The 72089-nt window shown below is 44.0% G+C and overlaps 4 non-coding genes across 4 annotated transcripts; 3 read left to right on the top strand and 1 right to left on the bottom strand.

The window, feature by feature from the left end:
• The first annotated feature begins 29358 nt into the window (after positions 1-29358).
• On the top strand, positions 29359-29441 carry trnal-cag (transfer RNA leucine (anticodon CAG)). The gene has a single exon. It is a non-coding gene; the product is annotated as a tRNA-Leu (tRNA).
• Positions 29442-31463: 2022 nt separating this feature from the next.
• Positions 31464-31545, top strand: trnal-uaa (transfer RNA leucine (anticodon UAA)). Its single transcript has one exon. It is a non-coding gene; the product is annotated as a tRNA-Leu (tRNA).
• Positions 31546-33076: 1531 nt separating this feature from the next.
• trnar-acg (transfer RNA arginine (anticodon ACG)) lies at positions 33077-33149 on the bottom strand. The gene has a single exon. It is a non-coding gene; the product is annotated as a tRNA-Arg (tRNA).
• Positions 33150-50412: 17263 nt separating this feature from the next.
• Positions 50413-50484, top strand: trnaq-uug (transfer RNA glutamine (anticodon UUG)). Its single transcript has one exon. It is a non-coding gene; the product is annotated as a tRNA-Gln (tRNA).
• Positions 50485-72089: the final 21605 nt, after the last annotated feature.

Below are 72089 nucleotides of genomic sequence, written 5' to 3'. Positions count from 1 at the left end.
ACAGTGATGTTGTAATAATTGCTAATAACCTCAAAATAATGCTACAGTGATGTCGGAAGAATTGCTAATGAACTCAAAATGATGCTCACAGTAATGTAGTGAAAGTTGCGAGTAACCTAAAAATGATGCTGAGAGTCATGTAGTAAGAGTTGCTAATAACCTCGAAATGATGCTTACAGTGATGTAGTAAGAGTTGAAACTAGAACAACAAACTGTCCTCTGATGGTTGGACAGGTTGGTTTGGTCCGTCCTCTCACTCATCATTAAAAGCCCTTATTCCTCATCATTCATCCAATCTGACACTCACGTCTGCAGTGGGGAATCCCCAGCAGCCCGCGGCACACATGGAGCAGTCTCGGCCAATCACGTGGGGCCTGCAGCGGCACCGACCACCAAATGGCTCGCAGGTGTCACTCTCAGCTCCAACCTCATGGCAGGCACAAGGCAGGGTGCTGTTGGTGAAGAGAGCCCAAGAGACACAGCTGAGCTGAGACAGAATGGAGACGAAGGACAGGAGGGACGACAGAGAAAAAGGAAACGTTAGCGAGACATTTTAGGAAAATTAGTTTTGTGGGGAAAAGTTTCTTAGCCAAACTTGCTAAATGGAAGGACAACAAAAAAACAAAGATCTTCAAAAGAAAATTAGCACAAAATGAAACCCTGCACGAGAAAGTAAATCAAGAACTAAATATTCTTGAGGCTCAGGTCTTTAGTTCCAATGCTTGTAAATGACATCTGAATGCATTCACAACCCAAATCTGAGCAGACAGAAGCGTCCCAGTCAGGCCCAGTTTAGTTCCTCTAGAACATTCAGGGATACAGAACAGGGACCAACTCAGGCTGAGAGACACCGACTTGACATGAAAGCTGTTGAGGCCACAGTTGCTGATGAAGTGGTCAGATTTCTCCAGTGGTTCTTGGTTCAGGGAGCTGGAGCTGGAGCTGCTCTCAGGCACCACCAGGACGTAATCCTGGAGAGACAGAAGGAAGAAGTCCAGGCCTGACAGAGGAGAAGGAGGCACAGAGTAGAAACAGCAGATACGTGTGGGGAAAGGGAGAGGGTATCAGTCCAGCAGAGGAGCAGGAAACCTACCACCACAGGGCTCTGCCTGCAGGAACCTGCAGGTGAGGAGGACCTGGTGGTCCGGCACATCCAGAATGATCTGGTTTTCAGACACCGCCACGTTTCGGCAGCCGTAAGCGTGGGGACAGAAGGAGGCGTTGGCGTGGCCTGAAAGACACAAACAACCATCTCCATTTGAATGTTTCTCAAACAGCCGGAGCAGGAAAGCTAAGATGAATCAAAGATCCTCCACCCTGCCAGATCCGACCCTGGTAATGTAGACCTGCACAGGGTGGGTGGGGTGGAGCGGCTGGTGGTGGTGGAGGATGAAGACGTATCTGCCCAAAGCCTGGACACGGTGGAGTCCACCGCAGCGTTCTGAGTAGAAGGATGAGAGCGATGTTCAATGGTACATGTTTTCTTTCCTGAACCGCCGATGTTTCCAATCACGAATCTCAGTCATGAGATTTGAACATCATGGAGGAGTTCAAAAGTGTCAAACTGGGCCGGTCTCCATTTTATGAGTCCGGAGACAGAGGATAAAACTACAAGTCCCTGGTTCAGATTTGACTCGTCTGAATCCAAACACAGCAGCGTTCTTCCACCAGGCCAGATGAGTTGATCATGATAACAAGATATCTTCATGCTACTACAACACACAAACTCATCACCAGAAAAGACTTCATGGTGGAACAACAAATCTCCTCCCAATGGGAAAAACATTGAGTTGAACAATCAACTTTTCCATGATGACATGGAGAGCTTGGCAGCAGCAGCAGGCTTCCATTGGGGGCTGATATGCCAGCTCCACTTAGCCTTCTTTGGAATGGTTTCATCTGGAGTGATGCTGTTATTGAGACCTTTTATCTGGAACAACACCACCTGCATGGAGACTGAGGACTTCAACAGATGCAGATGTTGACCCAGAATAAATCTAAATATTCCAGATGTGTTAAATCAATCCAGCAGCAGTGGTGGGAGCGTCGTAAACTCACTCACTCAGCAGCCGTCAGCCTCCGTACCTGCACGGAGTCCAGCCTGATGTGGTCTCTGTTGTCTGCTCCCAGAGGTGGTCTGTCACCTCTGAACCAGGGGGCTCATCTCTCTGGTGGGAGGTCAGTGGAGGAGCTGCAGCGGGGGAGGCCAGGATGGGCTCCTGTAGGAGGAGCTCTGGCCCTCCTTCAGCACCAGCCAGTGGGAGGGAGTTTGGAAACATGAGGGGACACAGGAGGAGCTACGGGGGGGGGAGGTGGATCAGAACCGTTCTAACAAGAGCGCTGAGGGGACACAGGAGGAGCTACAGGGGGAGGGAAGGTGGATCAGAACCGTTCTAACAAGAGCGCTGAGGGGACACAGGAGGAGCTACAGGGGGAGGGAAGGTGGATCAGAGCTGTTCTAACAAGAGCGCTGAGGGGACACAGGAGGAGCTACAGGGGGAGGGAAGGTGGATCAGAACCGTTCTAACAAGAGCGCTGAGGGGACACAGGAGGAGCTACAGGGGGAGGGAAGGTGGATCAGAACCCTTCTAACAAGAGCGCTGTCCCACTAATATTCCTCACCAGAATCCTCCTGTCAGGGGGGAACCGTCCATGGGTGCTGATGCAGCGGACTGAAGGTTCAATGTAGTCCATGCTGAACTGGTCTTTAGGCACCAGGTGGACTTTGTGCTAAAAACAGCAGAAAAAAAAGACAAAAAGGGGAGAATTTTAACAAAAGTATGCAAATGAGCTGAAGATCAAAATACAAAAAGTAAATCAAGGTTTTTTTCAAATGATTGCCAACTATTTAGCTAAGAGAAGGACAAATGTCAATCAAGATGTCAGAATGGAACGATCCCCCTGGCTTCTGGTCAAGGGAACCATGGAGATGCTAACTTCCTGTTGGACTATCAGGGTGTCTCATCCCTGACATGCTAACTTCCTGTTGGACTATCAGGGTGTCTCATCCCTGACATGCTAACTTCCTGTTGGACTATCAGGGTGTCTCATCCCTGACATGCTAACTTCCTGTTGGACGATAAGCGTGTCTCATCCCTGACATGCTAACTTCCTGTTGGACGATAAGCGTGTCTCATCCCTGACATGCTAACTTCCTGTTGGACGATAAGCGTGTCTCATCTCTGACATGTTAACTTCCTGTTGGACGATAAGCGTGTCTCATCGCTGACATGCTAATTTCCTGTTGGACGATAAGCGTGTCTCATCCCTGACATGCTAAGTTCCTGTTGGACGATAAGCGTGTCTCATCCCTGACATGCTAACTTCCTGTTGGACGATAAGCGTGTCTCATCCCCGACATGCTAACTTCCTGTTGGACGATAAGCGTGTCTCATCCCCGACATGCTAACTTCCTGTTGGACGATAAGCGTGTCTCATCCCCGACATGCTAACTTCCTGTTGGACGATAAGCGTGTCTCATCCCCGACATGCTAACTTCCTGTTGGACGATAAGCGTGTCTCATCCCCGACATGCTAACTTCCTGTTGGACGATAAGCGTGTCTCATCCCCGACATGCTAACTTCCTGTTGGACGATAAGCGTGTCTCATCCCTGACATGCTAACTTCCTGTTGGTCGATAAGCGTGTCTCATTCCCGACATGCTAACTTCCTGTTGGACGATAAGCGTATCTCATCCCCGACATGCTAACTTCCTGTTGGACGATAAGCGTGTCTCATCCCTGACATGCTAACTTCCTGTTGGACGATAAGCGTGTCTCATCCCCGACATGCTAACTTCCTGTTGGACGATAAGCGTGTCTCATCCCTGACATGCTAACTTCCTGTTGGACGATAAGCGTGTCTCATCCCTGACATGCTAACTTCCTGTTGGACGATAAGCGTGTCTCATCCCTGACATGCTAACTTCCTGTTGGACTATAAAGCCTGATTTAAGCCTGATTTATGCTTCTGTGTTGCGTAGTATTCGTACCTCCGCCGTCGTCGCAGACCGTACGCCGTAGCCTGAAACGCGCCTCCAAAAAATCCTGTTTACGCATCGCGTAGACGCGTGGTGACGTCAACGTCGAGGACTGTGATTGGTCCCGCTCAGAACGTTATTTCCGGTTCAGTCGCGACACAGCAACACCACCATTTTCAAAGTTTCTGTGGTGAAAGCTCCAAGAAAAAATGGACCAAGCTGAAGAAAGGATTATCGAGGAGGTGCTCAAGTACGACCACCTCCACAACGCCTCTTCGCGGCACTACAAAGACTGACAAATGGCCAACAATTGTTGTCTGTGACCGGAAGAAAACCAAGGAATCCGACAAGAGCCCCGTAAACAATACAAAGACAAAGCCACACCCCCTAGCGGCTTGGCGGTGTATTGCAGAGCAACGCGTTCCCTCGACGCAGAATAAACCAGGCTTTCCAGTCGCACCTGTTTTACGCCCCCGTGCCAGATAAGGACCCCCATCGGGCTGTGCCACTCTGGAGGGAGCGCGTCTCACAGTCAGTCAGCGGAACCATGCGGATCCGGGCCGGAGCTGTGGGAAGGAGCGCCAATTGTATCGGGTTGTTGTTTTCTGGACTGCAGCAGAACAGGAGCAGCCGGGACTGGAATGTAGAAGTAGGTTATCTTGAAGTTGACTCAGTTATGGTGAACGATATTGTGGTTCAACACTTTAATGAGCTTTAAGGCAAACACATTTCATGAGGAAACAACGCCGGAATTGGACGGATTTCAGCGGCACACAACAACGTATCCGATACACCTCATTGGAAACCTGGTGGTCTAAGACTAAGAAACACCAGTCACCATGAAGAAAGGAACTTTTAGCTGAGTACTCATGTTCTTTTCTGCAGGTTGAATGTGGCATTTGTTGGACAGAAGCGTCTCATCTCAACAAAAGCACCTCTTCAGTGCTGAGGCATGATGGGGCCAGGCATGAGAATGAAGTCCCAGATCCACCAGGATGAACTCAGGTATACAGCCACTCTCCAACTGACTCACAGTTGCTTCATTGATCATTAATTCCTATTCATTTCTTCTCTCCTTCATCTTTAACCATCCAGCTTCCAGGAAGCAGATGCTGGATGAGGCTCTGCTGAATTTCATCCTGAAGGACTGCCAGCCCCTCAGCACTGTTGAGAGGGAAGGGTTCAGGGAACTGGTTCAGGTCCTTGAGCCTCATATGTTTGCCAACCAGAAAGGTTTGTGTGGAAATGATCTAAAGCAGTAGTTGATATCTCCAGTTTATTTCATCTCTAATTTCAATGTATTGATTTACTCTGGGTGTCATTTTCAGACCATCAAACAAACGGTGGCCAAAAAGTACCAGGAGGAACGGGAAGGAGTGAAAAAGGAAGTCCAGCTGCCATGTGGACATCTGTGGACATGGAGGCTCCCTTGGCTCTGACCTGTCACTGCATTCGTGAGAATGAATGTGTTGGGAGTGCAAGACTTTCCACAAAGTCACCCTGCATCGTTTTGAGGTTCCTTGCAACTCTCACTACATCACTGTAGCATCATTTCTTAGGTTAGTAGCAACTCCCATGACATCACTTTGGCATGATTTTGAAATTACTATCAACTCTCACCACAACACTGCCAGCATCATTTCTTTGGTAGTAGCAATTCTTAAGACATCACTATAGCATCGTTTTTGAGGTTTTTAGCCACTCTCACTACATCACTTTCAACATCATTTTTAGGATAGTAGCAACTCTCACGTCATTACTGTAGCATCATTTTGAGATTCGTAGCAACTCTCACTACATCACTGTAGCATCATTTCTTTGGTTAGTAGCAACTCTCATTACATCACTGTTGAATCATTTTGAGGTTCATAGCAACTCTCACCACATCACTGTTGCATCATTTCTTAGGTTTGTAGCAAATCTGATTACATCACTCTAGCATCATTTTGAGATTAGTAGCAACTCTCATTACATCACTGTAGCATCATTTCTTAGGGAAGTAGCAACTCTCATTACACCGCTTTAGCATTATTTTGAAATTACTATCAACTCTCACCACATCACTGTAGCACCATTTCTTAGGTAATTAGCAACTCTCATTACATCACTTTAGCATCATTTTGAGATTTGTATCAACTCTCACTACATCATTGCCACCTCATTTTGAGGATCGTAGCAACTCTCACCACATCACTGTCGCATCATTTTGAGGATCGTAGCAACTCTCACTACATCACTGTCGCGTCATTTTGAGGATAGTCGCAACTCTCGCGACATTACTGCAGCATTATTTTGAGATTCGTAGGAACTCTCATTACATCACTGTAGCATCATTTTGAGGTTCGTAGCAACTCTCACCACATCACTGTCGCATCATTTCTCAGGTAAGTAGCAACTCTCATTACATCACTTTAGCATGATTTTGAAATTACTATCAACTCTCACCACATCACTGTAGCATCACTTCTTAGGTTTGTAGCAACTCTCATTACATCACTGTAGCATCATTTCTTAGGTTTGTAGCCACTCTCATTACATCACTTAAGCATCATTTGGACATTTGTAGCAACTCTCATTACATCACTGTCGCATCATTTTGAGGATAGTCGCAACTCTCACTACATCACTGTAGCATTATTTTGAGGTTTTAAGCAACTCTCACAACATTACTGTAAGCATCATTTTGAGCATCGTAGCAACTCTCACTACATCACTACCATCATTTTTAGATTAGTCACAACTCTCACTACATCACTTTCGCATCATTTCTTAGGTTAATAGCAACTCTCACTACATCACTGTCGCATCATTTCTTAGGTTAGTAGCAACTCTCACCACATCACTGTAGCATCATTTCTTAGGTACATAGCAACCCTCATTACATCACTGTAGCATCATTTTGCGGTTCGTAGCAACTCTCACTACATCACTGTAGCATCATTTCTTAGGTTAGTAGCATCTCCCATGACATCACTGTAGCATCATTTTGAGGTTTGTAGCAACTCTCACTACATTACTGGAAGCATCAGTTTGAGCATCGTACCAACTCTGCCTACATCACTGTATTATCATTTCTTCGGTTAGAAGCAACTCTCATGACATCACTTTAGCATGATTTTGAAATTACGATCAACTCTCACCACAACACTGTCAGTATAATTTCTTAGGTTAGTGGCAACTGTCATAACATCACTGTAGCATCATTTTGAGGATCGTAGCAACTCTCACCACATCACTGTAGCATCATTTTGAGGATCGTAGCAACTTTCATTACATCACTTTAGCATCATTTTGAGGTTCGTAGCAACTCTCACCACATCACTGTAACATCATTTCTTAGGTTTGTAGCAAATCTCGTTACATCACTCTAGCATCATTTTGAGATTCGTAGCAAACCTCACTACATCACTGTAGCATCATTTTGAGGATCGTAGCAACTCTCAATACATCATTGTCGCATCATTTTGAGGATAGTCGCAACTCTCACGACATTGCTGGAGCATCATTTTGAGATTCCTAGCAACTGTCATTACATCACTGTACCATCATTTTGAGGTTCGTCGCAACTCTCACCACATCATTGTCGCATCATTTTGAGGATAGTCGCAACTCTCACGACATCACTGTAGCATCATTTCTTAGGTTTGTAGCAAATCTCATTACATCACTCTAGCATCATTTTGAGATTAGTAGCAACTCTCATTACATCACTGTAGCATCATTTTGCGGTTCGTAGCAAACCTCACTACATCATTGTAGCATCATTTCTTAGGGAAGTATCAACTGTCATTACACCACTTTCGCTTTATTTTGAAATTACTATCAACTCTCACCACAACACTGTCAGTATAATTTCTTAGGTTAGTAGCAACTGTCATAACATCACTGTCGCATCATTTTGAGGATCGTAGCAACTCTCACTACATCACTGTAGCATCATTTGTTCGGTTTGTAGCCACTCTCATTACATCACTTAAGCATCATTTGGACATGTGTAGCAACTCTCATTACATCACTGTCGCATCATTTTGAGGATAGTCGCAACTCTCACGACATTACTGGAGCATCATTTTGAGATTCCTAGCAACTGTCATTACATCACTGTACCATCATTTTTAGGTTCGTCGCAACTCTCACCACATCACTGTAGCATCATTTCTTAGGTAAGTAGCAACTCTCATTACATCACTGTAGCATCATTTTGCGGTTCATAGCAACTCTCACTACACCACTTTAGCATTATTTTGAAATTAGTATCAACTCTCACCACATCACTGTAGCATCACTTCTTAGGTTTGTCGCAACTCTCATTACATCACTTAACATCATTTTGAGGATCGTAGCAACTCTCACTACATCACTGTCGCATCATTTTGAGGATAGTCGCAACTCTCACGACATTACTGTAGCATCATTTTAAGATTCGTGGCAACTTTCATTACATCACTTTAGCATCATTTTGAGGATCGTAGCAACTCTCAAGGCATCACTTTAGCGTGATTTTGAAATTACTATCAACTCTCACCACATCGCTGGAGCATCATTTTGAGGATCGTAGCAACTCTCTCGACATCACTTTAGCGTGATTTTGAAATTACTATCAACTCTCACTACATCACTGTTGCATCATTTTGACATTTGTAGCAACTCTCATTATATAACTGTAGCATCATTTCTTAGGTTAGTAGCAACTCTCATGACATCACTTCAGCGTGATTTTGAAATTACTATCAACTCTCACCACATCACTGTAGCATCATTTCTTAGGTTTGTAGCAACTCTCATTACATCACTCTAGCATCATTTGGACATTTGTAGCAACTCTCATTACATCACTGTAGCATAATTTTGAGGATAGTCGCAACTCTCACGACATGACTGGAGCATCATTTTGAGATTCCTTACAACTCTCATTACATCACTGTAGCATCATTTTTAGGTTCGTAGCAACTCTCACCACATCACTGTAGCATCATTTCTTAGGTAAGTAGCAACTCTCACGACATCACTGTAGCATCACTTCTTAGGTTTGTCGCAACTCTCATTACATCACTTTAGCATCATTTTGAGGATCGTAGCAACTCTCACAACATTACTGAAGCATCATTTTGAGGTTCGTAGCAACTCTCACCACATCACTGTAGCATCATTTATTAGGTACGTAGCAACTCTCACTACATCACTGTAGCATCATTTCTTAGGTATGTAGCAACTCTCATTACATCACTTTAGCGTGATTTTGAAATTACTGTCAACTCTCACCACATCACTGTAGCATTAAATTGAGGTTAGTAGCAACTCTTACTACATGACTGTCAGCATCACTTTGAGGTTATTCGAAACTTTCACTCCTTTGTTGTTAGCATCATTTTGAGTTCATTAGCAATTCTTACTTCATCAGTGTCGCATCATTTTGAGATCATTAGCAATTCTTCCGACATCACTTTCGCATTATTTTGATGTTCGTAGCAACTCTTACTACATTATTTTTGCATTATTTAAAGGTTCGTAGCAACTCTCACTACATTACTGTTGGCATCATTTTGAGTTCATTAGCAATTCTTACTACATCACTGTCACATCATTTTGAGATCATTAGCAATTCTTCCGACATCACTGTCGCATTATTTTGAGGTTCGTAGCAACTCTTACTACATGACTTTCAGCATCACTTTGAGGTTATTCGAAACGTTCACTCCATTACTGTTAGCATCACTGAGTTGAACAGCAACTATCAGTACATTACTGTTAGCATCATTTTGAGTTCATTAGCAATTCTTACTACATAACTGTCGCATCATTTTGAGATCATTAGCAATTCTTCTGACATCACTGTCGCATTATTTTGATGTTCGTAGCAACTCTTACTACATTACTTTTGCATTATTTTAAGATTCGTAGCAACTCTTACTACATTACTGTCAGCATCACTTTGAGTTCATTAGCAACTATCACTACATCACTGTTAGCATCATTTTGAGTTTATTAGCAATTCATAGACATCACTGTAGCATTAAATTGAGGTTCGTAGAAACTCTTACTACATTACTGTCAGCATCACTTTGAGTTCATTAGCAACTATCACTACATTACTGTTAGCATCATTTTGAGTTTATTAGCAATTCATAGACATCACTGTAGCATTAAATTGAGGTTCGTAGCAACTCTTACTACATTACTGTCAGCATCACTTTGAGTTCATTAGCAACTATCACTACATTACTGTTAGCATCATTTTGAGTTTATTAGCAATTCATAGACATCACTGTAGCATTAAATTGAGGTTCGTAGCAACTCTTACTACATTACTCTCAGCATCACTTTGAGTTTATAAGCAATTATCACTACATTACTGTTAGCATCATTTTGAGTTCATTAGCAATTCTTACGACACTCACTGTCCCATCAGTTTGAGATCATGAACAATTCTTTTGACATCAGTGTCGCATTACTTTGAGGTTAGAAGCAACTCTTTCTACTTTACTGTTGCATTATTTTAAGGTTCGTAGTAACCCTTACTACATGACTGTCATAATCACTTTGAGGTTGTTCGAAACTCTTACTACATTACTGTTAGCATCACTGAGTTTATAGCAAATATCACTACATTACTGTTAGCATCATTTTGAGTTCATTAGCAATTCTTACGACATCACTGTCCCATCAGTTTGAGATCATTAACAATTCTTTTGACATCACTGTCGCATTATTTTGAGGTTCAAAGCAACTCTTACTACTTTACTGTTGCATTATTTTAAGGTTCGTAGCAACCCTTACTACATGACTGTCATAATCACTTTGAGGTTGTTCGAAACACTTACTACATTACTGTCAGCATTATTTTGACTTTATTAGCAACTATCACTACATTACTGTTAGCATCATTTTGAGGTTAATAGAAACTCTTACTACATGACTGTCAGCATCACTTTGAGGTTGTTCGAAACACTTACTACATTACTGTAAGCATCACTGAGTTTTTTAGCAACTATCACTACGTTACTGTAAGCATCGTTTTGAGTTCAATAGCAATTCTTACGACATCACTGTCGCATTATTTTGAGGTTCGAAACAACTCTGAGTACATGACTGTCAGCATCACTTTTAATGTTATTCGAAACGTTCACTCCATTAATTTTAGCATCATTTTGAGTTCATTAGCAATTCTTACGACATCACTGTCGCATTATTTTGAGATCATTAGCAGTTCTTCTGACATCACTGTCGCATTATTTTGAGGTTCGTAGCAACTCTTACTACATTACTGTTGCATTATTTTAAGGTTCGTAGCAACCATTACTACATGACTGTCAGCATCAATTTGAGGTTGTTCGAAACACTTACTACATTACTGTAAGCATCACTGAGTTTCTTAGCAACTATCACTACATTACTGCTAGCATCATTTTGAGTTCATTAGCAATTCTTCCGACATCAATGTCGCATTATTTTGAGGTTCGTAGCAACTCTTACTACATAACTGTCAGCATCACTTTGAGGTTATTCGAAACGTTCACTCCATTACTGTTAGCATCATTTTGAGTTCATTAGCAATTCTTACTAAATCACTGTCGCATCATTTTGACATCTTTAGCAATTCTTCTGACATCACTGTAGCATTATTTTGAGGTTCGTAGCAACCCTTACTACATGACTGTCATAATCACTTTGAGGTTGTTCGAAACACTTACTACATTACTGTCAGGATCATTTTGACTTTATTAGCAACTATCACTACATGACTGTTAGCATCGTTTTGAGTTCAATAGCAATTTTTCCGACACGACTGTCGCATTATTTTGAGGTTCGTAGGAACTTTTACTACATTACTGTCGCATTATTTTGAGGTTCGTAGCAACTCTTAGTACATTACTGTGAGCATCACTTTGAATTTATTAGCAACTTTCACTCCATTACTGTTAGCATCATTTTGAGTTCATTAGCAATTCTTCCTACATCACTTTTGCATCATTTTGAGATCATAAGAAGTTCTTCTGACATCACTGTTGCATTATTTTGAGGTTCGTAGCAACTCTTACTACATGACTGTCAGCATCACTTTGAGGTTGTTCGAAACACTAACTACATTACTGTAAGCATCACTGAGTTGATTAGCAACTATCACTACATTACTGTTAGCATCGTGTTGAGTTCAATACCAATTCTTACGACATCACTGTCAGCATCATTTTGAGATCTTTAGCAATTCTTCTGACATCACTGTCGCATTATTTTTAGGTTCGTAGCAACTCTTACTACATTTTTGTATCATTATTTAAAGGTTCGTAGCAACTCTTACTACATTACTGTCTGCATCACTTTGAGTTTATTAGCAACTATCACTACATTACTGTTAGCATTATTTTAAGGTTCGTAGCAACCCTTACTACATGACTGTCATAATCACTTTGAGGTTGTTCGAAACACTTACTACATTACTGTTAGCATCACTGAGTTTATAGCAAATATCACTACATTACTGTTAGCATCACTTTGAGGTTATTCGAAACACTTACTACATTACTGTAAGCATCACTGAGTTGATTAGCAACTATCACTACGTTACTGTTAGCATCGTTTTGAGTTCAATAACAATTCTTACGACATCACTGTCAGCATAATTTTTAATTTACTCACAACTCAAACCACATAACTGTCAGCATCACTTTGAGGTTGTTCGAAACTTTCACTCCATTACTTTTAGCATCATTTTGAGTTCATTAGCAATTCTTACGACATCACTGTCGCATTATTTTGAGATCATTAGCAGTTCTTCTGACATCACTGTCGCATTATTTTGAGGTTCGTAGCAACTCTTACTACATTACTGTTGCATTATTTTAAGGTTCGTAGCAACCATTACTACATGACTGTCAGCATCAATTTGAGGTTGTTCGAAACACTTACTACATTACTGTAAGCATCACTGAGTTTCTTAGCAACTATCACTACATTACTGCTAGCATCATTTTGAGTTCATTAGCAATTCTTCCGACATCAATGTCGCATTATTTTGAGGTTCGTAGCAACTCTTACTACATAACTGTCAGCATCACTTTGAGGTTATTCGAAACGTTCACTCCATTACTGTTAGCATCATTTTGAGTTCATTAGCAATTCTTACTAAATCACTGTCGCATCATTTTGACATCTTTAGCAATTCTTCTGACATCACTGTAGCATTATTTTGAGGTTCGTAGCAACCCTTACTACATGACTGTCATAATCACTTTGAGGTTGTTCGAAACACTTACTACATTACTGTCAGGATCATTTTGACTTTATTAGCAACTATCACTACATGACTGTTAGCATCGTTTTGAGTTCAATAGCAATTTTTCCGACACGACTGTCGCATTATTTTGAGGTTCGTAGGAACTTTTACTACATTACTGTCGCATTATTTTGAGGTTCGTAGCAACTCTTAGTACATTACTGTGAGCATCACTTTGAATTTATTAGCAACTTTCACTCCATTACTGTTAGCATCATTTTGAGTTCATTAGCAATTCTTCCTACATCACTTTTGCATCATTTTGAGATCATAAGAAGTTCTTCTGACATCACTGTTGCATTATTTTGAGGTTCGTAGCAACTCTTACTACATGACTGTCAGCATCACTTTGAGGTTGTTCGAAACACCAACTACATTACTGTAAGCATCACTGAGTTGATTAGCAACTATCACTACATTACTGTTAGCATCGTGTTGAGTTCAATACCAATTCTTACGACATCACTGTCAGCATCATTTTGAGATCTTTAGCAATTCTTCTGACATCACTGTCGCATTATTTTTAGGTTCGTAGCAACTCTTACTACATTTTTGTATCATTATTTAAAGGTTCGTAGCAACTCTTACTACATTACTGTCTGCATCACTTTGAGTTTATTAGCAACTATCACTACATTACTGTTAGCATTATTTTAAGGTTCGTAGCAACCCTTACTACATGACTGTCATAATCACTTTGAGGTTGTTCGAAACACTTACTACATTACTGTTAGCATCACTGAGTTTATAGCAAATATCACTACATTACTGTTAGCATCACTTTGAGGTTATTCGAAACACTTACTACATTACTGTAAGCATCACTGAGTTGATTAGCAACTATCACTACGTTACTGTTAGCATCGTTTTGAGTTCAATAACAATTCTTACGACATCACTGTCAGCATAATTTTTAATTTACTCGCAACTCAAACCACATGACTGTCAGCATCACTTTGAGGTTTTTCGAAACTTTCACTCCATTACTGTTAGCATCATTTTGGGATCATTAGCAATTCTTGCTACATCACTGTCACATCATTTTGAGATCATTTGCAATTCTTCCGACATCAATGTCGCATTATTTTGAGGTTCGTAGCAACTCTTACTACATAACTGTCAGCATCAGTTTGAGGTTATTCGAAACGTTCACTCCATTACTGTTAGCATCATTTTGAGTTCATTAGCAATTCTTACTAAATCACAGTCGCATCATTTTGACATCTTTAGCAATTCTTCTGACATCACTGTAGCATTATTTTGAGGTTCGTAGCAACTCTTACTCCATGACCGTCAGCATCACTTTGAGTTTATTCGAAACTTTCACTCCATTACTGTTAGCACCATTTTGAGTTCATTAGCAATTCTTACTACATCACTGTCGCATCATTTTGAGATCATTAGCAATTCTTCTGACATCACTGTCGCATTATTTTGATGTTCGTAGCAACTCTTACTACATTACTGTTGCATTATTTAAAGGTTCGGAGCAACTCTTACTACATTACTGTTAGCATCACTGTGTTTATGGCAAATATCACTACATTCCTGTTTGCATCATTCTGAGTTCATTAGCAATTCTTACGACATCACTTTCCCATCAGTTTGAGATCATTAACAATTCTTTTGACATCACTGTCGCATTATTTTGAGGTTCGAAGCAACTCTTACTACTTTACTGTTGCATTATTTTAAGGTTCGTAGCAACCCTTACTACATGACTGTCATAATCACTTTGAGGTTGTTCGAAACACTTACTACATTACTTTCAGCATCATTTTGACTTTTTTAGCAACTATCACTACATGACTGTTAGCATCGTTTTGATTTCAATAGCAATTTTTCCGACATGACTGTCGCATTATTTTGAGGTTCGTAACAACTCTTAGTACATTACTGTGAGCATCACTTTGAATTTATTAGCAACTTTCACTCCATTACTGTTAGCATCATTTTGAGTTCATTTGCAATTCTTACTAAATCACTGTCGCATCATTTTGAGATCTTTAGCAATTCTTCTGACATCACTGTCGCATTATTTTGAGGTTCGTAGCAACTCTTACTTCATGACTGTCAGCATCACTTTGAGTTCATTAGCAACTATCACTACATTACGGTTAGCATCATTTTGAGGTTAGTAGCAACTCTTACTACAGGACTGTCAGCATCCCTTTGAGGTTGTTCCAAACTCTGACTACATTACTGTAAGCATCACTGAGTTTATTAGCAACTATCATTACGTTACTGTTTGCATCGTTTTGAGTTCAATAGCAATTCTTAGGACATAACTGTCAGCATCATTTTGAATTTACTCGCAAATCAAACCACATGACTGTCAGCATCATTTTGAGGTTATTCGAAACTTTCACTCCATTACTGTTAGCATCATTTTGAGTTCATTAGCAATTCTTCCTACATCACTTTTGCATCATTTTGAGATCATTAGCAGTTCTTCTGACATCACTGTTGCATTATTTTGAGGTTCGTAGCAACTCTTACTACATGACTGTCAGCATCACTTTGAGGTTGTTCGAAACACTAACTACATTACTGTAAGCATCACTGAGTTGATTAGCAACTATCACTACATTACTGTTAGCATCGTGTTGAGTTCATTAGCAATTCTTACGACATCACTGTCAGCATCATTTTGAGATCTTTAGCAATTCTTCTGACATCACTGTCGCATTATTTTGAGGTTCGTAGCAACTCTTACTACATTTTTGTATTATTTAAAGGTTCGTAGCAACTCTTACTACATGACTGTCTGCATCACTTTGAGTTAATTAGCAACTACCACTACATTACTGTTCGCATTATTTTGAGGTTCGTAGCAACTCTTACTACCTTACTCTCAGCATCACTTTTAGTTTATAAGCAACTATCACTACATTACTGTTTGCATCATTTTGAGTTTATTAGCAATTCATAGACATCACTGTAGCATTAAATTGAGGTTAGTAGCAACTCTTACTACATGACTGTCAGCATCACTTTGAGGTTGTTCGAAACACTTACTACATTACTCTCAGCATCACTTTGAGTTTATAAGCAACTATCACTACATTACTGTTAGCATCATTTTGATTTCATTAGCAATTCTTACGACACTCACTGTCCCATCAGTTTGAGATCATGAACAATTCTTTTGACATCAGTGTCGCATTACTTTGAGGTTCGAAGCAACTCTTACTACTTTACTGTTGCATTATTTTAAGGTTGGTAGCAACCCTTACTACATGACTGTCATAATCACTTTGAGGTTGTTCGAAACTCTTACTACATCAATGTCAGCATCACTTTGAGTTTATTAGCAACTATCATTACATTACTGTTAGCATCATTTTGAGGTTAGTAGCAACTCTTACTTCATGACTGTCAGCATCACTTTGAGGTAGTTCGAAACACTTACTACATTACTGTAAGCATCACTGAGTTGATTAGCAACTATCACTACGTTACTGTTAGCATCGTTTTGAGTTCAATAACAATTCTTACGACATCACTGTCAGCATAATTTTTAATTTACTCACAACTCAAACCACATATCTGTCAGCATCACTTTGAGGTTATTCGAAACTTTCACTCCATTACTGTTAGCATCATTTTGAGTTCATTAGCAATTCTTACGACATCACTGTCGCATCATTTTGAGATCATTAGCAATACTTCCGACATCACTGTCGCATTATTTTGAGGTTCGTAGCAACTCTGACTACATGACTGTCAGCATCACTTTGAGGTTGTTCGAAACACTGACTACATAACTGTAATCATCACTGAGTTTATTAGCAATTATCACTCCATTTCTGTTAGCATCATTTTGAGTTCATTAGCAATTCTTCCGACATCACTGTCGCATTAGTTTGAGGTTCGTTGCAATTCTTACTACATTACCAGTGCATTATTTAAAAGTTCGTAGCAACTCTTACTACATTACTGTTAGCATCATTTTGAGTTAATTAGCAATTCTTAAGACATTACTGTAGCATTAAATTGAGGTTAGAAGCAACTCTTACTACATGACTGTCAGGATCACTTTGAAGTTGTTCAAAACACTTACTACATTACTGTTAGCATCATTTTGAGTTCATTAGCAATTCTTATGACATCACTGCCGCATCAGTTTTAGATCATTACCAATTCTTCTGACATCACTGTCGCATTATTTTGAGGTTCGAAGCAACTCTTACTACTTTATTGTTGCATTATTTTCAGGTTCGTAGCAACTCTTACTACATGACTGTCAGCATCACTTTGAGGTTGTTCCAAACTTTCACTCCATTACTGTGAGCATCACTTTGAGTTCATTAGCAACTATCACTACGTTACTTTTCTCATCGTTTTGAGTTCAATAGCAACTCTTACTACATGACTGTCAGCATCACTTTGAGGTTGTTCGAAACACTTACTACATTAATGTAAGCATCACTGAGTTGATTAGCAACTATCACTACATTATTGTTAGCATCATTTTGAGTTCATTAGCAATTCTTCCGACATCACTGTCGCATTATTTTGAGGTTCGAAGCAACTCTTACTACTTTATTGTTGCATTATTTTCAGGTTCGTAGCAACTCTTACTACATGACTGTCAGCATCACTTTGAGGTTGTTCCAAACTTTCACTCCATTACTGTGAGCATCACTTTGAGTTCATTAGCAACTATCACTACGTTACTTTTCTCATCGTTTTGAGTTCAATAGCAACTCTTACTACATGACTGTCAGCATCACTTTGAGGTTGTTCGAAACACTTACTACATTAATGTAAGCATCACTGAGTTAATTAGCAACTACCACTACATTACTGTTCGCATTATTTTGAGGTTCGTAGCAACTCTTACTACCTTACTCTCAGCATCACTTTTAGTTTATAAGCAACTATCACTACATTACTGTTTGCATCATTTTGAGTTTATTAGCAATTCATAGACATCACTGTAGCATTAAATTGAGGTTAGTAGCAACTCTTACTACATGACTGTCAGCATCACTTTGAGGTTGTTCGAAACACTTACTACATTACTCTCAGCATCACTTTGAGTTTATAAGCAACTATCACTACATTACTGTTAGCATCATTTTGATTTCATTAGCAATTCTTACGACACTCACTGTCCCATCAGTTTGAGATCATGAACAATTCTTTTGACATCAGTGTCGCATTACTTTGAGGTTCGAAGCAACTCTTACTACTTTACTGTTGCATTATTTTAAGGTTGGTAGCAACCCTTACTACATGACTGTCATAATCACTTTGAGGTTGTTCGAAACTCTTACTACATCAATGTCAGCATCACTTTGAGTTTATTAGCAACTATCATTACATTACTGTTAGCATCATTTTGAGGTTAGTAGCAACTCTTACTTCATGACTGTCAGCATCACTTTGAGGTAGTTCGAAACACTTACTACATTACTGTAAGCATCACTGAGTTGATTAGCAACTATCACTACGTTACTGTTAGCATCGTTTTGAGTTCAATAACAATTCTTACGACATCACTGTCAGCATAATTTTTAATTTACTCACAACTCAAACCACATATCTGTCAGCATCACTTTGAGGTTATTCGAAACTTTCACTCCATTACTGTTAGCATCATTTTGAGTTCATTAGCAATTCTTACGACATCACTGTCGCATCATTTTGAGATCATTAGCAATACTTCCGACATCACTGTCGCATTATTTTGAGGTTCGTAGCAACTCTGACTACATGACTGTCAGCATCACTTTGAGGTTGTTCGAAACACTGACTACATAACTGTAATCATCACTGAGTTTATTAGCAATTATCACTCCATTTCTGTTAGCATCATTTTGAGTTCATTAGCAATTCTTCCGACATCACTGTCGCATTAGTTTGAGGTTCGTTGCAATTCTTACTACATTACCAGTGCATTATTTAAAAGTTCGTAGCAACTCTTACTACATTACTGTTAGCATCATTTTGAGTTAATTAGCAATTCTTAAGACATTACTGTAGCATTAAATTGAGGTTAGAAGCAACTCTTACTACATGACTGTCAGGATCACTTTGAAGTTGTTCAAAACACTTACTACATTACTGTTAGCATCATTTTGAGTTCATTAGCAATTCTTATGACATCACTGCCGCATCAGTTTTAGATCATTACCAATTCTTCTGACATCACTGTCGCATTATTTTGAGGTTCGAAGCAACTCTTACTACTTTATTGTTGCATTATTTTCAGGTTCGTAGCAACTCTTACTACATGACTGTCAGCATCACTTTGAGGTTGTTCCAAACTTTCACTCCATTACTGTGAGCATCACTTTGAGTTCATTAGCAACTATCACTACGTTACTTTTCTCATCGTTTTGAGTTCAATAGCAACTCTTACTACATGACTGTCAGCATCACTTTGAGGTTGTTCGAAACACTTACTACATTAATGTAAGCATCACTGAGTTAATTAGCAACTATCACTACATTATTGTTAGCATCATTTTGAGTTCATTCGCAATTCTTCCGACATCAGTGTCGCAATATTTTGCGGTTCGTAGCAACTTTTACGACATTACTGTCGCATTATTTTGAGGTTCGAAGCAACTCTTACTGCATGACTGTCAGCATCACTTTGAGGTTGTTCGAAACTCTTACTACATTACTGTAAGCATCACTGAGTTTATCAGCAACTATCACTACATTACTGTTAGCATCATTTTGAGGTTAGAAGCAACTGTTACTACATGACTGTCGGCATCACTTTGAGGTTGTTCGAAACACTTACTACATTACTGTTAGCATCCTTTTGAGTTCATTAGCAATTCTTCCGACATCACTGTCGCAATATTTTGAGGTTCATAGCAACTCTTACTACATCACTGTCGCATCATTTTGAGATCATTAGCAATTCTTCTGACATCACTGTCGCATTATTTTGAGGTTCGTCGCAACTCTTACTACATTATTGTTGCATTTTTTAAGGTTGGTAGCAACCATTACTACATGACTGTCAGCATCACTTTGAGGTTGTTTGAAACACTTACTACATTACTGTAAGCATCACTGAGTTTATTAGCAACTATCACTACATTACTGGTAGCATCATTTTGAGTTCATTAGCAATTCTTCCGACATCACTGTCGCAATATTTTGAGGTTCATAGCAACTCTTACTACCTGACTGTCAGCATCACTTTGAGGTTGTTCGAAACTCTTACTACATGACTGAAAGCATCACTGAATTTATTAGCAACTTTCACTACATTACTGTTAGCATCATTTTGAGTTCATTAGCAATTCTTACGACATCACTGTCCCATCAGTTTGAGATCATTACCAATTCTTCTGACATCACTGTCGCATTATTTTGAGGTTCGAAGCAACTCTCACTTTTTTACTTTTGCATTATTTTAAGGTTCGTAGCAACTCTCACTACATGACTGTCAGAATCACTTTGAGGTTGTTCGAAACACTTACTACATTACTGTAAGCATCACTGAGTTGATTAACACCTATCACTACATTACTTTTAGCATCATTTTGAGTTCATTAGCAACTATCACTACATCACTGTCGATTTATTTTGAGGTTCGTAGCAACTCTTACTACATGACTGTCAGCATCACTTTGAGGTTGTTCGAAACACTTACTACATTACTGTAAGCATCACTGAGTTGATTAGCAACTATCACTACATTACTGTTAGCATCATTTTGAGATCATTAGCAATTCTTCTGACATCACTGTCGCATTATTTTGAGGTTCGTAGCAACTCTTACTACATGACTGTAAGATTCACTTTGAGGTTGTTCGAAACACTTACTACATTACTGTAAGCATCACTGAGTTGATTAGCAACTATCACTACATTACTGTTAGCATCATTTTGAGATCATTAGCAATTCTTCTGACATCACTGTCGCATTATTTTGAGGTTCGTAGCAACTCTTACTACATGACTGTAAGATTCACTTTGAGGTTGTTCGAAACACTTACTACATTCCTGTAAGCATCACTGAGTTGATTAAAAATTATCACTTCATTACTGTTAGCATCATTTTGAGTTCATTAGCAATTCTTCTGACATCACTGTCGCAATATTTTGAGGTTCGTAGCAACTCTTACTACATGATTGTCAGCATCACTTTGAGGTTATTCGAAACTTTAGCTCCATCACTGTCGCATCATTTTGAGATCATTAGCAATTCTTCTGACATCACTGTCGCAATATTTTGAGGTTCGTAGCAACTTTTACGACATTACTGTCACATTATTTTAAGGTTCGTAGCAACTCTTACTACATGACTGTCAGCATCACTTTGAGGTTATTCGAAACTTTAGCTCCATTACTGTTAGCATCATTTTGAGTTCATTAGCAATTCTTTCTACATCACTGTCGCATCATTTTGAGATCATTAGCAATTCTTCGACATCACTGTCGCATTATTTTGAGGTTTCGTAGCAATTATTACTACATTACTGTTGCATTATTTAAAGGTTCGTAGCAACTCTTACTAAATTACTGTCAGCATCACTGTGAGTTTATTAGCAACTTTCACTCCATTGCTGTTAGCATCATTTTGAGTTCATTAGTAATTCTTACTAAATCACTGTCGCATCATTTTGAGATCATTAGCAATTCTTCCAACAACACTGTCGCATTATTTTGATGTTCGTAGCAACTATCACTACATTACTGTTAGCATCATTTTGAGTTGTTGAGCAATTCTCACGACATCACTGCAGCATTAAATTGAGTTCATTAGCAACTCTTACTAAATGACTGTCAGCATCACTTTGAGGTTGTTCGAAACTCTTACTACATTACTGTAAGCATCACTGAGTTTCTTAGCAACTATCACTACATTACTTTTAGCATCATCTTGAGTTCATTAGCAATTCTTCCGACATCACTGTCGCAATATTTTGAGTTTCGTAGCAACTTTTACTACATTACTGTCGCATTATTTTGAGGTTCGTAGCAACACTTAATACATGACTGTCAGCATCACTTTGAGGTTATTCGAAACTTTCTCTCCATTACTGTTAGCATCATTTTGAGATCATTAGCAATTCTTCCCACATCACTTTCGCAATATTTTGAGGTTCGTAGCAACTCTTACTACATTACTGTTGCATTATTTAAAGGTTCGTTGCAACTCTTACTACATTACTGTCAGCATCACTTTGAGTTTATTAGAAACTGTCACTACATTACTGTTAGCATCATTTTGAGTTTATTAGCAAGTCTTACGACATCACTGTAGCATTAAATTGAGTTTAGTAGCAACCCTTACTCCTCCTGGAACCGTCACCTTACCGTGGTGGAGGAGTTTGAGTGCCCTAGTGACCCTAGGAGCAATGCTGTCGGGGGCATTTTTCCCCTGGTAGGGTCACCCAAGGCAGACTGGTCCTAGGCGAAGGGCCAGACAAAGAACGGTTCAACAGACCCTTCATGGAAAATCCAGCAAGTGCTACATGTACCCTGCCCGGAGGGGCACTGGGGCCCCGCCCTGGAGCCAGGTCCAGGGTGGCGGCTCGAAGGCGAGCACCTGGTGTCCGGGCCTTGGTCCGTGGGGCCCGGCCAGGCCCAGCCCGAAGAGGAGACACAGGCACGTCCTCCCTTGGACTCACCACTCATCGGGGGAACCGGAGGGGTCAGGTGCAATGTGGTTTGGGTGGCAGTTTCAGGCGGGTGCCTCGGCTGTCTGAACCACAGACATGGAAGCTGGCTTTTGGGACATGGAACGTTACCTCTCTGGTGGGGAAGGAGCTGGAGCTGGTGGAAGAGGTTGAGTGTTACCGGCTAGATATAGTCGGCCTCACCTCGACACATAGCTCTGGGTCCGGAACCCGAGTCCTTGAGAGGGGTTGGACTTTCTCTTTTGCTGGAGTTGCTCCGGGTGAGAGGCAGAGGGCGGGGTGGGCTTTTTGGTTGCCCCTCGACTCTCTGCCTGTACGTTGGGGTTTACCCCCGTGGACGAAAGGGTTGCTTCCCTGCGACTTCGGGTCGGGGAACGGGTCATGACTGTGGTCTGCGCATATGCGCCGAACACTAGTTCAGAGTACCCACCCTTTTTGGAGTCCTTGGGAAGCGTACTGGATGGTGCCCCGGCTGGGGACTCCATTGTCCTACTGGGAGACTTCAATGCTCACGTGGGCAACGACAGCATGACCTGGAGAGGTGTGATTGGGAGGAACGGTAGGCTCGACCTGAACCCGAGTGGTGTTCAGTTATTGAACTTCTGTGCAAGTCGCAGTTTGGCCATAACGAACACCATGTTCGAGCATAAGGATGCCCACATTGCACATGGCACCAGGACACCCTAGGTCGCAGGTCTATGATCGATTTTATAGTCGTATCATTTGACCTGCGACCGCATGTTCTGGACACTCGGGTGAAGAGAGGAGCTGAGCTGTCAACTGATCACCACCTGGTGGTGAGTTGGATCAGATGGCAGGGGAAGATGCCGCGCAGACCTGGCAGGCCCAAACGAGTAGTGAGGGTTTGTTGGGAACGCCTGGCAGAAGAACCAGTCAGAACGATCTTTAACTCCCACCTCCGGCAGAGCTTTGATCACATCATGGGGGTAGTGGGGGACATTGAGTCCGAATGGGCCATGTTCCGCTCTGCCATTGTCGAGGTGGCTGCTGTGAGCTGTGGCCGCAAGGCTGCTGGGGCTGGCCGCGGGGGTAATCCTCGAACACGCTGGTGGACACCAGAGGTGAGGGGAGCCGTCAGGCTGAAGAAGGAGGCTTACAGGGCATGGCTGGCCTGTGGGTCTCCAGAGGCAGCTGACCGCTACCGGCAGGCCAAAATGTGTGCAGCTGTGGCGGTCGCCAAAGAAAAAACGCGGGCGTGGGAAGAGTTCGGTGAGGCCATGGAGAACGACTATCGGTCGGCTCCAAAAAGGGTCTGGCAAACCGTCCGTCGCCTCAGGGGGGGAAGGCGGCAACTTGCCCACACTGTTTACAGTGGGGGTGGGAGGCTGCTGAACGTCAACTGGGGAGATAATTGGGCGGTGGAAGGAATACTTTGAGGAACCAGCACGTACTCCGTGGAGGAGACAGAGTCTGGGGAGTGCTTGGGGGGGGGTCGTCCAATCTCCGGGGCAGAAGTCGCCAAGGCAGTTAAACAACTCCGCGGTGGCAGAGCCCCGGGGGTGGATGAGATTGTTCGAAACTCTTACTTCATGACTGTCAGCATCACTTTGAGGTTATTCGAAACTTTCACTCCATTACTGTTAGCATCATTTTGAGTTCATTAGCAATTCTTCCGACGTCACTGTCGCATTATTTTGAGGTTCGTAGCAACTCTTACTACATTACTGTTGCATTTTTTAAGGTTCGTAGCAACTCTTACTACATGACTGTCAGCATCACTTTGAGGTTGTTCGAAACACTTACTACATTACTGTAAGCATCACTGAGTTTATTAGCAACTATCACTACATTACTGTTAGCATCATTTTGAGTTCATTAGCAATTCTTACTCCATCACTGTCGCATCCGTTTGAGATCATTAGCAATTCTTCTGAAATCACTGTCGCATTATTTTGAGGTTCGAAGCAACTCTTACTACATGACTGTCGGCATCACTTTGAGGTCATTAGCAACTATCACTACATGACTGTCAGCATCACTTTGAGGTTATTCGAAACTTTCACTGCATTACTGTCAGCATCATTTTGAGATCATTAGCAACTATCACTACATTACTCTTAGCATCATTTTGAGTTCATTAGCAATTCTTACTCCATCACTGTTGCATCATTTTGAGATCATTAGCAATGCTTCCAACATCACTGTCTCATTATTTTGAGGTTAGTAGCAACTCTTACTACATGACTGTCAGCATCACTTTGAGGTTATTCGAAACTTTCACTACATTAATGTTAGCATCATTTTGAGTTCATTAGCAATTCTTCCGACATCACTGTAGTATTATTTTGTCGTAAGTAGCAACTCTTACTACACGACTGTCAGCATCACCTTGAGGTTGTTCGAAACTCTTACTACATTACTGTAAACATCACTGAGTTTATAGCAACTATCACTACATTACTGTTAGCATCATTTTGAGTTCATTAGCAACTCTTACTACATGACTGTTGCATTATTTAAAGGTTCGTAGCAACTCTTACTACATTACTGTCAGCATCACTTTGAGTTTATTAGCAACTATCACTACATTAATGTGAACATCATTTTGAGTTTATTAGCAATTCTTACGACATCACTGTAGCATTAAATTGAGGTTCGTAGCAACTCTTACTACATGACTGTCAGCATCACTTTGAGGTTGTTCGAACCACGTACTGCATTACTGTAAGCATCACCGAGTTGATTAGCAACTTTAAGTACATCACTGTTAGCCTCATTTTGAGTTCATTAGCAATTCTTACTCCATCACTGTCGCATCATTTTGAGATCATTAGCAATGCTTCCAACATCACTGTAGCAATATTTTGAGGTTAGTAGCAACACTTACTACATGACTGTCAGCATCACTTTGAGGTTATTCGAAACTTTCACTACATTACTGTTTGCATCATTTTGAGTTCATTAGCAATTCTTCCGACATCACTGTCGCATCATTTTGAGATCATTAGCAATGCTTCCAACATCACTGTTGCATTATTTTAAGGTTCGTAGCAACTCTTACTACATTACTCTAAGCATCACTGAGTTTCTTAGCAACTATCACTACATTACTGTTTGCATCATCTTGAGTTCATTAGCAATTCTTCCGACATCACTGTCGCAATATTTTGAGGTTCGTAGCAACTCTTACTACACTACTGTCAGCATTACTTTGAGGTTGTTCGAAACACTTACTACATTACTGTAAGCATCACTGAGTTTATTAGCAACTATCACTACATTACTGTTAGCATCATTTTGAGTTCATTAGCAATTCTTATGACATCACTGTAGCATCATTTTGAGATCATTAGCAATTCTTCCGACATTACTTTTGCATTATTTTGCGTTCATTAGCAATTCCTACGACATCACTGTAGCATTATTTTGAGGGTAGTAGCAACTCTTACTACATGACTTTCAGCATCATTTGAAATTGTTTGAAACACTTACTACATTACTGTAAGCCTCACTGAGTTTATTAGCAACTATCACTACATTACTGTTAGCATCATTTTGAGTTCATTAGCAATTCTTCCGACATCACTGTAGCATTATTTTGAGGTTTTGAGGTACCTTTGTTTTTAACCGATCTGCTGACCAGCGAGACGCCACCACGCACGGCTGTCGGCTCCGTAAAGGAGGGATAGGAAGCGGAAAGGATGGAGAAGGGTCGGACCTGGTCTCTTTCTAGGTGACCACTCACTATCGTCTGCCACACTGCCCCTCATGGTGGGGAGTGTAGCGCTATCCTGCCACAGTACATTTGTTTCATTCTTTTGCTCTTGCACTTTAATTAAAATGGACTTGACTTGAGAACGTTTTGTTTCAAAATATAGATGAATTCCCAGATTTATAGGTAGCATGAGTATGAAGTTGCACTTGCACCCGGTGGGAAAATGTCCTCTGCATTTGACTCTTAACTATGTAGGAGCAGTGGTAGCAGTGTCAGCCTGGGGGCTTGGTCAAGATCAATGACAGGAGTAGCAGACAGGTAATATCCATAGCATGCATGTTGTTTTAGAGGAGTAAGGGTACACTGTTGGTCTCTCACCTGATGCGCTGTCATCAGCACAAATGATCTGTTCCTAAACATCAAAATCTACCATCCCCCCTGATTGTTTTTTACAACTGGAGTACTGGTTAACACTTTAGAAAGCCTTCATTCAGAGCTGTGAAGAACCTTGAACCTGATATCCCAGACATCAAAGTGGGCCACTAACTGGCCAGATGAAGCTATGCTAGGCTGCTGTATTCTGAAGAGCTAAAGTAGCAGCTTCTGAGAGGGATGCTAACCTGGATGTGTTTATCTCCTACTTTAATATCAGCGGCCCAACTTGGAGCTCTGACAGCCTCCAGCTTGTTGTTCCTGTTTCTGCTTCAGTCAACAGGGAACTCCAACCTGCAGTCGAATCTTCAACAACAATGGAATAGAAAAGTGAGGAAGAAAAACTAGAATAAACTTACAAAGCTGAGAAATGTTCATGAAGAAGAAAGGCACACGTTATGATTGAGGCCAGAAACTAAAACTCCACACCAAATGTACTTTGACTTGTAGGATAATGAACTTGAATGTGTTGAAACAGCAGATCAATGAATCCACTACCACACAACAAGATGATGACCCCCTACCACAAGATGGCGTCACAGATCCTGACGCTCTGAACAGGAAACACAGAGCAAAACATTACAACAAAGCTCCTGTTGTTCCCTACAGGAAAAACTGTGGCTCTGATGAGAAGAAGGATCCCAGCCTCCTCTGAGGATCCATGGCCGCACCATTGGGTAGAAGGACGATGGGGTCGGCACCAGGAGGAACCCTGGTGTCTCCGATGCAGGGAAGATGGAGCACTGAAGAGGCCACATTGTGGCGTCCTAAAGAGGACATTTGGTGGAGCCTGAGACAGCAAACATCCCGCCCCCTTCATCAGAAGAACCACAGCACCAGAAGAAAGAATCCTGGCAGTGACAACAGGGAGGATCAGGGTGACCTCCTCACCTCCACCTTTGAACCTTCAAATGAACTTTAAAAAGCTTTAGAGTGGAGAAGGTTTTTAAAACATTTTATTGTTTTTTCCTTTCATTCTCATTTGTGCGATTGTCTGATTTATTAGAAATAAACACTGTCTGCTGGGTTTCCATCGACTGTGATTCTCTTTTTGCATGCAAGTTGAAAGTTCTGCCAATAAAAACCACAAGTATTTGAAGACCAAAGGAAGAACCCCCAAAGTCAGGACCCTGAGATCAAAGTGAGCGCTCTGATCTCAGAGGTCTGGGATATTTCCCATCCCATGGCCCTTCAAATAAGAGCCCTGTGTCTCTGTCTCAAAGTTTTCAACCGTATTTGTTTGTTAAATTAAAACCAGACGACCACTGTGGTCCTTTTTACACGGTAAGTAAAGCACAGATGCCCTGGTGGACCTGTTGGCACCCTGGACTTTGAATCCAGTGACCTGAGTCCAAGTCTCAGTTCCAGCAGGTTTCCTGCAGCCTTCAGCAGAGCTGCCATGTTTCTCTGTAGAGAACTAAGTGATGCTCTCAGCAGGTTGAGGGCACCACCAACAAGTGAGGGATGAACCTCTGACTTCCTTCTTGTCAAACAGGAAACTCCTAATACCTCATTTGAGTAAAGTACCTCATTTTCCTGACATCCAAGTAGTAGTGAAGTGGAGGAAGAAGGGAGGAGATCTCCAACAGGATCCTTCTTTCCTCTGTCCTCCTTGATCTCATGGATCACCACAGTCAAGGGGAGACCCAAGTTCCTGGATGGATCTGGCACTCAGGAACTGCTGAGTTTTCCAGTGGACTTTGTTCCATCCATGGTTCAGGAGCAGGACTCCTCCTGGTTAACCTGGTATCTTTCCACCCAACTGTGGGTTCTTGGAGAATTTTTCATGTCATGTCAAGAAATCAGGCTGGTGGGTTTTTCAATGAGAGAAATTCTGGTAACTTAATTAAGTGGCATGTTTGTTGAAGCAGTAATTAACTGATAAATTAAGGAAGGCCTGGCCAGTCTTTGCTCCCAGGTCATACGATGGAGTTAGAAAGTCCTGAATAAATCTGGAGTTCCATGATTTCCTTGTGGTTCTTGTTCCTTTTGCCAATGTAGTCTGGAACAAGAGCAAGATGAACCTCCAAATATCAACAGGTTGATTGCAGGTGATGTCAAGTGGTATTTAGAGGAACGTCCTCCTTGTGTTTGGTTCTATGGTGGAAGGGTGAGAACTCTGGACTCTGGATCCAGTGATCAGAGTTCAAGTCTCAGAAGGACCTTCCTGTCTGGAATGTGTCCCATGTAACAAACTGATCAAGAGATGTTACGTGGTTCAAATGTTCTGGTTCATTTCTTACTGCCATGAACTCAGACTGTGTGTTTAATGTTAACAATAAATGTAACAACTAAGGAGCCAGTAGCTCCTGTGGAAAAAATTCTACTTTGTCAGTGAATGAATTCATTTGATATTGAAGTCTGCAACTTTCAGTGTCTGTCAGGATGGCCGAGCGGTCTAAGGTGCTGCGTTCAGGTCGCAGTCTCTCCTGGAGGCGTGGGTTCGAATCCCACTTCTGACAAAGGACATTTTCTCCACATTCCTATGCATCCACAGTGGTACATTCCAAACCCAGTTGAAGCTGCTCTCCACTGATGGGAGTGAGTGGTTGAACTGGCAGCAGAGGAGGCAAAGGAGCTTCCCTGTGATGTCCCAACATCGCCTGGTTTCCTCCAACATGGAGCAGCCACCAAAATCTAACTTCAATGTTGGATCAAAGTCTGCTGAAGGAATGTGTTTTCTTTCAATTCACATTTTGTCCATTAACTTCATAATCAGAGTCGCCATCTCATCACATGACTAAAGCCTGGGTTCTGTATTGGTGGTAAAATATCCTTCCATGCCCCTCACTAGTTTGCACACAGAAAAGCATATTTTACTGGTTTCAGATCTCTTAGCTTGTTCTCTCTCTTAAACCAGCTGAGGCAGCTTTCATTGTGTGATTGATTTTAAAATATAAATGTGGAACAAAACCATTGGAATCAGATGTCAGGACATTTGAAGGAATGTCAATCTCCTTTTGAAATGTTGCAGTGTGCAGCTGAGGCTCTCTGGCAGTGGCACCAGGAGCCCCAATGGCAGAACCTGGACCCTCCTGGAGGAGAACCACAGGTGAGGGCCTTCTTGGCTCCAGATTGATGGAAATCAAGTGTCTGAGGCTGTTAGCAGCCATGAAGTTGATCTGGTTGGCACTGGTATTTGTTCTTGCTGCAGCTCAGGAGTGATTCAGGAGAAGAGTTTCAGAACAGCCCAGGTTGGGGACTGGAATTTTAAAATGTCCCCTGGAACCAAACAACCTTGGAGGGTAAAACCTCCAATCCTAGCCACTCAGATGCAGCAGCAGAAGAAGCTGTCATCCACCCTGACAGTCAGAGCATCAAGTCAAGAAAACATCACCATCTTGTAGTTCCAAACCTCCACCTGTCAGATTCAGCTACTTCTGATTGTGGGACTTTAAACTTGAACACAATGGAATTTGGACAAGGAGTTTTCCTTCCAGTCCAAACATCATCGTCCAGCCTCCAACCAGAGGTCCCTCAGTTATCATGGAGCCACAGGTGGAGTCTGGATTCTTTTCTGGAATGAGACGGCAATGAGAGTCCTGCCAAGTGACATCACTGACATGACTGGATGACTTCAGTCACGTGACTGGATGACTTCAGTCACGTGACTGGATGACAGTGTAGATGCCAATGTAGAGGTTGGGGAAATCGTCTCTGAGAATCCAGCTTGAACCCACAGCCTCCTTGTTTTCCAAAAACCCAAACAGCGACCATCAGTCTCCCTCCAATCCTGTACTTTGGTAAACAACAAAAACAGAGTAAAAGTCTCTGGCAACATATTTGTTTCCTGTAGGGTTTCTTCATGTATGTGTGGTGTACCTGCTTTCCCAGAGGACTGCCATCTTTGTTCTGTGGCTGACATGTTTTAGTGTCAGCACAGGTCAATTCGCTGAGACTGAACTCTCATTCTCCTCCAAGTATTATTTCCACCTCACACTCCTGCATATATTCAAGTGAACAGGGAACACAAATTTATGCGCAACTTCTCCTGTGTATTCATCCACAGTCACTAAACAACTACCAAACCAAACAAAAGGGGGTTTGCTAGCATGGCAATCAGCTGTAGTTCACCATCTTATCCAGGTCACATGACTCAGGAGTAGCGTGGCCGTCTGGCAACCAAAGGGTGGCTGGTTTGATCCTCACTTTCTCCAGTGACCATGTCAAAGTATCCTTGAGTAAGAGACTGAACCCCTAAATACTTCTGATGAGTAGGTTGGCTCCTTGCATGGCAGCCTTCAGCATCAGTGTGTGAGTGTGTGTGAATGAGAGGACATTGTTCAGCTCCTTGAGTGCTGCTGAGGTAGAAAGGCTCTGTACAAACTGAGTCCTTTTACCATTTCTTTCCTGCTTCTAGCGGCGCTGTCGTCACTTCCTGTGACCGTGGAGGGAAGGAGTCCCCCTTCAGAATCAGTTTGATATCATTGTTACTTCCTCTTCAACATGCCTTTAGCAGACCAACTTAGAGAACAGCTCAGTGAGGTAGTGTGGCCGAGCGGTCTAAGGCGCTGGATTTAAGCTCCAGTCTCTGAGGAGGCGTGGGTTCAAATCCCACCACTGCCATAATGTCCCAGGTCACTGGAGAGGTGTGGCAGGTCTCTCACAGCCTCTCCTCTCTCTTCCACTCAGATCTTCAACCCTGTGACCAAAAGAAGAACCCTCCTCTGAGTCCACAGACCTGAGCATTGCTGCTCTGACTACCAGGTTACCTCCTGGTGATCATGGTGAGGTAGTCAGTTGTTCCTTTGTTTTTTGACAGAGGCTTCATTGTGAATTAAATAATTTTAATTCTTTACTTGAAGTTTCACGCTGTTTCGATTGAAAAAGGCGAGTTCCTGGAGAAGATCTTCCAGGGGTCCAGGTTCAAGCGGTGCCCCAGCTGGCACCAGGTGCTGACCCAGGTCCTGCATGGGAGATACTGTCAGTTCTGTTCTGCCCTGCTCACAACCACAGGCTGGTGTTGAGGCCTGCAGCAACCAGGGCCCCAGTCACCAAGAGTATAAAGGCTGGTCATTGTGGCAGTGGGAGGAGTCAAAATGAAGACAGACCAATGTGAGCAGGACGTTCCTGGAGAAGTCAGAAGAACTTGACCATGTTTCCTACAGTACCCAGGAGGCCTGGTAGTTGTTGAAGGAAGCTCCAAAAGCAAAGAGCAGACAGCAGGACATCAAAAGAAAAGATCCAGACACTAAAACTACAAGTAGAAACAAGAAGAAATACTAAAAGCTTTGGAAAGATACTACAAGGTTGGATATACATTATTATATACACTACTATTCTCACTGACTCCTAAAGAGGGACAGGAAACATTAGAATGTGGATCAGATCAGCTGATTTCAGTGTTGAGTCCATCCCTCCATCCACTTTCTGTTGTTGTCCTTTAAGGGTCATTGGGGGGGGGGGGGGGCGATCCCAGGTGACATTGTTCAAGAGGCAGGGTTCACCCTGGACAGGTCAGAATTCCTGATGATGTCATCAGGGCTTTGACAGTAGCTAGAATTCTGTCTTTGATCTCAGGAGGACATTAAAGAAACACAATTGAGGAAAGTAGAGGAGAACATTCAGCTTCATTAGAAACACTTGAACTGTTGAACAGTAGAATTTGTTTGAAACAGTTTACAACACTGAGGGACAGGATTGAAGAGGGAAGATTTTTCTTACTTTAAATTGAATTCTAACTTTAAACTGTGGATGAACATTTTTAGTCGTTCATATTCTAACATACAGAGGAAGTCATGACATTCCCTTTTTAAAAAAAGAAAAAACATGTGAAGCTCCTCCCCCCAGCTCCAGATGGACAGACAGACATGAGAGTGGCCAGGAAGCAAAGAAGTGTTGTGCTCCTCTCCAGTGCTCTGGTGTTCATTTTTTCTCATTTTGAAATTCAACAGCTGCTATCATTGATTGACAGGAAATGTTGATGACACACTGGGATTTTTGTTCTCCTGCTGTCACTGTCAAGTGCAGCTGAACATGAGAGGTAGCAGGATCATTCATGTGTTCATGTTTCCAGCAGACAAGGAGGAAACCTGGGAGGACTTCAGTGACTTTGATCACTGGTTCTCACTTCATCTTCTCAGTATAAAGTTCAAAGCGAGCTGGCCAGGAGTTGAACCTAGAATCTTCTGATCCGTAGTCAGACGCGTTATCCATTGCGCCACCAGCCCTGTGAAGAAGCTGCTATGTTCATGTGTGCTTGCTGTGACAGAAGACCCCAACAACATGGTGGCATTTTCAGGGGACACAATGGTGCAGTGGTCAGCACTGTGGCCTCACAGCAAGAAGGTTCAGCTCTCCTCCTATTTGGTTGCTAGGAACCTGAATCAGGCCTCAGTGGAGTGGTGCTGCTGAGGCTGAGTGAGGCTGAGTGAGGGACTGAGCAGGAGCCAGCAGGTCCAAGCAGGTTCAGGCAAACTCCCCTCGGTCCACCAACATCAAAGCAGAGGAACTGAGTTCATCTAACAAAATGATTCATATCATCTCCACTTGGAATGTTCTGGAACTACAAGTACACTTAAAATGGCCGACTTATGACAACAGAAGGAACTTTGAAGTAGATTTGATTCATTTAAGTCAGTGACAGTCATTTTTTCAAGAATTTAGTTCAGGTAACTTGATTGTTTTACTAAGATGAGCTTTAATGTTATACCATTGAAAAAAGACCTTCATGTATTTATGATGACATCACCAATAGGAGCCTTCAGTCTGTCAGGGGGTAGAGTTCAGTCACCACCAATGATATCAGAGTCAGAGTTTAGAGATCAAAGACAGACATTAAAGTCTCACATTAAAGTCTCTCTTATTAAAAAAATTAAAGTGTCATATCTTTGAAAATATACTGCAATACATGAAATATTATATTTACATGAATGGTAACCTCGTTCTTATATTCTTTAATATACTGCAATAGTAATGGACCCTCTATGACACTGTAGTGATGAATCTATCAAGGAGTAAAAATGATTATAATCTGAGAATTTTGAAGTCAAGTTTGAGATCAGTTTGATCCTCTCTCTCCCTCCCCCCTCTCTCTCCCTCCCTCCCGCCCTCTCTCCCTGTCTCCCCCCTCTCTCCCCCTCTCTCTGTCTCCCCCCTCTCTCCGTCTACCCCCCTCTCCCTCTCTCTCTCTCTGTCTCCCCCCTCTCTCCCCCTCTCTCTCCCTCTGTCTCCCCCCTCTCTCTGTCTACCCCCCCTCTCCCTCTCTCTCTCTGTCTCCCCCCCCCTCTCTCTCTCTCAGGAGCTTTTAAATGAAAATTTTAATAAAACAGAACAGGAGACTGAAGAGTGATCACTCAAACCCACAGGCTGAATGGGACATCTCTTAAAAACATTGAACCACTGAGTAAAACCATAGAAGCGCTCCTGTCTAGTCGGTGCTAACAAGTTAGCTGTTGAGTGAGTCCAGCTGTGCTGTCTAGGAATCCTGGTCAAAAGCCTCCACACATCAAACAGCTGGTGTGTTGGTGGATCAGTGGATCCTGCTGGAAGAAGCAGGGTGGAGCTCTGAATGGTTCCTGTCTCAAAGAGCTTCTCTGTGCAGCTCCCATCAGCTCCTAAAAACAGGAAACCAGCAGATTCACTGTTGAACAGTGGCATTAAAATGTCTCAAAAGCTGTCCTGTCCACCATTTGTTGGTGCAAAGACATTTAAAAACACCAGTTGAACATTTTCCAAAGTTGCTCTCACCTTCTTTCAAACACCTGGAATGATTTCCTCCAAACCAAAAGAAACTGGTGAAAAAAACAACAACAAAAACTCCTGGAGAATCAAACTCCACCCTCTGCTCCAACTGGACTTGGGACTTCAAATGACCCCCATTAAAAGCCTGCCTGCCTGCATCCCCATTCACTGACTGTTGTGCTGTGGGTCTCCTGGACAAACATGGCAGGATCCTCTTGATCTCCAGGAGAATAAAAGAGGGAACCCAAGAAAACAAGTCAGCATGAAAGAGGAGCAGATTTTAAAACTCCTCATCATTTCCACCTCCAGGAGTGAAGCCTCCCAGGACCCAAGAGGCTCCAGCTGGCAGAGCTCTCACTGGTTTTTCCACCACCTCGCTAACCTGAGCTGGAGCATCTGAGAACCAAACAGTGACCCCCTTCACTCCAGAGCCGACTCCACAAACTCTGAGCCCCCACTTTACCCACAGCCAGCAGGCCTCCTCAACACTGCATGACACACGACGACTAAATTTAACACTTCTCATCCAGAGATCTGTCACAGGTGTGTAATGTGGAGGGTCAATCTGTCTGTCCACATTCAGATCATTAACACAGTGACTCCTAAGCACCAGCAGAGCCTGTTCATCGTCCCTGGGGGGCTCGAACCACCAGCCTCTCGGTTAACAGCCGAGCGCGCTGACCGATTGCGCCACAGAGACTCTGAGTCACCTACTTTTCATGAAGAGTTTTCAGGCTAAATTCAGTGTGTGAGGTCCACACTGCACATTTGAGGGACCATGAAGGACAGAGGAGAGTCTGACTGTCATGGTGAAAGCCTTCAGCACTAGAACTGAAACAGCCCCATCATCTTAACCCCCCCAGACCAAACAGGCTTCATCAGAAACAGACCCCCCTCCTAGAACATCCAGAGAACATCAGTCTGATTAATAGAACATGACAAACAATCAAGAACTTGTTATTGTTTGATCAGAAGCTGAAACAATGTTTCTATGTTTGTCTGTTCTGGTCTGAATGAAAGAGGAGGTTTTCTTGGTCATGTGACGTGGATGAGAGTTCAACTAGAACTTCCTGATTCAACAGGATTTTAGTTTGTAGGGATTTTGTCAAAGCCACCAACCAAACCTCTGAGTGGTGCAGATGTCTGCTGCCTCCTCAGAGCAGACTGGAGCTCAGCCTCACTCACCTGTGGGAGCCCCAGCAGAGCCACCGGGTGATGGAGTTTCAGTTCAGGCTCCAAGGTCCTGGATTGAATTGGTGTTTTGTGTTTTTAGGCCTCCTGGCACCATCAGTGGTAGAGCAGAGTGGTGCAGAGGAAGCGTGCTGGGCCCAGAACCCAGAGGTCGATGGATCAAAACCATCCTCTGCTAAAAGAAGAAAAATAAAATGAACCTGCATCTTTAGAAATGTGTGTCTGTTAAAAAGAGGTTAGTGAGGATTTTGTCTTCCTCCACAATCACCAACCATTGTGAGAGTTAACAACAGTCCACTTTCTGACTGAAGCAAAAGTAGACTTCAAAAGGTTTTTCTGATTCAACATAGCAGCTAAATTTCCATTTCCATTTCCTGAACAGGACAGGTTAAAAAAAAGGGAATGTCATGACTTCCTCTGTATGTTAGAATATGAACTACTAAAAATGTTCATGCCCAGTTTTAAGTTAGAATTAAACTGAAAATCCAAAAATCTCCCCTCTTCAATCCTGTCACTCAGTGTTGTAAACTGTTTCAAACAAATTCTACTGTTCAACAGTTCAAGTGTTTCTAATGAAGCTGAATGTTCTCCTCTACTTTCCTCAATTGGGTTTCTTTCATGTCCTCCTGAGATCAAAGACAGAATTCTAGGTACAAATAAAAACACTACCAAAGCCTCCTGATGACATCATCATCAATTCTGTCTTTGATCTGTGTCTGTCCAGCCTGTCCTGAGTGGATCCAACAGTTTCCCATGGGTGACTCTGTCGTGGTCTCTCTCCTGCTGTCTCCAACTCTCAGAGCGCTTCTACTGGTTTCTCTCCATCGTCCCTGTTGCTAGGCAGAGCACTGGTGAGGACTGAGGCCAGTGATGTCATCACCTCCAGCTGAGACCTGCCAGGTGATCCTGCTTCATTCAACTCTGCTGCCTCTGCCACTGCCCTGACTGGTGAGGCTGACAGCAGGTTCTCTCTCATCTAAACTCTCTGTTTACAATGGAGGCTGAAATCCTTGTGATTGGTGGTTCAATCATCAGATCTGTTGAACTCCCAGGTGCCATCACCTGCTGTCTTCCTGGTGCCAAAGTTGTGGACATTATTGAACGTCTCCAGGACTCATCGACCTCCACCCCTCCTGCAGGTTCTCCCTGTCTCTGTGTGGGTGCTCTCTGGTACTCCAGCTTCCTCCCAAAGTCCAAAGACATCAAGAGGGTAGTGGTTACCTGGACACTCTAAATGACTGTGAGTGTGAATGGTTGTCTGTCTGTGTGTGTTGGTCCTGGGATGGACTGGTGACCCATCAAGGGTGAACCCAGGGCTGGACTGGCCATCTGGCCGATGCACATCTTTGGGCCGGCCCATAACTGTCATAATTTTTTTTTCAAAAGTGTATAGTTTTTAATCGACCGTAACGGTATCGGAGACGCGAAACGCGGCCCATTGGTTGATTTTCTTGAAGGACATTGGGCTCGTCCAATGAAATCTCTCAGCTCTCTCTCTTTCTCTTAGTCAAGCCATGCTGTTGCAATGGAAGTGGAGGAGTCAGATCAGACAGTTGGAGACTATTTTAGTCGCCCTTCTTCCACACAGAGGACTGATTTTTTAAAGTTTCATCCTCAACAAGATTCCATAAACCCTGTCGTCCAGAGGCTCTTCGTTAGAACGGACGGCACGACGTGGAAATGGCTGACTTATTGTGGTCAACGTCATGCTTTGTTTTGTTTTGTTTGCCCTGCTTTTAGCAAGCCCAGTGATCCAAGTGTCTTCATTAGAGGCCTGACAGACTGGAGGCATGTGCACCAAAGAGTAGAGGAGCATGAGAGAGGCATGGCACAGAGGCAGTGTGCTGAGGCCTATTTTTGAAACTGCTCCAGAGCAAGATTGGCCACCTCCTTCAGGGAAGACAGCTGACAGGACACCGTGAGCAGGTTAAGAAGCAGGGCTGGACTGGGACCAAAAAATGGCCCTGGCATTTTTCATCCCTGGCAGCCCTCCATGGTTATTTACACGATATGTGTAAGCACATACCAGAGGATGTATGCGCACATTTTGAAGTTTCAAAAATTAAAATAAAGTGCAGTATTCTACATGGAAGACAGTAACCATGTTAAAAGAGTGATACTCTTTCACTACTCACAGAGACCTTCTTCTTCCACTACACGTTCCAACACCTGACGTCTCTTCTTCCCAGTCCAGCCCTGGAAGAACGCGTCGAGTTTTGGAAATTCGGCTGCTTTTCTTCTCGGGAGTGTCTCTTTTTCGGCTCCTCCTTTCTCCTTCCTCTTACTGGGCAACATTCTTCATGGCTTCTGACTGCAAGGCGGCCGCTGAGTGGTGGCACTACAACTGGATGGGTCTGTTTCTCATTTTAACACAAAAACAAACTAACCGCTGTTTCTGCGTTTTTACCAGAAATATATATTTTGAAATGCCTGCTCACACCGGCCCATCCGGCTACATCCACCAAACTTTACACACATAATATAATATAATAATATAATAACCCTGAACACAAGCCCCAAAGCAGTAGTTGTTTTGTTTTTCTTCATAAAGGAGGTGCACTGTCATGACTACGATATCTCTGGCAACAAACATGGAAGGGGCTTTGGGGTCTTGTGTTTCAGCTCTGTAACTTCTGGATGGCTGAAAATGTCAGAATCAGTCCTCTCACTGACATCAACCATTGGTGTGACTTTTGGTGGCTTCAGCTCAAATGAAACCAGGGAAGAGGGGCCAGACTTTGAGGAGCCCCTTAGGGTTAGTGGATGCCCCGGGACCGTGCTTGGGCCCCTTAGCACCTAGATGGCTGAAATTCCCAGCACATGCTACTCTGGGGCATCACACTATGTGTGTAAAGTTTGGTGGATGTAGCCCAAGTAGAAACACCAGAACCCAGATTTGATCCTCAATTCTGCTCCAAAAGGCTCTCGGAGTGCAGCAGTCCCAGACCCTGATTTTGCCCAGTTTCACAAAGGGATAGTTTTTTCTCTTTGAACCTAGGAAGTTGAAATTTTAGTGTGTTGTTCTGTTCTCGAAGGATCGCATCTGTGCTGGTTTGACCCCCCGAAGTCCTTTCTGCTGTCCGTAAAGGGCGTGGCAAAGTCCAGTAAAGTCTTTAAATGAAGCATCATAACTGGTCAAAGTTGCTCCAAATGAGATGAGATTTCTGGGAGGAGTTCACACCTCTGCCAGAAACCAATATTTAAAACTTTGAAGCCCCACCTCCTTCCTGAAGCTACTTCCTGTTTGGGAGGGGGTTCTAGAATTATTCCACCAGATTAGGATTTCATAAAGTTTCAGGTCTGTATCCACTGGAGAGGCCAATGAGAGCAAAAGAGCAACAGGGTCAAAGGTCAACAGGCCTCGTGTCTCAGCCAGCCCTCAAAGGGTTAAGTGAGCCTTTTGGAGCTCCTTTGAAAAAAGGCCTGTCACCAATCTTGTTCAGGACCAACATGAAGAAGGATCTTTGGAACATTTTCACATCTTTAAGATGGCCTTGACTCCTTTTTACAGCAGGAGTCACTGAACAGCACAAAGCTGCTATTGCAGCCTTCAGGCCTCATTTCTGATCAGTTATTATTGTTGAAACAAAGCTGAATATCAATGATTGATTTTTATTGTCATCATTGTGAACACCTGATGAGAGAAACACAATAAAAACATTTGAAAAGGAAGGATCAGAGTGTTGTTGTACTGCAATACTACAGTACAGCATCAGAGACACTCAGTTATTGATTGCCTGAATGATTGATTTACCCAGAAGAGGAACAGCTTTGTTGGAGCAGTAAAAATACACACATCAGAACGACAAAGTTACATTGGAAAAGAAACTACATGACATTACCAGCACAACATCTGAAGAACAGTTAGGATCAATTTAACTGGCCAGATAGTTAGGATTTCTTTAATGATATCCTTGATGAACCCAGACATCAGAGTGGTTTGTTCCCCTCAATCATAAATCTGTAAATACAGCGTGAAGTGATGGAACTAAAAGGCCACCTCTGAGTGCAGGAGTGAGCCTCTGTGACGGATGTGACGTCAGCAGACCGCCATGAGTTTGAGTCATTGTTTATATTCTTAATGCTGATTGGTCGATCTATAATGGTGACAAATGGACTTCGTAGGTAGAATAAACATCCAGAAATTAAATGAATTTGTAGATTGTCTTATTAATCAAAAGATGAAGTATTAAAAATATTTGTTTTTTTTCCTCGAAGTGAGCGACAACTACCGGATTTTCTCACAGAAGACAAACCAAACAAACAAACAAACCAAAGATTATACTCAAGAACTGAGCGAAGATTCTGAAAACAAAATGCACCCCGCCTCTCGCCCGTAGACGCTGGGATAGCAGTTGAAGAGGCCAATGACCACGGGGAAAGACAACCTGAGGCTGACGCAGCGCAGAAAAGAGATCAGGCAGAACCCCTGAGAGCAGAGCTTGCTAGCATTGGTGAAGGCATGAGACTCAAGCAGGAACTCCAGAACCACTGAGAACAATTAAAGACCAACTTAAAAGAACCATAAGGTAAGAAGTTCCCCCTCAGATGTGATATTGAACACAAAGTCCCAGAAAGTAAGAAAGAACTAGAGGAGCAAAAATGATCTCCTGGATAAAAGTCAACACAACTGCTAGAGAACAAACTGATGACATCAAGTCCCTAAATAAGAGGCCACTTTGATTCTTAAGCCATGATTCAGCGCTCAGACCCTGATAAACCCTCCAGATGAGGGTTGTTCCTGATTGTCTCTTGTTTGTATTCCTGCTGACCCCTGACCCTGGTAACCCTCCTGATGAAGGTTGTTCCTGATTCTCTCATGTTTGTATTCCTGCTGACCCCTGACCCTGGTAACCCTCCAGATGAAGGTTGTTCCTGATTGTCTCATGTTTGTATTCCTGTTGACCCCAGACCCTGGTAACCCTCCTGATGAAGGTTGTTCCTGATTGTCTCTTGTTTGTATTCCTGCTGACCCCTGACCCTGGTAACCCTCCTGATGAAGGTTGTTCCTGATTCTCTCATGTTTGTATTCCTGCTGACCCCTGACCCTGGTAACCCTCCAGATGAAGGTTGTTCCTGATTGTTCCATGTTTGTATTCCTGCTGACCCCTGACCCTGGTAACCCTCCTGATGAAGGTTGTTCCTGATTGTCTCTTGTTTGTATTCCTGCTGACCCCTGACCCTGGTAACCCTCCTGATGAAGGTTGTTCCTGATTGTCTCTTGTTTGTATTCCTGCTGACCTCTGACCCTGGTAACCCTCCTGATGAAGGTTGTTCCTGATTGTCTCTTGTTTGTATTCCTGCTGACCCCTGACCCTGGTAACCCTCCAGATGAAGGTTGTTCCTGATTCTCTCATGTTTTTATTCCTGCTGACCCCTGACCCTGGTAACCCTCCTGATGAAGGTTGTTCCTGATTGTCTCTTGTTTGTATTCCTGCTGACCCCTGACCCTGGTAACCCTCCTGATGAAGGTTGTTCCTGATTGTCTCTTGTTTGTATTCCTGCTGACCCCTGACCCTGGTAACCCTCCTGATGAAGGTTGTTCCTGATTGTCTCTTGTTTGTATTCCTGCTGACCCCTGACCCTGGTAACCCTCCTGATGAAGGTTGTTCCTGATTCTCTCATGTTTTTATTCCTGCTGACCCCAGACCCTGATAAACCCTCCTGATGCAGGTTTCTGTTTGCTTTTGTAACCCAATCCTGGAATATCCATGTCTCTCTAGGTTCATGTGGAGCAGGGGTTCGAGTGCCATCTCCACCTTAACACCAGATGTTACAGTTGATTGCAACTTTAGTTTTGGTTTGTAATTCTAAGATTGTACCACATAAAACACAAAAATACATTCATTTGAACAATAATGAACAGGGCCCTTTAAGAAAATAAAGTGTCCTCATGTGAGTTTTCTCACTTTTGTTAACCTTTAAAGTTCGTGGGCTCCAAGTCAGAGTTCCTTCAGATCAAGTGGGGTTTGATCTGTGAGTTCCAAAGCTAATAATCCCTGAGATTTAAAGTAGCTATGAGTGCATTCTTTCTACCGTAAACTGGAGCTGGTGCTAATCCAGATGCCTGGCGTGATCCTACCACAGAGCAGATGGTTCACCTGCTATTCCAGAGCATGTAGACACTGGTGTCTGGAATCAAGCTGGGTGGCTCACCATCTCTGGAATCTACTGGAATCTTGTGGACCGTCCCCACTGATCTAAAGACACAGGCTTCCAGTCTCTGTTGTGATTCATTCAGGACTGATCTCTCTACTGTTTCTCTGTTGTTGAACAACTTTAGACCTGATTAGCAAAGCACTCAGTCCTGCTGAATGCAAGTACTTGTATGAAGATTCTCTCTAGTGGTTCAATTTCTTGAATTCAATTCTTGAATGAATTCACAGTAAAATTATTTTACTCTCACACAAAAAAAAAATACGCTCAGCATATTTTGACACAATAAGAATACCATTAAATATGAAACTGCTCCTGTTTAACCAACGTGTCAATAAAAATATCAACTATTTCACATGTTTAACATGCTTTAAATCAATAACCTCACCAGTTTTTGGTGAAATCAACATTGTTAGTGTTTTAACTCAGAATAAAATAAATATGCGAATAAATCACCATTTTTCTCTCTTTGCATAAAATACACCACTTTGCATGAAGACTTGTTCTCTAAACAATAACAACAAACATTCCTCACATCAGCACAAAACAGCTGTGTGCTAAGACCAGTAGAAGAAATGTGCATTTTAGGGTGCTCCTACAAACTGAGGTGCTCTTATGGCTCCAATAAACCCTGACAGAAGAATGGAGATTCAGCATAGCACCGCCCCCACAGCGTGAGGCAGCAGCAGCAGCAGCAGCAGCAGCAGCAGCAGCAGCAGCAGATAGCAGCTCATCTACCAACAGTCAAAGGATATCTCTCTGATTTGCATGTGCTCCACTCCTGAAGACGTCAGGGTTCAGACTCCCAGCAGGGCGGAAAGAGTTGGCCGACGTGATGACCGATTATTCTGGTGTCAAACTGGCGTCAGGACTCCTCCTGGCTCTGATTAATGTGGTCACTACCTGCGGCGCCACAGAATGGACAGCACATCTGAAATTAGAAAGAAGAGGACAGGCTTGGACGCCTGGGATAGAGGGTTGAATGTAGTATTTGAACGATAATCAGTCTCTAATCTCAGTTTATCTCATCGCTACCAGCAAGCAGGCTCACAACAGACAAGCAAAGGGGCAGCGTGAACATGTTAGTAACATGAACGTCCCGTAATGTGAGGCGTTGTACCGTGATATCTTTGAATTAGCATTTTAAGTTAATTTTATGTAAACAGTCAAATAAAGTCACATTACCACGCAATGCCGTAACTTGATTTTCTTCCCGCTCTTCTTGGAAACCAAACGTCTGTCAGCCGTCTCGTCTCCTCTCCTACGCGTCTCTGCATTGAGCTGTTGGGCTGAGAGCGCCCCCTGCAGGTTCGGTGCACTTGCGTTGGGGGCGACTGGTTTTGCAGCGTTTTCATTTTGGAGCCGCTTTCTTGGTTCGCTTCCTGTTGTGCTATGCATCGTTTCTCTGTTTGCGGCGCAAAATGTGATGATGCATTTGTTTTTGTTTGTTGCATCACGCTTTTTTCACTTGCACGGCGTTAGTCTTTTTACCACCTCGTGTACATGGAGCCGGTCTGGGCCTACATCTCAGCAGACCCTTGCTACTGCTCTGCATTGTGTTGAGTGTTGAGTGGGAGAAGGAGACTCAGTGTTTGGTATTCGCCCAAACAGGTGGTGTAATTTATTTCTGCACAGAAATAAATTTGAAAAATGCAGCAGCATTCATCCACCGGACCGGGGGCGCCACCAGAAATTTTGGGCCCCTTGAAAGATTCAAATTTTGCCCCCCAAATTACCCCCCCCCCCCATCATCATAACTGCATTTTTTGTCAGACTTTTCATTGCCTGTTCATGGACCATGAGTTTGTGTGACTTTAAATAAACGTATAAACTTATTACAAGTTACTTAATTACAAACGTGGAAATCTTTCTGAAGTGCTGAATGTTGTGTTGATTTAAACTAAGAATCTGACCAAAAACATGTGAGACAAGCCCCCAGCACCACCCCACCTCTCCCACCAGCTCGTTGAGGTTTCACCACGTTTCAAAATAATGCGTCTCAATGGGGTTCCAGCTTTCACTGAGTGGCTGCCTTTTTTTCTGTCCCAGTCTGTGCAGAGATAAAAGCAATTCCAATCCTTTTTTGTCTTTTCCCTGCCTTTTGCTGCCTTTTTGTACTTCAAGTTCATCACCAAAATATTTCCACTACATACAAACAACATGAAGACATCTTCACTTACACTGCTCACACAGTAAAGACTTCAATGCCCAAGTCGAGGCGCCGAGTCTTCTTTGTAGCAAAGTCACAAATTCAATATTTGAAGTCCAGTGAGTGAGCCAATTCCCTTTCAGCTGAAAGTGTTGCAGGACCCTTCAGGCTCTCTTGCCCCATGGTCGACCTGAGGTGACTCAGGATCAGTCTGAGTTCACTGAATGCCCTTCCTCCACCAGCAACCGTAACGGGCAGAGGGCAAAAAAATCCTAAGTGCACACAAACCTCTCCCAAAATTCTCTGGAGTTGCATTTGATAGACTGCATAGAGCAGATCAGGACGAGTGCAGTCAGAAGGGAGAGTGGCAGAATGGACTGCACTGTTTCAGGGATGCAGGCCAGTGAGATGCATTGTAGTGAACTCACACTCAGCCTTCCATGTGTTCCCCTAACAGTCAATAATTTAACTGAACTGTGATAAAGGCTGGAAGTAACACAATAAAGAAATCAACTATAAAGAATGTGTGACAGATTAGACCCACATAGGGATACCCACACGCCCCCAACCCACAAGTTGGGTTTGTGGCAGAGCACTGATGGACCGGGGCCTTAAAAACTAGAATCCTACAGCCTTTATGTACTGCTTAGCTCCTTCTCCAAACCTGGTTCCAGTAGTTTGGGTGGGCGTGTCCTCCTGAAGCTGAATCTGTGCATATTTAGGGCACCCATTAGTCATGAGCTCAGCACCAGCAGAACGTAGTATTTTATCTTGTACTGAGTCCAGTTTATCTCGCAAGTTCACCCACTTCAGCTGTTTGTTCACCGTGACGACAAAGGCAGCGTTTTTAAATGAGAACTGGCACTGCACCGCTCGCTGTAAACTTGTTCTCCTGGTTGGCTCATCGGGCCGCGTTCATCAGAACCCTGTTCTCATTCACGAGCGTTTAGAACTCTCAAGGCCAGTGAGCCTACCTTCTTGGAGAAGAACTGAGGGACCAGTTGTCTGCCTCTTTTCTTCCTCTCTTCTTTCTCCCGTCTTCCTCTTCGTTTGAGCCAACCAGACTTCATTATTACCGCTCGTTTCTCACACCGTCCATCAGCGACTCAGCGGCAGTGAGCGCACACCTGCAGCAGCGGCAGAGTGACGGAGCTCAGAGCGGCATTCGCGGGTTTGAATTGGACTGCACCATTGTGCAAGGGGGGGGGGTTAAATGGCAATGTGATGAAGAACTCAAAGAAAAAAGTAATGGAAATCGACAACCATGTTTAATTAGCTCATTTTAAATGATCTTTTTTTTTTTTACTTTACAGCCCCACTGAGGGCCCCTGTCAGTGCTCGGGCCCTGAGAACCGTTCCCATGTACCCCCCCCCCCCAGCAGCGCCCATGGTCATGCCATCCATTGCACCACCAGCCCTGTGAAAACCTCTTCATGTTCATGTGTACTTCATTTTACAGAGAATCCAAACGATCTGGTGGCATTTTCAGGGGACACAATGGTGCAGTGGTGAGCACTGCTGCCTCCCAGCAGGAAGGTTCCAGATTGGAGCCCCAGCTGTGTGAGTCTCCATGTTCTCCCTGTTCCTGTGTGGGTTCTCTCTGGTACTCCAGCTTCCTCCACAGTCCAAAGACATCAAGAGGGGACGAGGCTGATTGATACTCTAAATTGACTGTAGGTGTGACTGTGAGTGTGAATGGTTGTCTGTCTCTATATGTTGGTCCTGTGATGGACTGGTGACCTGTCCAGGCTGAACCCCACCTCTCGCACGTTGATGCTGGGATAGGCTCCAGCCCCCCCCCCCACACACACACACACACACAAACCTTGACATATAATCAGTGTAGAAAAGGAAATTTATTGACACTCATGACTGAATCTGTCAGAACTGAACTGGATAGAAACTCTGAGAATTCAGAGGAAAGACCAGGAGGGAGGAACACAATAATAGATAAGAGGAAATGTGGAGTCTGGATTCTTTTCTAGAAGGAGACGGCAATGACAGTCCTGCTGAGTGACATCACTGACATGAATGGATGACTTCAGTCACATGACTGATGACTTCAGTCACATGACTGGATGACTTCAGTCACGTGACTGGATGACTTCAGTCACATGACAGGATGACAGTGTAGATACCAATGTAGAGGTTGGGGAAATCGTCTCTGAGAATCCAGCTTGAACCCACGCCCTCTTTGTTCTTCAAAAACCCAAACAGCGACCATCAGTCTCCCTCCAATCCTGTACTTGGTTCAATGTTGCTGTTCCATTTTGCAGCAGTAGGTGTCGCTGTGATACCGGGTTCGGTTCAAGAGTCCCAACTCCAGCTCATGTTGGTGACCTCAGTGGCAGGTAAAATGGCGCTTCAGTGGATCATGTGATCAACTCTTGTGTGTCCTCACTGCTCCACAGGTCTGTCAAATGTTCTGTAAAATAGTTGGACCCAGCAGAGCTGCTAGATCAGGAGTTGATGGAGTCGTTGCAGATACCAGGGTCCAAAGTCCAGCTTGAACCTGGTTTGTGCAGTTCTTTGTCAAGCTAGCAGCCATTCTTTTCACTGCCAAGCTAAAGTGACTTCTGTCAACAAAGGTCAACATACAAAAGGATATTTCTACTGGCAGTTCAAGATTTTGATCAAACTCCTTTTTCAGAGCTGGAACCTTCCTCTTGTGTCAGCTTTCTGTTCCCATCTCTATGGTAACGGTCAGTTTTGACCCACGTCTTCAATCAGCTGTCAAATAAACTAAAACAATTTTCTATCCTCCAAGTTGTTTCCATCTCTTGTTTCCTTGCTAGGCTTCCTTATCCATGGAAATATTGGCTTGAATATTTAGTTGTGGGCCTCTGGACCTTTTTTTAGTCACTAAACCCTCGATTTCAGTTAAAAAAATGGTAAAATGAACCTCAAGAAAATCCTAGAAATAAACCAAAGGTTGTTGTGTTTGCTGACCGTTACTGAGGGTGTTAGAACACATCTCTGACATGGACTGGTTTGATTTAGTTTTCATTTTAATATCATTAACTATTGGAACATCCATGGTGTTATGGGTCAGTTTAGACCCTCATATATTTACTTCAAGAAAAAGAGAAAAAGTCTCTTTTTCAGCAACAGAACTTTGATACAAACACAAAATGAAAAGCAGAACAAGCCAGAACCCAAAATATGGATTTGGAAGGTCAACAAACAACAACCAGTCAAGCAAATCAAACCAACAGAAACCAGTTACTGGTTCAAAACCAGTAAAAAACAAAAACAGAGGAAAAGTCTCTGTGTGTAAGAACATGCATGTGTATGCGTGTGTGTGTGTGTGTGTGTGTGTGTGTGCGTGTGTGTGTTCAGATGCATGTGTGACACTTCTGTGTGTTCTTTCCAGAGATGTTCCCTGCAGTTGAAGCACCATCCGTCCGTCCTGCTGTCCTGACTGCTTGGGCAGTCCTGACCCTCTTTTGTCTTGAACCAGGTCCTGAGGGGGTTGTGGCTGTGGCTGTTCTGGTTGGTGTTGAGGCAGGGCTGCTGAAGAGGACGCTGGTGTGGATGCTCTCTGTGTTGCTGATGGCATGGATGGAGTGCTGCTGAGCTCTGCAGGTGTCTGAGCAAGGCTGCAGCGTCTGGGTCTCAGGGCGTCCGTTCCCTTCCCTCAGTGTGTGGCTTGACCAGGGAACTTCCCAGCTCCTCCACAAACATTCTCCTCTTGCTCTTCTTGGTTGAGCTCCACTCCTGGTGGATGTTGGTCCACAACACCAATGTTTCTATGCAGACTCATCAAGGATGCTGCAAAACACAAGAATCCACCACAAGACTTTCTCTTCAACCATGTTGAGGTCTTCATGGCTGTGATGATGCAGGTTCTCTTTCTTTTTTTCTTCTTTAAAAAAGTCAGTCGTTTCATGTTAAATAATAAATGTTTATTAAAAAACAGTTGATCATCTTTTATTAATTACTGTGTTCTCTTTTGGTGTCCCAGTGTTCATTTATTGATCTAAACCTGATATTTAGAAAAGCAGACAGCACAAAAACAGAAAATGCCACCATAGCGTTGAAATTTTCTTTCATACAAATGTTGACTCTTTTTGTAGAAGCCCCTCCCCTCTGTAGGGCTGGTGGCGCAATGGACAACACGTCTGACTTTGGGTCAGAAGATTCTAGATTCAACTCCTGGCTCAGTTCAAACTTCATGAACAGAAGCTTTCACACCTGAAGTGAGAACCACTGATCAAAGTCACTGAAGTCCTCCCAGGTTTCCTCCTTGTCTGCTGGAAACATGAACACATGAATGATCCTGCTACCTCTCATGTTAAGCTGCACTTGACAGTGACAGCAGGAGAACAAAAATCCCAGTGTGTCATCAACATTTCCTGTCAAATCAATGATAGAAGCTGTTGAATTTCTGTATCAGAACAAGGAGAAAGGAGCCCCAATGAAAGAGTGATGGTTCTTGATTCTGATTTTGTTCTTCACTCCTACACCAGAGAGTGAAAGTGTGGGCTGGCTGGGAGCAACTGCCTGCTTCAGAGTGGGAGGAGCCTCAGGACTTTCCAGTGAGAGCTGCAAACTTCCACCAGCGCCCAGTGCCAGCAGGTCTACATGATGGAGCTGAGAAGAACACAACAACACCAGAGCACTGGAGAGGAGCACAACACTTCTTTGCTTCCTGGCCACTCTCATGTCTGTCTGTCCATCTGGAGCTGGGGGGAGGAGCTTCACATGTTTTTCTTTTTTAAAAAAGGGAATGTCATGACTTCCTCTGTATGTTAGAATATGAACTACTAAAAATGTTCATCTCCAGTTTAAAGTTAGAATTAAATTTAAAGTAGAAAACTCTTCCCTCTTCAATCCTGTCACTCAGTGTTGTAAACTGTTTCTAACAAATTCTACTGTTCAACAGTTCAAGTGTTTCTAATGAAGCTGAATGTTCTCCTCTACTTTCCTCAATTGGGTTTCTTTCATGTCCTCCTGACATCAAAGACAGAATTCTAGGTACATATAAAGACACTATCAAAGCCTCGTGATGACATCATCATCAATTCTGTCTTTGATCTGTGTCTGTCCAGCCGGTCCTGAGTGGATCCAACAGTTTCCCATGGGTGACTCTGTCGTGGTCTCTCTCCTGCTGTCTCCAACTCTCAGAGTGCTTCTACTGGTTTCTCTCCATCGTCCTTGTTGCTAGGCAGAGCACTGGTGAGGACTGAGGCCAGTGATGTCATCACCTCCAGCTGAGACCTGCCAGGTGGTCCTGCTTCATTCAACTCTGCTGCCTCTGCCACTGCCCTGACTGGTGAGGCTGACAGCAGGTTCTCTCTCATCTAAACTCTCTGTTTACAATGGAGGCTGAAATCCTTGTGATTGGTGGTTCAATCATCAGGTCTGTTGAACTCCCAGGTGCCATCACCTGCTGTCTTCCTGGTGCCAAAGTTGTGGACATTATTGAACCGTCTCCAGGACTCATCGATCTCCACCCCTCAGCTCACATCCTGATTATACAGGTGTGTGTGAATGACATCACGAAGAGGCAGCCAATCATACTTCATGACCAGCTTGAGTCTCTTGCTAGTTCAAATCAGAGTCTGGGTAAATTCTGTGTTTTTTCTGGCTCCATCTCTGCTCCTTCCAGAAGCAGGGAGCATTTCAGCCTCTTTCCAGTCTGCATGAATGCTGAAAGGCTTCTGTACTGTTTGGCTTTGCTGTTCCCTGCAGCTTGGACATCAGATTAGAACGAACCACACTCACTAACTCACCTGTTCTTAACCACTGAGAGCTGATTGGGTTAAACATGGAAAAATACTGACTCACTATGAGGATGTTCTCCTGCCCTGTGTGGGTGGAGCCAAGAGAGTAAAAAGACTGAGACCCAGAAATCAGGGCTTCTTCTCCTCCAGCCTAAGGTGGTCAGACTGAAGTCTCAGCTCTGACTCTGGATCTGTTCTCTGTGTGCCAACATAAATGTGATTGGACCAGAGAAGTTGATGAGGATTTTGTTAACCTGAACCATGATAGAAAATTGTTTTAGTTTATTTGACAGCTGATTGAAGACGTGGGTCAAAACTGACCGTTACCATAGAGATGGGAACATGAAGCTGACACAAGAGGAAGGTTCCAGCTCTGAAAAAGGAGTCTGCAACCATTAACAGGAATGAGCGGAAGACAATGGATGAATGGATGGATGTTTGTGAAAATTAAAACCAGACAACCACTGTAGTCCCTCGTACATGATAAGCGCCATAATTTTTCTCACTCATGTCTTTTTTTTTTAGACTGGTTCCATGGTGTAATGGTTAGCACTCTGGACTTTGAATCCAGTGATCCGAGTTCAAATCTCGGTGGAGCCTCCAGCAGGTCTCTGACGGACTTTGAAAAAGGAATCGGATTTTTCTATGGCCAACTCCTGCTACTTGGCTGTGGCTGGTTGGGAGGAGGCTCAGGCCCTAACAACGCTGCCACCACCTTCAATTAAGACCTCAGTTTTGTCCTGGTTGAGCTGGAGAAAGTTCTCTGTCACCATGACAGGTAAATGGACATCAACTGGTCCTGAGTCATCAGGAGACACGGCGATGTGAAAAGGAAAGAATCGCTGCAAGCTTGACAAATAACTGGCACAAACCAGGTTCAAGCCTGGACTTTGGACACTGGTATCTCCCATCAACTCCTAATCTAGCATCTCTGCTGAGGGTCCAACTATTTTACAGAACATTTGAGCATCACAACACTTAGCAGGACCTTCAAGTTGGATTCTCAGAGACTATTTCCCCAACCACTACATTGGCATCTACACTGCCCAGATAGCAGGAGTCTTTGGGCCAGATCCGTTTGAAAGCTTCCTGATCCGGCTGTGGTGCACACATGACGGTTGTGGCCCACACATGAAATACAGGTTTTAACCCGAAAGCTCCAAAATCCAAGGTGAAATGAAAATGTGTGGAACCAACTGGATTCGGTCCGAACATCCGAAGGTGCCAAATACTAAAGTAAAATCAGAACTGGACCAATCCTGGGTCTGGTGTGGTGCTGATCTGCAATCGGGATGCGGGCCGTTTTTGGGCCATCGTGCGTCTAGACACTGTTTGTGTTCAAAGTTAAAGTCCCACAATAAGAAGTAGCTGAATCTGACAGGTGAAGGTTTGGAACTACAAGATGGTGATGTTTCCTTGACTTGATGCTCTGACTGTCAGGGTGGATGACAGCTTCTTCTGCTGCTGCATCTGAGTGGCTAAGATTTGTGTCCAACCAGATCAACGTAAAGAGCTTCAACAGACAAACTGTCCAGTTTAACAACAAATACCAGTCAGTAGGGCTGAGTATCGATTCAGATTTTCCTAATCGATTTGATTCGATTTTCCGAGGTCCGATTCAATTCAATTCACGATTCAATTCGATATCCATTTATTTATTTATTTAAACCTGACCAAGTGACTGACAACACAAAAAAATGAATGAATGTAAATCAAATTGAAATAAATTACAAGATAGACAATGTAAATTATGTATATGTATATATACAATGTATATTATTCAAGTATCTCCAAAGATGACACACATAAACAGGACACTCACTTAGCTACAACTGTCTCACAGCTTCTGTGCAATAACACTACAATGGTTGTGACAACTGCATCAGAACAGAATTAACAGCCATCTGTTGACTCAAATAAATGTAGGCAAATTAAAATAGCGCCAATATCTCCATTTTTTGGAACATGGTCTGTATATTTGAAACATACAATGTAAACTGAAAAACACCATCAGACAAGTGGTGACATTCCATCTTGTTTTCCAGGCATTCTGAACTTCCTGTTTGGGTTTGGTTTGTTTTTCATTCATGCAAAAAAGAAAAGTATTTACAAGTCTAAACAGCTCTGAATTACTCCTTAAAGGGTTTTCTTGACACACGAATGAAAAAGATCTTGTAAACTTCTGAACAATAATCACAAACCTAAATCCATAAAACTTCAAGACCTGTCATCCCTTTTCTTACTTGTTGGAGAGAGTAAGATTTTTCTGCATGAAAAGGAGTTGATCAACATGTTGAGGAGTAAGGCAGCTCCTTTTTGCCGTCACAACATCCCCAGTGGTGGAAAAAACCCGCTCGGATGGGACACTGGTACCAGGTACACAAAGGTACTGTTTTGCTTGGTGGGCCAATAGGGGATCCTGCTTTGCATGTGTTCTCCACCAGTTGAGAGGATTCTCAGAGAGTGGAATGGGTGTTACTTCCCTGTATATTTTGATTTCATCCTGGGCCTTTTCAAATACAGTTTTCTGTGTAACTGTGTCTTTCCGCATGTAGGCTGACCCTAGGAGAGACATCAGTGCTGAGGATTCCTTTGGTCTCTTTGGTGGAGCAACATCTTCAATGGGATCAGGCACAGCTTCTTCTTTTCCACCAAAAGCAGATGTTTGCTGTTTGAAAATAGCAAGAAAATGATCTGGAAAGTCACTTGGAACACAATTCAGAATACAACTGCTTAATATTAAAATAATGAAGACAAATTAAATTTGAGTTGAATACAGTAAAGTACAAAAACTGTAGGAAATAAGGTTTTTTTTGTGTCAATAACTTACATTAGAAGCCTCCGCCTGTGCCACAACAGAAGCTTCAGTCACCAGTCGGGAGAATGTGTGGTTCCAGGCCTCATCAGACAAGAAAGGCAGAGCCTTGAAACGAGGGTCTGACGCTGAAGCAACATAGAGCCTGTCCTTCAAGGCACGAACCTTGAAAAGATATATTTGATCACTTAAATATAATTTAATTGGAAATGAATGTGCATGAATGCACACGCATTCACCTACATACTTTTTAAGCTTACCTTGAATTGAGGTTGTTGTATGCTGCTGTCCTGACCTCTTTGATGACTGTTGAATCCTGGGGGACAGCGCATCTCTTCCAACAGTTGTGCATGCAAGGGTGCAATGATGGACAGAGTCGGGGATTTTTCCTCAGACGTGGCAAGAGTGGCTGCTTTCAGTGGCTGAAGGGCTTTGACCACATCCTCTGGGACTCTTTCGTCCACTTCTGTCAACGTGCAGACATCTTTCTCGTTTCTGCGTACTTCAGGTGACAGCAGAGCTGCTGAGATGGCTGGTTGCTGCTCGAGGAAACGGTCCAGCATCTCCAGTGAGCTATTCCAACGTGTCACCACGTCAATCACCATCTTGTGCTCAGGAAGCTCCAGCACCCTTTGCTTCTCTCTGAGGATGCGGCTCGCCGTAGAGCTACGATGAAAAAATGCAGCGATGCGTCTGACTCTGCCGAGCAAGCGTACAGCTGTAGGGACTTTCAGCGCAGTTTGCGAGGCTAAATTAAGAAGGTGTGCAAAGCAACCAATGTGCAACAAGCCCGTAATCTCCGCAGCGCGGACAATATTTGCTGCATTGTCAGTTCCGATGGCTGGCACCTTGTTCGTAAGCTTCCACTCGCCTATTGCACTGAATAACAGTTCACTGAGTTTTCTCGCTGTGTGGCTGGTTTCCACGGCTCTGGTTTGAAGAACATAGCATGCGAGGACCCAGTCACTAATGTAGTGAGCTGTAATGGTCAGATATGAATCTGTTGCTCTTGACGTCTAACAATCACAAGTCAATGCTACGTTCTCTGCTGAGTGAAGCGAAGTTTCGATGCTTTGTTTTAAGCTTGCGTTCATGTTTGGTATTGTCACTTCACTTAGGTGTTTGCAAGTCGGCAAAATGTAGCGCGGCTCCAAAGTTTTTATGAGACCTCGGAAACCGTCGTTTCCCCGACGCTGTAAGGTCGGATGTCTTTGCATATAAAAACTGCGACAGCCTCGGTTATCTTATACCTGCTCCAGGCTGCGTTGTTTGAGCCGTGTCGACTGGTTTTCTGCTGGGTGATGTCTTGACAAGTGGAGATTTGTCGTATTCCCACAGTACTTTACCATCCCGTTGCATAGGTTGCATATTGCTCCCCCCCCCCCCAAGTCGTCGTTTTCTCCGTCCTTAAAACCAAAGTGCACCCAAACATCGGCCTTTAATCTCGCCGGGGGTGCCTTCAGGGTTGTGCTTCCTTCCGCCATGTTTGCTTGACTGGTAGTAAATTCTCGCGAGATCACATTCCATTAAAACTGCCACGCTGATCACGCGAGACTGCCAGAGTTGATACACAGGCTGTTCTCTGCGAGTTGGAAATCGATCTGTGGGTTTTATGAATCGATATCAAACCATGAAAAGGAAAATTGATTCAAATGGATTAAATCGATTTTTTAAACCCAACCCTACTCATTAACGATAAATCTTCCATGCAAACCAAAGTTAAACACGGTGTTCCCCAAGGTTCAGTGCTGGGGCCGATACTCTTCACTTTATATATGCTTCCTTTAGGTCATATTATTCAAAAACACTCCATCCATTTCCATTGTTTCACAGATGATACTCAATGATATTTATCAATAAAGCTGGATGAAGGCCAACAGTTATCCAATCTACAAGCATGCATTCCAGACATGAAGGCCCGGATGACTTATAACTTGTTACTGTTCAACTCTGATAAGACAGAAGTTCCTGTGCTTGGCCCAAAACCCCTTAGAGACATTATCTAGTGATGTCACTGCTCGATTGTAACTCTTAATTATCATATATTTTTATTTACTTTATTATCAGGCTGTACTAACAAGTGGTTGAAGACTCTGCAGCTGGTCCACAATGCAGGTGCACACATAGAAATAAAGCGTAAAGCATAGACAAGAAGCATAGACAAGAAACTAGGAAGAGAGAGCACATCACGCAAATCTTAGCTTCGCTGCACTGGCCTCCAGTAAAATCCAGAGTAGCGTTTAAAATCCTTCTCCCAGCTTGTGAAGCTCTTAAAGGACAATTCCAGTGCAAAACAAACCTAATGTGTGTTCTTGTATTATTAATTATTTTTGAAGAATTGCAGGGATGTATTTTTGCAACATCCAAAAGTAACCTGGTTTGGTTGCATACTGCAAATTAGCTCTCAACACAGGTTTAACAGAAAAGTCACGCAGAATCTCGTGTCTTTCATGATGTTTCTTGTGTTGCAGCAGGTATCTGGAGGGTGGGGAGCTGTTCATTCCTCCTAGTTGGAAGCACCTGGGCCCATTTTTGATTTATCGTGGTGTTTTTTTTAGTTATTTACATTCATTATTGGCTTTCAACCTGCGTCTCCCACTCTTTTGTCATGGCTTCAGTGTCATGTTTGGAAAAATGGTTTCTCCCCACTGTGCATTCTCATGTGTCTTTTCAGGTGTCCCTTTACCGAGAATCTTTTAGCACAAACTGAGCAGGGGAATGGTTTCTCCCCAGTGTGCGTTCTTATGTGATTTTTCAGTTGTGCCTTTATCAAGAATCTTTTAGCACAAAGTGAGCAGGGGAATGGTTTCTCCCCAGTGTGCGTTCTCATGTGTTTTTTCAGATTTCCACTGTCTGACCATCTTTTTCCACAAACTGAGCAGGGGAATGGTTTCTCTCCAGTGTGTGTCCTCATGTGGTTTTTCAAATATCTCTTTTCTGAGAATCTTGTGCCACAAATTGAGCAGAGGAATGGTTTCTCTCTAGTATGTGTTCTTATGTGGCTTTTCAAATATCCTTGAACAGAGAACATTTTTCCACAAATGGAGCAGGGGAATGGCTTCTCCCCTGTGTGAGTTCTCATGTGCATTTTCAGATGCCCATTTTCTGAAAATCTTGTGCCACAAACTGAGCAGGGGAATGGTTTCTCCCCATTGTGCATTTTCATGTGTCTTTTCAGACCTCCCTTTTCTGAGAATCTTTTGCCACAAACTGAGCAGGGGAATGGTTTCTCTCCAGTGTGTCTTCTCATGTGTCTTCTCAAATTACCCTTTTCTGAGAATCTTCTGCCACAAACTGAGCATGGGAATGGTTTCTCCCCAGTGTGTGTTCTCATGTGTACATCCAAACTCCTTCTGTTCCTAAAACCTTTACTGCATGTTGAGCACCTAAAAGGACGCTCATCCTCACTGACTTCTGTCTCAGATTCAGAAGGACCAAAGTTCACGTTCCTGACGATATCTGATTCTCTTTCAGTCTTAACTCTTTGCTCTTTTGAGCTGCAATGAGTCACTTCCTGTCCTGGGCTCAGTTTCTGAAGCAAATTCCTCCTTGAGGTGGCCGTGTTATCAGGTCTGACCCAATCATCCTCACTGACTTCAGTCTCAGCTTCAGAAGAGTCTGATATCTGGTCATCAGTCTCAGGTTGTACAAGTGGATCTGGATCTACCTTGCTGGCTGGTTCTGGTTCTGGTCCTCCACACTCTTCTCCATCAGCTTCTGTTTTCAGAGGATGAACTGGGCTGCTGCTCAGAGACTCTTCTTTCAAGTTCTCCTCAGTTAGACTCTGGTGAAGCTGTGGGAACTGAGGTTTCTCTTCGTCCCCTTCACTCTTCACAGGGACCAGAGTGCAGGGGAACGTGGTGATATCAGCCTCGTCCTGCCCTTGAAGCTGCCCTCCCTCCTCACTGATCCTGAGCTCCTCCCACTCCTCTTTAATGTGGGGGGGCTCTGGGTCCTGCAGTTCAGGGGGAACCTCTTCTTTAATCACCAGCAGCTGCTCCACATCTGCAGGACACAAACAGCAACATCAGAAATCTCTTCATTTGACTCTGAAACAGCGGAGCAACAGACAGAAACAGAAATCAACTCAATGAAAAGAGACGTCCTGCTACTGACGACCAGTCAGCAAACTGGGAACAGAAACGCTGGCTTCAGATGTTTGGATCAACGTTGTGTCACCCAGGTCAAAGGTCACTGGTCCCCTCCACTGAATGGTTTTGTCCATTCATAATCACAAGGTGAGGTTTATCCACTCTAACAACACCAAATAGCCGTCAGCTATTAAAATCTTCTATGTTTTTACATTCCTGCTCAGTTGGAACACAATGGCCCTCATTACAGACACAACAAGACCAGAGACACTTGCTGGCTACCATTAGCATGAGTGCCGCCTCCCAGTGTCCTGGTCAGTGTGTGGGGTCCAGGGACGTCCTCTCCACTGGGAAAAGTGGGACAATTCTTGAATGGCCGGTCCAGCCCAGGCCAGCTGGGCAGGGAACAAAAATAACTTTTTAAAAGGCCTGTATAGTTTCTATTATAGGAGGCACAGTGGTGCAGTGGTTCAACCTGTCACCTCACAGCAACAAGGTTCTGGGTTCAAGCCCCGGCTCAGGCACAGGATCTTTCTGTGTGAGTCTGCATGTTCTCCCTGTTCCTACATGGGTTCTCTCCAGGTTTTCTGGCTCTGCATTTGTATTCCACATGTAGCTGAGTCAATGCCTATGATATCATTTTACTCTTAATTTGGTGAACTTTCTAAACCTCTAATACTGTAATATTGTAGTAGTAACAGTGTGATAGCCTTTTATTTAGAAGTGGAAACTCTTCTCATTGTTCTGTACTGTTGATGAATGGTTGATGGTCTTCAAGGTTCCTGTTCATGTTGGAGCACTGGAGGTCTGAACCAGTGAGACACTCAAAGAGCTGCATGAGTGACGTCACTTCAAGCTGGCAGAACGACTCCAGCCAGGGTCCTGCTGAGTGTTGTGATGCTCCGTGTTTAGCTGTCAAGCTAGCAGCTCTGGACTCACTGATCTGGACTGAAACTGCATTGAAATGAAACAACAGAGCTTCACTGGTGTCTGCAGGAGGTTTGCCTTTGGATTTTGTCCCCTAAAGCTGCTGTAACATTGGTTCATTCTGACGGGACTCATTTGCATATCATGTGACTTGCTGCAGGAGACAGAGAGACTGCTGACACGTGTGTGTGTGTGCGCTGACTGTTTTGATGTTGAGGTGTTAATTGTCATGTTGTATGCATTTCTTTGGAGGGTTTAAATTAAATCAGTAACAACAGGAAATAAACCAATTGTTTCAGGTCGACTTTGTTTCCTGAGCTCCTAAAACTTCCCTTTATGTTGGTAACAATGCAGCTGGAGCCTGGTTCACATTCTGGTCCACAAGTTAGCAGCAGTTGGTGATCCAGTGTGAACGTCATTCAGGCGAGGAGTTGTTGTGGTTCAGTTCAATGGTAACACGCTGCTACTGATTGTTAAGGCAGGGCTTCTTAACAGGACCCAGGAATGAGGGGCCCAGCAGGTCCCTGGGGGACTCACCTGCTCTGTCCAGCCTGACTCGGGGCTTCAGCACGGCATCGAGCAGCAACCTCTGCCGGCGGTTCTCCCGCTCGTACTCCGCCACGGTTTCCTCCAGCAGAGCCACGATCTGCTCCGCGGCCGCCGCCAGCCGCTCGGTGAGCAGCGCTCTCAGCACCGGGACTCCAGCCGCTGAGTCTCCTTCTCCCAGCTGCAGCAGGAAGTCTTCAGCGGCGGCGAGGATCCGCTCCTGGACCGACACCCGCAGCAGCTGCGCGGCGCACATGTTGAGGTTCTACCGGCGCCACTCAGCCTTCAGGAGACAAAGACCGAGGCCGGGGGTTCACGGACTTCTCCTTCTTTCCTTGTTGTGTTCAAAGCTTCCCGCGTCTTCTTGTCGTTTTGTGAAGCGCGTATTGATGACGTATGTGGTGACGTCCAAAGCCTCTTCAGCCGGCAGTGACCACGTGACTGATTCAGGACCTGCTTCTCCGGCTTGGCCTGAGATTCTAAATGTAAAGCAGTGAAACGCTGTGGTTTCCTCCCTCTGGTTCGCGCGTCTGTTGGAGCTCCACGGCAGGAGAAATCGCTTCAAGAAACCCAACAGACTTGATTTGAAAACGTTGGAAAAACTTCTTTTTTTAATAAAAATTTGTAAAAACAAAGCGTCCTCATTCCCATCACTTTCACTGAGACTTTCACATCATGGTCCCATTGTTCAAAGACATGGAACGATCCAGTATGAACGCAAAGACTTCAATGATCTCATTGTGTTCACGGGTCATCAAATCAGTGTCAGTTCAGTCGGTCAAGCCTGCAGGGAAGTTTACAGTCCAGCAGGTGTCAGTATTCAGTGACAGTAACACAGTGTCATGGCGTCCACAGGCTTCATGACGCCTCATCCACCCTTCACTCCTGTCTCGTCCTTGTGTGCTCACTCCAGCCCGTTGATGCACAGTTCCTGCCACAGCCTCTACCTTGTTAATGCAGCCGTGCCTGTCTTGTGTTCTTCAGCCTCTGAGAGTTTTTGAAAGTTTTATCCGATAGTCTCGATTTAGTGGATACGTTTGCAGCCGTTTGGTTTCTCTGCTCGGAGTACAAGAACATCAACGTCCCTTGCCGTGAACCCTGCTTCTGTCCTGTGTCTGAGCCTGGTCATGTCAATCACAATGATCCAGTTTTTGGAACTGACCATATCTTTCTTTCAAAAACAAAAGAAATCAAGAGTGGCATGAAAAGATCTTCCTCACAAACGTGGACGATACAAAGCTCTCTTCCTCTTCATCTCCAATTATTTGACCAAATTTGGCCGTCAAACTGAAGAGAAAACTCAGCCCTGTTGAACTCTGGCAGCTTTCCATTTACAAATAACACGTGTCCACGTGACAAAGTGTGTGAGCAGGAAGGAAGGGAGGAGGGGGGCTGAGAAAATAACAGCAGATCCCTGGATGGAGACCCCGTGCTCTTCTCTCCACCTCTCTTCCTCCCTGCTCTCTCCACCCCTCTTGAACAACACTGCAGGTGAACAGTTAGCATTGCTCTGTTTGATGGAGCTGCGTTCAGGGAATGAGCAAGTTTCCCTTTGTGTCACTGCTTCTCTACTAATCTGATCTCTGATCAGTTCACCAAGAAGAGTCTGGGGTCAGGGGCTTGATGAGTAGAGCTGTTTAGTCAGGAGGAGGCTGCTCTGATTGGTTCCTGACACTGAAACAAGGCCAAAGCTCAAGTACACAGGCTCACATATTGAAGTATTCTCAGTCTTCCCACTTCAAGTATTTTCTCACTTCAAGTATTTTCTACTCTGCACACCAAGTTACCTCTTATGTTAAGTTACTAGCTGAGAGTTGTGCAGGACACTTGGATGGAAACATAACCTTTTTCTCTAATCAGCACAACAATGTGGGCGTGTAGTGAATCAACACCATAACAGTAACGAGGAATGAATGCAGCAGCCATCTTGGAATCACCAGGTTTACAAGGCTTCCACTCGGTGAGAGCAACCCCTCGATGGAGGAGAAGAAGCCGGACCATCAAGAAGACCTGAAAGAAGACAGCAGAGGCAGGAAGAGGAACCAGAGACACACAAACAGACACAACACTGCCACCTTCTGATCTGATGACATCAGAGTTGAATGTGTGGACTGATTTGGAGGCCAAGCCTCACAATAAAAGAAGCATTTTCATGGGAATGTGTTCCATCCAGGGCTGCACGGTGGTGCAGTGGTCAGCACTGTCTCCTCACAGCAAGAAGGTTCCTGGTTCTAGTCCTGGCTCCAGCACGGGGTCTTTCTGGGTGAGTCTCCATGTTCTCCCTGTGCCTGTGTGGGTTCTCTCTGGTACTCCAGCTTCCTCCACAGTCCAAAGACATCAAGAGGGACCAGGTTAATCCAGACTCTAAATTGACTGTAGGTGTGACTGTGAGAGCGAATGGTTGTCTGTCTCTATGTGTTGGACCTGTGATGGACTGGTGACCTGTCCAGGGTGAACCCTGCCTCTCGCCTGAAGATACTGGCATAGGCTCCAGCCCCCCCCCCCCCCCCCCCGCGACCCTTAACATAAGGAATAAGCAGAAGACAATGGATGGATGGGATGGACATCAGCCAGCTGGTGTGTTGGTGGATCTGTGGATCCTGCTGGAAGAAGCAGGGTGGAGCTCTGAATGCTTCCTGTCTCAAAGAGCTTCTCTGTGCAGCTCCCATCAGCTCCTAAAAACAGGAAACCAGCAGATTCACTGTTGAACGGTGGCATTAAAATGATGCCAGTGCTGGTTGTCTCTGTCTAAGGGTTGTGAGGGCGTCCAGCTGCAGCCAGGAGACAAACAGGGATGCTGCTTGAGGACATCATCCAGGAGGCTGTCCATGGGGTGGAGCTGGGGTCTCAGACTGGGGACATTGGACAAGAACTTCTCAGAGGAAACTCATCATGGTGGCTCAGTGAAGAAAACTAGACCTGAGCTGCCTGCTGGAACCTAGCAGGTGAAGGACAGAGCTCCACCTCTTTGGAGACACCACCACTGTGGGCTCATGTTGGCAAAAGAAGTGGGTCAGTATTTGACACACACACACACACACACACACACACACACACACACACACACACACACACACACACACACACACACACACATACATGCATGCATGTTCTTACACACAGAGACTTTTCCTCTGTTTTTGTTTTTTACTGGTTTTGAACCGGTAACTGGTTTCTGTTGGTTTGGTTTGCTTGTTGTTGGTTGTTGTTTGTTGACCTTCCAAATCCACATTTTGGCTTCTGGCTTGTTCTGCTTTTCATTTTGTGTTAGTATTAAAGTTCTGTTGATGAAAAAGAGACTTTTTTTCTCTTTTTCTTGAAGTAAATATATGAGGGTCTAAACTGACCCATAACACCATGGATGTTCCAATAGTTAATGATATTAAAATGAATACTAAATCAAACCAGTCCATGTCAGAGATGTGTTCTAACACCCTCAGTAACGGTCAGGAAACACAACAACCTTTGGTTCATTTCTAGGATTTTCTTGAGGTTCATTTTACCATTTTTTAACTGAAATCGAGGGTTTAGTGACTAAAAAAAGGTCCAGAGGCCCACAACTAAATCTTCAAACCAATATTTCCATGGATAAGGAAGCCTAACAAGGTCACCAAGAGATGGAAACAACTTGGAGGATAGAAAACTGTTTAAGTTTATTTGACAGCTGATTGAAGACGTGGGTCAAAACTGACCGTTACCATGGAGATGGGAACAGGAAGCTGACACAAGAGGAAGGTTCCAGCTCTGAAAAAGGAGTTTGATCAAAATCTTGAACTGCCAGTAGAAATATCCTTTTGTATGTTGACCTTTGTTGACAGAAGTCACTTTAGCTTGGCAGTGAAAAGAATGGCTGCTAGCTTGACAAAGAACTGCACAAACCAGGTTCAAGCTGGACTTTGGACCCTGGTATCTGCAACGACTCCATCAACTCCTAATCTAGCAGCTCTGCTGGGTCCAACTATTTTACAGAACATTTGACAGACCTGTGGAGCAGTGAGGACACACATGAGTTGATCACATGATCCACTGAAGCGCCATTTTACCTGCCACTGACGTCACCAACATGAGCTGGAGTTGGGAATCTTGAACTGAACCTGGTATCACAGCGACACCTGCTGCTGCAAAATGGAACAGCAACATTGAACCAAGTACAGGATTTCAGGGAGACTGATGGTCACTGTTTGGGTTTTTGAAGAACAAGGAGGGCGTGGCTTCAAGCTGGATTCTCAGAGACTATTTCCCCAACCTCTACATTGGCATCTACACTGTCATCCTGTCATGTGACTGAAGTCATCCAGTCATGTCAGTGATGTCACTCTGCAGGACTGTCACTGCCATCACATTATAGAAAAGAATCCAGACTCCACATTTCTGGGGCAGTTTTGCTCTTTAAACACTTGACAGTTCCAGGAGATTTAGTCTGGCTCAAGATCTTCAGATCAACCCAGGACAGAAGGCTATGACTCCATTGGATTGTGTAGTTGGAGCATTCAGAGATCTGGTGGATCTCAGTAGGAGCTGTATTTATCCACTGAATGATCCTGGTCAATGTGATCCTGCTCCTCCATCTCTAAGGCTGACAGAGCAGGAGGACCTGACTGAGAAGAAAGCTGCCCTTGAGCAGCTTCAGTCTCTGAGTGACAACACACAGGCAGAAAACCAGAATTTGAGGGAACAAGTTTCTACTCTTGAACGTGAGAATAAAAGAGCAATCCAGGAGCTACAGAACCTCACTGCTGTGGTGGCCAACCTCCAAACGGTCCAGGACAAGAACCAGACTCAGATAGAAGATCTGAACACAACAGTCCACAGTCTTCAGCGTGAGGGGAGGAAGGTTGATGGAGAGAACCATGAGCTCAGAAAAGAGCTGACCCAGGTTCAGTCTCTGAGGGAGAGAGAACAGGTGGAGATGAAATGTCTTGAAGAAGACCTGACTGAGAAGAAAAGTGCACTTGATCAGCTTCAGTCTCTGTGTGACAAGAGATGGACAGAAAACCAGAATTTGTGGGGACAGGTTTCCAGTCTTGGACAAGAGAGGATTATTGCATATCAGCTGGTAGAGAACATGTCTGCCATGGTGGGCAACCTTGAATCTGTGAGGGAGGAGAACCAGACTCAGATCAGAGACCTGAACACACAAGTCCACAATCTTCAGCTTGAGGTGAAGATGGTTTACAAGGAGAAGTGTGACCTCAAGTGTGAGCTCAACTCTATCCAGGCAGAGATTAACAATACGAGAGAAGAACTCACTGAGAAGAAGACGACTCTTGAACAGCTGAGGTCCCAGAGTGAGGAGAGACAGGCAGAAAATGGATGTTTGAGGAGACGAGTTTCTACTGCATCTCAGGAGACAGAGACCTTCACTGCAGAGTTGGCCCACCTCGAATCAAGGAAGGACCAGGACCCCACAAAGTGTGACAGTCTGAATGGTGAAGTTCAGAGTCTTCTATGTGCAGTGAGAACACAAAAGAAGAAAAGGAGCAGTGCTCAGAGGGAAATCCTGGGAAATCTTCATGATTTAAAAAGCTGTTTGAAAGAGGAAAATCATGACCTTCAAGTGAAGGTCCAGCAAACTTCTGAAGAGCAAACAGACTCTCCCCTACGTCCAGCCAGAGAAGAGCAAACAGACTCTCCCCTACGTCCAGCCAGAGAAGAGCAAGCAGACTCTCCCCTACGTCCAGCCAGAGAAGAGCAAACAGACTCTCCCCTGCGTCCAGCCAGAGAAGAGCAAGCAGACTCTCCCCTACGTCCAGCCAGAGAAGAGCAAACAGACTCTCCCCTACGTCCAGCCAGAGAAGAGCAAGCAGACTCTCCCCTACGTCCAGCCAGAGAAGAGCAAACAGACACTCCCCTACGTCCAGCCAGAGAAGAGCAAGCAGACTCTCCCCTACGTCCAGCCAGAGAAGAGCAAGCAGACTCTCCCCTACGTCCAGCCAGAGAAGAGCAAACAGACTCTCCCCTGCGTCCAGCCAGAGAAGAGCAAGCAGACTCTCCCCTACGTCCAGCCAGAGAAGAGCAAACAGACTCTCCCCTACGTCCAGCCAGAGAAGAGCAAGCAGACTCTCCCCTACGTCCAGCCAGAGAAGAGCAAGCAGACTCTCCCCTACGTCCAGCCAGAGAAGAGCAAACAGACTCTCCCCTACGTCCAGCCAGAGAAGAGCAAGCAGACTCTCCTCTACGTCCAGCCAGAGAAGAGCAAGCAGACGCTCTCATAAGTTCTTCTGCAGAGGAGCGATGGGATTCTACTGCATGTCCTGCAACTGAAAAGCAGAATGATGGGGGCACCCTGGAGACTGGACCTGCTAGGGGTCAAACCAGAGGTCTACTGAGCCGTGTGACATCTGGTGTAGAAGATGCTCTGTTCATGTTCATAGTTTCTTCTTTGTGTGCTTTTCCTCAACTTTGTTTTCTTTGTTTGTTATATATGTTGATACCTTGATCACCACAGCAGTTGATCCCAGCTTGATTAGCTGAGTGCTTTGCAGTCTAAAGCACTTTAGTGACACCTGTGGGGTCCCTTATCCTCCCTGACCACAGGGATTCAGCCTCACTGAAGGAGAGGGAACCTTCCAGGTTGCAGCTCCTAGACTCTGGAACGCTCTCCCACTGGACATGAGGACGCTGTGGACGCCTTTAGAAAGAAGCTAAAGACCCATTTGTTTAGTAATATTATTGTTCATGATGGAATCGTCCCTCTGTACCTGCCCACACAGGTCAAGAGGTCAAATGATTCCCTGTTTAAAACAGCTCTTCATCACATGGATGTGCATCCCAACAGTCAGAGCTCACAGATGCTCCTATTCCCTCCAGTGTGAGGCACTACGAGTGACTGATGAGGGTCAGGGGGGTCAGGCTAGTCCAGATAGTGGGTCTGTATGAGGTTGTTAGGGAGTGATAAGGTAGTGGCAGAGTTCAGGCTGTAGTTGTGCTCCAACAGTTGAGACAGGGCAGGACAAAAAATGACATCCTGATGGCGTTAGGAGTGATTCTTACAAGAACCAATCAATAAAAGTGGAAAATAAAATAAAACACCAATTCAATCCAGGACCTTGGAACCTAAACTGAAACTCCATCACACGGTGGCTCTGCTGTGGCCCCCACAGGTGAGTGAGGCTGAGCTCCAGTCTGCTCTGAGGAGGCAGCAGACATCTGCACCACTCAGAGGTTTGGTTGGTGTCTTTGACAAAATCCCAACAAACTAAAATCCTGTTGAATCAGGAAGTTCTAGTTGAACTCTCATCCACGTCACATGACCAAGAAAACCTCCTCTTTCATTCAGACCAGAACAGACAAACATAGAAACATTTGAGCACCTGATCCTCCAATCACATGTTCTAGTTTGTTAGCATGTTCTATGAATCAGTTTGGTTCATCTCTGGATGGTAGAGGAGGGGGGTCTGTTTCTGATGAAGCCTGTTTGGTCTGGGGGGGTTAAGATGGTGGGGGCTGTTTCAGCTCCAGAGCTGAAGTCTTCGGTGCTCATTTTCAAATTAGTGTTGATGAAGGACAGCAGTGAGAGGGGAGGCTGGTTCTTTGTTAGGTTCCAGTCTCAGTGACACACTGCAGTCTTCATGAGTGGAGGAAGTGTTGGTCCTCCATGTTCTACAGCATGAAGTCATCAGAGGGAGAGGCGTTTGCTGCTCACAAGCTCTTCATCAGACTGAGGAAGAAAAGAACAGTGCCATCTTGGAACAAGAGATCATTCTAGTCAGACACGTTCACTATGAGGAGTGAATGAGAGAACAGAGAGAAACCCTATGAGAGAACAGGGAGGCAGTAGGGGACACAGGAGTGGATCAGGAGTTTAATGATAGACGTGATGGTGGAATATTGGAGATCTGGTTAGGATAGGAAGACTGGGAGTTACCGTGTGGTCCACACTCCGGAACAGAAGGTGGCGGTAATGAGCCAATAAGCTGGAGGCCAACCGAAGAAGAAGAATAGGGAGGAGAAGAAGAAGAAAAAGAAGGAAGCGGGAGGTTTTCAAACAACAAGGAAAGAAGGAGAAGTCCGTGAAGCCCCGGCCTCGGTCTTTTTTCTCCTGAAGGCTGAGTGGCGCCGGTAGAACCTCAACATGTGCGCCGCGCAGCTGCTGCGGGTGTCGGTCCAGGAGCGGATCCTCGCCGCCGCTGAAGACTTCCTGCTGCAGCTGGGAGAAGGAGACTCAGCGGCTGGAGTCCCGGTGCTGAGAGCGCTGCTCACCGAGCGGCTGGCGGCGGCCGCGGAGCAGATCGTGGCTCTGCTGGAGGAAACCGTGGCGGAGTACGAGCGGGAGAACCGCCGGCAGAGGTTGCTGCTCGATGCCGTGCTGAAGCCCCGAGTCAGGCTGGACAGAGCAGGTGAGTCCCGCAGGGACCTGCTGGGCCCCTCATTCAGCCAGGAAGTGGAGCTGCAGAGGTCCTCAGATAGCATTTTAGGGGATTTTAGGTGTAAAAAAGCCATTTCCGGGTTGTGTGTGAACGTCTGAAAGGTAAAATGTAAAAATTCAAAGGTCAAAATCAAAGGGTAAACTAGTTTTTCTGTGGATTGTTGTCCAGCCTTCTTTTGTAGTTTTTACCCTGTCCTGTTCAGCAGCAGCATCCATGTTCCTGGTGCCATGTTGGACTGAAGCAGTTCTACTCTGCTAAGGAGGAACCTGATAAACTCCTCCTATCACCTTCTGTGTTGAACTTTATTAGGAATGGTGTTGGTTCATTGATGAAGCTACCGGACTGAGGCTCAGGAGAGGACAGGAAGAGAGAGCAGGGACAGGACAGGGAGGACAAGGGGGGGGGGACAACAATAGGAGAAAAACAAACAAACAAAAACAGTAACAACAATAACAACAGAGATTTATCGAGGATTCGATTGGAAATTCTCCTGGTCACCAAGTGACGAAATATAATTAAAGCTGCAAGCAGCGTTGTTTGGGCCTGAGCCCGTGGCACCCGCAGCCGGGTGCCAAATGCCGGCCCAAATCCAACGGTGTGAGAACCCAATCGGTGCGACTTGTAGTTGAGGAGATAGAAGCCTCAGTGCGATGCTTGGTCTGAGTGCTGAGCTGAGAGCTGGCCTTCAAATAAACCCTCCCCCCCCTGCTCTCTACCAGCTGTGTCACAGTGGAGAGCAGAGGAGGACTGAGACACTTTTACTGTTTCAAAGCCTAATATCTCCTCAGATCCTGGCCCAAAGTGTCATCAGATAGCATAGTCTTGTAGGGATTTTTGTCAGGAATCCAACGGTGTGTTTCTCTAAGCTATGGGAGTTGTAATTTAGATGTGATCAGTGATTGTTTGAGACGATGTACCTGAGAGGAGATCTGCTCCCCATTGTGATTTTTCGGTCTCGACGAGACGAATCCAACGGTGTCGGTCCCGTGTCTCTAGGACATTCGTACGGTGTGTTATGGTGTTTTTTGTGTCTCTAGGTGGTGCTATTGAGTTTTTCCAGATTTTTTTCAGAATATCAAATTTTTCGCCATCACTGACGTGTGTGCCAAAATTCGGAGCTGTTTAGGGGTCAAATTAAGGATCGAAGTGACGTTATAAGAAAGAATAATAAAGAAAGAAACAATTCCTTGCGAAACAGATATTCTCTTGGCCCCCCATTGAAACCAATGTTAAACCTCACCCCCTCTCCCGTCCCCTGACCTGCCTGTGAAATTTGGTGAGATTTGGAGCTAGTTTAGTGGGATTTTTTTAGAGTTTTTAGTATTTGAGTGTGCTTAGAAACACCATAGGGTCTTCGCCTGAAGTACCTTCTGGCTCAGGCCCTAAAAATAGACCAAAGAGAGAGAGAGAGTCCACCACCCAACAGCAAGACCTGCGACCAACCCCAGCCCAACCACCATACTGGGAGGAAGAGCACCCATCCCAAGAACACCTGTCAGGCCCCCAGGCCCGCGCTGGTGCAGTTAACAAAAGGGGCAGCAATGGACCCACTCCCCGCCCCAGCTGCCCCCCCATCCCAACATGGGTGCAGGGTTTGTGTTGTGCGTGGGAGTGTAGATGTGATGGTGTGGATGACTAGAATGTAGTTAAAATTCAGGGAGGCACCCAGGGCGTGGGAGCGCCGCCGGTTGCTTGTTTGTGTGCCATTTATTCTTTTTTATATATAAATATTAATATTAATATTGGTCCAGACGTTATGTGTGCCAGAGAGCTAAGTATTTCCTGTGTAGGTGTTTTTGTGTTGTTATTTTTTGATGGCGCCATGAGGATCATGAAGTGAAAGAAACAAAGACCTGACGCATCAGTGGATCTCAGGAATCGTCATTCCAGGGCTGGAACCTGAGGTGTGAGTCACTGTCAATGGTCAATGTTAAGAACACTCCCATTGACAGGCATCAGAAGCATGTTACCATTGGACTGAACCAAGACAAGACCAAGCTGAGGGGACATTCACACTGTGTTGCTAACTCCTGCTAACTGAGTCGTGTGTGACAGGCTGGCCCAGCATGCTGTGCATGTTGGTGTCCTTGTGTCGTTCTTCTGGAGGCTGCTACAGTGCTACCTTGTTAAAAGATGACCCTTTACACTGGAAATTATATCAGCCCATTAAAAACAACCTTTTTTTCTCCACTGATCATCATCATTCCACTTCTCCCAGTGGCCAGCACCTCCCTGGCTGTGAGTGTAGGTGGGCTGACATGTTTAGCATCGGTACAGGTTCCCTCTGGTTCTAGGGACTGAACTCTCATTCTCCTACAGGGTCTCATTCTAGAAATGAACATTCTGACTAGCAGATGTGATCATGAATGGACAAAACCATTCAGCAGAGGGGACCTATGACCTTTGACCTGGGTGACACAACATTGATCCAAGCATCTGAAGCCAGCGTTTCTGTTCCCAGTTTGCTGACTGGTCCTCAGTAGCAGGACGTCTCTGTTCATTGAGTTGATTTCTGTTTCTGTCTGTTGCTCCGCTGTTTCAGAGTCAAATGAAGAGATTTCTGATGTTGCTTTTTGTGTCCTGCAGATTTGGAGCAGCTGCTGGTGATTAAAGAAGAGGTTCCCCCGGAGCTGCAAGACCCAGAGCCCCCCCACATTAAAGAGGAGTGGAAGGAGCTCTGGACCAGTGAGGAGGGAGGGCAGCTTCAAGGGCAGCAGGAGGCTGATATCACCACATTCCCCTTCACTCTGGTCCCTGTGAAGAGTGAAGGGGACGAAGAGAAACCTCAGTTCCCACAGCTTCACCAGAGTCTAACTGAGGAGAACTTGAAAGAAGAGTCTCTGAGCAGCAGCCCAGTTCATCCACTGAAAACAGAAGCTGATGAAGAAGAGAGTGGAGGACCAGAACCAGAACCAGCCAGCAAGGTAGATCCAGATCCACTTGTACAACCCCAGACTGAAGACCAGATGTCAGACTCTTCTGAAGCTGAGACTGAAGTCAGTGAGGATGAGCGTCCCTTTAGGTGCTCAACATGCAGTGAAGGTTTCAGTGACAGAAGGAGTTTGGATGTACACATGAGAACACACACTGGGGAGAAACCATTTCCCTGCTCAGTTTGTGACAAAAGCTTCTCAGAAAACACACGTCTGATAAGACACATGAGAACTCGCACTGGGGAGAAACCATTCCTCTGCTCAGTTTGTGGCAAAAGATTTTCCTCTATGGGATCCCTGAAAACACACATAAGAACACATACTGGGGAGAAACCATTCCCCTGCTCAGTTTGTGGCAAAAGATTCTCAGAAAAGGGAACTCTGAAAAGACACATGAGAACGCACACTGGGGAGAAACCATTTCCCTGCTCAGTTTGTGGGAAAAGATTCTCACGACAGGCATCTCTGAAAAGACACTTGAGAACGCACACTGGGGTCGAACCTCTTGTCTTGACAGCTCTGAAGCAGACAAGAGTGGGAGATGTAGGTTGAAGGCCAAATAATGACTTTATTTAAACCAATGATACATCAAAGATTAACTCAGTGAGCGATGTCATTGTCAGTGAAGTCTATGGTTGTGGTTGTGTGTGAGTGTAAGGTAAGTGCAAGGAAGAGATGATGGATGAGGAGGAAGAGAGGGAACTAGACAACACGTCCACCACCATGTTGTCGTCCCCTTCACATAGGAAATATCCAAGCAGGATGACTGCAGGAACAGAGACCACCTTACTGGTCTCTGGTTGGGACACTGCAACGAATGAAGGAAGGTGAGTGGATTATGGTCAGTGTAGACAACGTGTCTACATGGAGAACAATGATGAGAACACACAGCTGAGAGACATCAGTCTTGCTGAGTTAGTTAACAAAGCTCCTCAGATCAAGAAAAGATGAGATGACGCAACAGAGAAACTTCCTTTGTCCAAACAGGATGAAGCTGAAATCATGGAGCCACCATTGGACAGGAGGGTGTGAGGGCTGATCTGATTTCTCTGAGGTCACCATCAAAGATCCACTTGGCACCAAGTACTGATCTTTATAATGAAGTATTGATCCTGATCAAACACTGAATAAGTGAACATAATTGAGTGGGTGGAGTCTCTGATGTCAGTGATGTCATCCAGCTGATGGAGAAATATGGGACATCAGCTGGAGCCTCTGGTGAAGTACTTTTAGTAGTAGTACACATGCAGTATACGCTCAGTACCGGCTCGTACACAGTCACAGTGGTCCGGCTCAGGCAGGGTGCTGTGCTGCTGGGCACCACTCAAACAAATACATGGTTCCTATGGGAGGAATTGGTTGGATTTCTGGTGGATCAGGACCAGGACTGAAGTTGGTCCCTGACCGTCCTGGAGGGGCGGCTGTAACACAGGATGAGTTTTCACAGTGAAGGTCTTCTTCTTCTTCTACAGCTGAATTAAAGTGTAAACAGCCTGTTTAGAATTCTTCACAATAAACAATTCAGTTGATGAAGCTTTATATTGAAAGTATTTTATTTTGTAAGGGCTTCAGGTAGTCTGCACTTCCTGCCTCTTGTTATCCTTTTGTCCTTCAGTCAGCAGCAGTGCAGGAGTCACTGAAGATGTAAGTTGCTTTTATAATGTTGCAAACTGACGATGTGAGACTGAGAACCTTTTACTTTGTGTTCAGCAGTGTTAGAACTGTGTTTGCACTCTGAAAATGATTGCTTTAGTTCCTGTTTATTTCAGAAATTAGCATTAAAAGGAGCTAATTGTTAGCTTGTGCTCGGTGGATGTTGGGTTCATATTCAGCTAACTTGGTAAGTGTTGTGAGGAGATGTGTTCATACTGTTCATTCTCAGTGCTTCTCTTGTGTTTACATGGAGAGCCTCTACTTGTATCACCATGTGGTGTTTTACTATTTTGAGTGTGTTATTTTATTATTTTTCTGTTCATCTGATGCCCCACTGGGCATTGGGAGCTAATTAGCAGTATGCAGTGAAACTGGGTTACATTTGGATGCTGTAAAACCAAATCCCTGCAATTTTTTGAAATAATAATAATAATAATAAAACAAGAACAGACCTTAGGTTTGTTTTTGTACCTAAATTTTCCTTTTAGACCTTTAAAGTGAGGAGAAGGATTTAAACTCTATTCTGCATCTCACTGGAAGCCGGTGCAATGAAGCTAACACAGGGTGATGTGGTCTCTCTTCTTAGTTCCTGTCATTACGCAAGCAGCTGCATTCTGGAGCAGCTGCAGGGTCTTTAACCACTTGTTAGTGCAGCCTGATTATAAAGAACTACAATAGTCCAGCCTAGAAGGAACAAATGCATGGAGTTGTAGACAACTGCTGGCCTTCATCCAGCTTTATTGATAAATATAACTGAGTATCATCTGTGTAACAATGGAAATTTATGGACTGTTTTCCAGTAATATGACCTAAAGGAAGCATACATAAAGTGAAGAGTATCGGCCCCAGCACTGAACCTTGAGGAACACCG

Source organism: Aulostomus chinensis, chromosome 1 (assembly GCF_037954235.1).
Source record: "Aulostomus chinensis isolate RoL2024-O1b breed Wild chromosome 1, RoL_Achi_v1.0, whole genome shotgun sequence".
NCBI lineage: Eukaryota > Metazoa > Chordata > Actinopteri > Syngnathiformes > Aulostomidae > Aulostomus > Aulostomus chinensis.
This window is presented reverse-complemented; position numbering and strand designations above follow the sequence as displayed.